The sequence below is a fragment of the Nerophis ophidion genome, linkage group LG12 (assembly GCF_033978795.1).
Source record: "Nerophis ophidion isolate RoL-2023_Sa linkage group LG12, RoL_Noph_v1.0, whole genome shotgun sequence".
In the NCBI taxonomy this organism is placed as follows: domain Eukaryota; kingdom Metazoa; phylum Chordata; class Actinopteri; order Syngnathiformes; family Syngnathidae; genus Nerophis; species Nerophis ophidion.
The window spans coordinates 30002784-30073291 of NC_084622.1; the positions used below are offsets into that span (position 1 = coordinate 30002784).

A 70508-nucleotide genomic window follows, 5' to 3' on the forward strand; every position below is an offset into this window, starting at 1 on the left:
AGCTAACTGTTAATGGCCATTATAGTATTATTACGGTGTGTGTCTCTATCTATCTATATATATATATATATATATATATACATAGTTATTTATTTATTTTTTAAATTAATTTTGGCCTATGTGGGTGCATTTCAATTTCTTACACACACTTGTTATTACATCTGTTGGCCAGGGGGGGAAGGGCACTTCATTTTTTTTACACACACTTGTTATTTTATATGTTGACCAGAGGGGGGGCATATTTAAAAGCGACACACAGTCCATTTGAAAAATCCATCCTTTTTGGAACCACCCTAATTTTGATAGATTTCCCCACCAAGGGTGCAAATGAAACATTCTCTATGACAGTGTTTTTCAACCGTTTTTGAGCCAAAGCACATTTTTTGCGTTGAAAAAATGCGGAGGCACACCACCAGCAGAAATTATTAATTTACAAATCTCAGTTGGCGGTAAAACGTCGTCGCAATTGTTGGATATGACTTTAAACCATAACCACACAATATAGGTCTTGTCTCAAAGTAGGTGTACTGTGACCCCCTGTCACATCACGCCCTGACTTATTTAGAGTTTTCCTTTGTGTAGTGTTTTAGTTCTTGTCTTGGCTCATATTTTGCTGGCTTTTTCTCCTTTTTTGGTGTTTTCCTGGAGCAGTTTCATGTCTTCCTTTGAGCGATATTTCCCGTATCTACTTAGTTTTAGCAATCAAGAATATTTCACTCGCATTTATCCTTCTTTGTGGAGACATTGTCGATTGTCATGTCATGTTCGGATGTACATTGTGGACGCCGCCTTTGCTCCAAAGTAAGTCTTTGCTGTCGTCCAGCATTAAATTTTTGTTTACTTCGTAGCCAGTTCAGTTTTAGTTTCGTTCTGCATAGCCTTCCCTAAGCTTCAATGCCTTTTCTTAAAGGGCACTCGTATTTTGTTTATTTTTGGTTTAAGCATTAAACACCTTTTTACCTGCACCCTGCCTCCCGCTGTTCCCGACATCTTCAAAGCAATTAGCTACCGGCTGCAACCTACTGATATGGAATAGTATTACACGGTCACTGCCGAGCTCTCTACAGCACGACACTCAACAACATGGGTGTCAAACTCTGGCCTGCGGGCCAAATTTGGCCCGCCGTGTAATTTCATTTGGCCCTTGAGGCAATAATAAATTAACATTAGAGCTGGCCCGCCGGTATTATACAGTGGCGGTGCCGCTGTTTCACCGCATTCAATGCTAATTCTCATACTTGCCAACCCTCCCAATCTTTCCAGGAGAATCACGAATTTCAGTGCCCCCCCCCAAAAAAATCTCCCGGGGCAACCATTCTCCCGAATTTCCACCCGGACAACAATATTGGGGGCGTGCCTTAAAGGTACTGCTTTTAGCATCCTCTACAACCTGTCGTCACGTCCACTTTTCCTCCATACAAACAGCGTGCCGGCCCAGTCACGTAATATATGCGGCTTCTACACACACACAAGTGAATGCAAGGCATACTTGGTCAACAGCCATACAAGTCACACTGAGGGTGGCCGTATAAACACTTTAACACCACACTGTGAACCCACACCAAACAAGAATGACAAACACATTTCGGGAGAACATCCGCACCATAACACAACAAATACCCACCATCCCTTGCAGCACTAACTCTTCCGGGACGCTACAATATACACCCCCGCTACCAAGAAAACTCGATTTTGCATGTCACTATAAAGGTATATAAGCCTTGCTTGGTCAATATTCAATGCAATACTTGTTTGGGTCCCTATTAAAAGGTTAAGTTGTTCAAATTTGGCCCGCGGCTTTGTTCAGTTTTAAATTTTGGCCCACTCTGTATTTGAGTTTGACACCCCTGCTCAACAACACATCATTACTGCTTTGCAAAAAATATTTGAACCCAAATAGGTGAAAATACATAATCTCCAACGGCACACCAGACTGTATCTCAGTGCCGCGGCACAGTGGTTGAAAAACACTGCTCTATGAGATGCAATGGTTTTCCGTATTGGGACAGTGTTACTGTTCAAACTGGGTGTCATTTTTACAGTGGCCAAAAAGAATGACTATACTTGGCAAAAGAAACCCCTGCCTTGTTTTGATGAATATTAAGGCCTACTGCGCTACTTTGTGCTGCAGTTGGCCATAATGGTGGAACTTGCAATGCCAAGTGATTTCATTTCATTTCATTTTTATTTATCTCATTCATTGATGTGCATTTAGAACGATAAATTATTATATCACAATTATACAATTTAAATTCACACAATTCCTGAGAAGGAGCAGGATGAAGAAAATCTTATAATTCCCTGCCCCCTTTGACATAATACATTATCTTACTTCATGAATATCATTTAAGCCGACACATATATCCAAATGTGATGAAACAATCAAAAACAAAAAACACAAGAAAAACACAACAAGTGCAAAACTTCATAAAGTATAAACCAAACCAAGAAAATAATAGTAATAATATAATATACACCTCACAGAATGATACAGAGCAAATACCAAACCAGACAAAAAATAAGTAAAATAATAAATAAAAAACAAAATGTAAACACTTATGGCTGTCCATATGATCTTATCGTTCTATCTTTATATATTTTTTTCAATTGGAATATATTTTTACAGTTTTTTATCTCGTTGTAAAGAGAATTCCACAATTTTACCCCCACCACTGATGTACACATTTGCTTTAAAGTTGTCCTTGAATATTGTTGTTTGAAATGACCTTTTCTTCTATGCTCTGTATTCTCAGAAGTGATGACAAACATTTTTTGTAAATTTGCTGGTAATGTTTTACTTCTAGCCTTAAACATGACACACAATGTCTGTAGCTTTACTAGCTCCTGTAGTTTCAATAGTCCAGAGTTAATAAATAAAATGTTAGTGTGTTCTAAGTAATCTACTTTATGAATAATCCTTATAGCTCTTTTCTGTAATTGATACAATGCCTTTATGTTACTCTTATATGTGTTCCCCTTATATGTGTTGACTTGGTAAAAAAAAAAAAAAAAAAAGAGTTTGCCGAGCTCAGGTGTGTCTCACCTGCAGAGGTGATGAGCACTTTGGCCCCGCAGCAGGAGAAGCAGTGCAGCAGGGACATGGATCGGATGTTAAAGTTGAGCAGAGCAACCGGACAGCCCAGTTTAGCGAGTCCCAGCCAGGTCCACACCAGGTTAGGCTCGTTGTTCAGAAAGAGCGCGGCGGCTTGGCCTTCCTTCAGCCGCGCCGCCTCCTGCAGCGCGCGGGCCACCTTGTTGCTGCGCCGCTCCACGTCACGGTACGTCCACGCGTGGCCCTCGAAGTGCAGGAAGGTCTTGGCGGGGTGTTTACGGACGGCGTCCAGGAATCCGTCCACGATGCTGTGCAGAGGTTTCCTCGTCTTGTACCGGAGCAGCGTGACGGCCAGGCGGAGGCAGCGCAGCATGTAGACGCAGTCCTCCAGCAGGTAGGGGCAGACGCAGGTGAGGATGGGGCCGCACAGCAGCAGCAGGCCGCCCGCAGCAGTCAGCCACACGAGCATCGTCACTCGCCAAGTGGCTCCAAACGTCTGCGGGATTTGTGACAAAGTTCACCGTGGCGCGATCCCTCCTACATTCCGCGTGTTTGCGAGTTGCCAGATCACTTTTCCACGCCCACGCGGGGATTGTCCTGCGCCCACTGTGTCACTTTCTCCATCCTCACTGCTCACATCCACTCCTTGCACTACTGAAAAAAATGTCAATTGTTTTCTGACATAACAAATCCAACAAGCAATTGTTTGATAACGAATATTAATATTAAGTGTGTCATTAGTTGAACTCCATTACAATGTTGTGTCACGAATACACCACATTCATGTGCATACATCGAGGAGGGCGTCACGTCCACACTGAGGCTTGTTTGTCTGCTGATTTATGGAGGAAGGCTGCACACACACACACACACACACACTGGTTAGCAGGCACGTGCACACATAGGGCCCTATGGGTGCTTGAGTTGATTGATTGATTGATACTTTTATAAGTAGATTGCACAGTACAGTACATATTCCGTACAATTGACCACTAAATGGTAACACCCCAATAAGTTTTTCAACTTGTTTAAGTCGGAGTCCACGTTAATCAATTCATGGTACAAATATATACTATCAGCATAATACAGTCATCACACAAGTTAATCATCATAGTATGTACATTGAATTATTTACATTATTTACAATCCGGGGGGTGGGATGAGGAGCTTTGGTTGATATCAGAACTTCAGTCATCAACAATTGCATCAACAGAGAAATGTGGACATTGAAACAGTGTAGGTCTTATTTAGTAGGATATGTACAGCCAGCAGAGAACATAGTGAGTTCACATAGCATAAGAACAAGTATATACATTAGAAGTACATTTGAGTTGTTTATAATCCGGGGAGATGGGATGTGAATGGAGGAGGGTATTAGTAAAGTGTTGAAGTTGCCTGGAGGTGTTGTTTTAGAGCGGTTTTGAAGGAATATAGAGATGCACTTACTTTTATACCTGTTGGGAGTGCATTCCACATTGATGTGGCATAGAAAGAGAATGAGTTAAGACCTTTGTTAGATCGAAATCTGGGTTTAACGTGGTTTGTGGAGCTCCCCCTGGTGTTGTGGTTATGGCGGTCATTTACGTTAAGGAAGTAGTTTGACATGTACTTCGGTATCAAGGAGGTGTAGCGGATTTTATAGACTAGGCTCAGTGCAAGTTGTTTTACTCTGTCCTCCACCCTGAGCCAGCCCACTTTGGAGAAGTGGGTTGGATTGAGGTGTGATCTGGGGTGGAGGTCTAAAAGTAACCGGATTATCTTATTCTGGGATGTTTGGAGTCTAGATTTGAGGGTTTTGGAGGTGCTGGGGTACCAGGAGGTGCAAGCGTAATCGAAGAAGGGTTGAATGAGAGTTCCCGCTAGAATCCTCAAGGTGCTTTTGTTGACCAGAGAGGAGATTCTGTAGAGGAATCTCGTTCTTTGGTTGACCTTTTTGATCACCTTGGTTGCCATTTTATCACAGGAAAGATTAGCCTCTAGAATGGAACCTAGGTAGGTGATCTCATCCTTCCTGGTGATAACAATGTCACCCACTTTTATAGTGAAGTCACTGACCTTCTTAAGTTTGATATGGGACCCAAATAGGATGGATTCCGTTTTACCTAAGTGTATGGATAGCTTGTTGTCAGCGAGCCAGGTGCAAATATTGAGGAGTTCAGCACTGAGGATTTGTTCCACCTGTGACTTGTCCTTGCCGGATACCAGCAGGGCCGAGTCATCCGCATACAGGAACAATTCACAGTGGCATGCTGATGGCATGTCATTCACGTATATTAGGAACAGTAAAGGTCCTAGTATACTGCCTTGGGGGACTCCACAGCTTACTGAGAGGGGAGGGGACATGGTGCCGTTCACCTCTACCACCTGTTTCCTCCCCTCCAAGTAAGATTGCATCCAGCTTGATGAGGTTTCGTCGAATCCGATTGCTCGGAGCTTATCCAACAGTATAGCGTGGTTAACGGTGTCAAAGGCCATCTGAATGTCCAGCATGAGCCCCTGCCCTTTTGTTGCCTTGACTTAAAAATTGCCCTCTGCCTGTGCGTGTTTTTTTTCTTCTTTTTTTTTTTTTTCTTTAAACAACATTCATAAATTCCTGTCAGAGATGTAAAAAAACAAACAAACAAAAAAAATAAATAAAACAGAGGAACAAAAAATCAATGTTTTCTTGTAATACCTGGTTGTTTGAGCCTGCCGCTTCCGCCAGAGAGAGAGAGAGAGAGAGAGAGAGAGGGCGAGTGAGTGAGTAAGTGAGAGGAGAGAGAGAGCCCCTGATTGAGGAGAAGTTACAGTGGAGCAACTTGAATCTGTGAGTTATGGTCTAGTCGCCGTCCACTTATACAGCATCTAATATGGGTAATATTTCAGAAAAACGCTGTGTTATTCTATTATTCAATGTGTCAGCTTCTGTTTTTGCCGGACGTCGGAGCATGGCGAATCTAGTGAGCGCGGCACATCAATTCCGCACAGAGCAGAGCGGATCGTGCGAGACAGGAATTAGTGTACAAAATACAAAATAAAACACAGGGTTAATTTTCTAAATAAAATGCACTGTGTTTACGACGGATCACATTTCTCTCACAGTAGAGGTTTAGATATAAAGTTTTTTGTGACTTTGCTATTACTGTGTGGGTTAGCAACATAATAATAATAATGATGATAATAAGAAAAATAATAATGATGATGATAATAATAATTATTATTAATAATAATAATAATAATTTCAGCATTCTGGGGATATAAGATGTAGGTTATCTGTTGGGAATATTACCATCTGTATTTAAACTTGATTCATGTTGATTATGCCTGCAGCACAATGCCAAAAAAAGAAAGGATACAGAAAAGGAAGGAGAAGGAGTGCCAGGAAGCAGCTAAGGGTAACAGACCTCTGAATGCATGGCTAAAACCAAGTACTAGAACCAGAATTCAAGAAAGACCACAGACCTCAGAAAGTGTCACACCTGAGAGAGAGGCAGAGACCTTAAAAGCAACACCTGAGAGAGAGGAGGAGGAGATTGTAGAAGCAACACCTGAGAGAGAAAAAAGGCAACTTTGCTACTGATTGTGCACTGATTTCACAGCATTTCATGGAAGCCCTGAATTTACATTGAGGAGCATATTTGGGTATGGGTGGCCTCCATTCTTCAGCCCTCGACTGGCCCCTGGTCCATATTTTTGGCCCTGTATTGCGTTTCAGTTGTTTAGTCTGAGCATTAAGTGAGAAAGACCATAAGTTGCAACTTGATGGTGTTTTCATCAAGTTAAGGGAAGAAGGACAGATTTTCACATTGAAGTTTTTTTCCATTTGGGTATTTATTTTTGTATTTTTTTCAACGTTCATGTTGCACTGTTCAATGTTCAATATTTAAGTGCTTATCTTTTACAATAAATAGCCTAATAATAAACCAGTGTTTTGTTGCTTTTCATGTCTTCCAAGCCTATGATAATGTGAATTAACTCCATCCATCCATCCATTGTCTACCGCTTATTCCCTTTTTTTGGGGATCGCGGGGGGCGCTGGCGCCTATCTCAGCTACAATCGGTTGGAAGGCGGGGTACACCCTGGACAAGTCGCTACTTCATCGCAGGGCCAACACAGATAAACAGACAACATTCACACTCACATTCACACACTAGGGCCAATTTAGTGTTACCAATCAACCTATCCCCAGGTGCATGTCTTTGGAAGTGGGAGGAAGCCGGAGTACCCGCATTCACGGGGAGAACATGCAAACTCCACACAGAAAGATCCCGAGCCTGGATTTGAACCCAGGACTGCAGGAGCTTCGTATTGTGAGGCAGACGCACTAACCCCTCTGCCACCGTGAATTAACTCATTATGACAATAATTTGTTGACACAAAAGAGATGGCAGTCACTTTTACCTACAAAGGACACACAGCTAGGTAGTTAGCTTCCTATCAGCAAATTTAATTTTATATTAATTTCCATATTGTGTAAAGGACCCAAAAAAAAATGGCCTGCCCTTTTCTGACTTTGAGCCCCTGCTCCTCTATAATCATGTGCACGTCCCTGCTGGTTAGGCTAACCATGTTCTGAAATGCCAAAAAGAGGACATATCTGTGTGCCAAAATTTGCCAATGATTCTTGAACTTCCATCCATGCATTTTCTACCGCTTATTCCCTTCGGGGTGACGGGGGCGCTGGTGCCTATCTCAGCTACAATCGGGTGGGGGAAGGCGGGGTCATACTTGCCAACACTCCCGGATTTTCCGGGAGACTCCCGAAATGCAGCGCCTCTCCCGAAAACCTCCCGGAAGAAATTTTCTCCCGAAATTCAGCCATAACTGGAGGCCACGCCCCTTCCAGCTCCTTGTGGACCTGAGTTGGGACAGCCTGTTTTCACGTCCGCTTTCTCACTATTTAAACAGCTTGCCTGCCCAATCACGTAACAACATCTACGGATTTGAATAAAAAACTGCACACACAAGGAGACAAGCAGAAGAACGAGGAAGTTACAGCAATGGCGACGCCGTCTGTAATAAAGTGATTCTATGTTGTCTGTTGCAATCTCCTGGTGAATGTTGGCTATAGCGTTATGGGGTGGCTTTTTGATTGGCCAACGATTTACGTGGTGTTGGGCACCTGACGGCAAGTGAGGGTGTCTGTTCTGAAGCCCACAGTAAAGAGACATAACTTCATCACCTCGCCTGGTTATTGACTCCAACCCAATATATTACACCGTCGACGAGCAAAATAAAGAAATAAATGGCAGAACAAAGGTTACTCAAATAGTGAAAGGTGAGTGTTGTTGTTGTTTTTTAGTAACCAGCAAGCACAGTACAGTTAGTAGAACAACTGTGTTTTTATTACTGTGTATTTGATAGGTGCCGTCTGAAATTCAACTATTTATTTTATTTATATATATAATAAAATAAATATATATAGCTAGAATTCACTGAAAGTCAAGTATTTCATATATATATATATATATATATATATATATATATATATATATATATATATATATATGAAATTCTCTAGTTGGTGAATTGTAGATGTAAATATACTCCACCCCTCTTAACGACGCCCTCCGCCCCAACCACGCCTCCGCCCCACCCCCGACCACGCACACCCCCAACCCACAACCCCCAAATTCAGAGGTCTCAAGGTTGGCAAGTATTGGCGGGTTACACCCTGGACAAGTCGCTACCTCATCGCAGGGCCAACACAGATAGACAGAAAACATTCACACTCACATTCACACACTAGGGCCCATTTAGTGTTGCCAATCAACTTATCCCCAGGTGCATGTCTTTGGAGATGGCAGGAAGCCGGAGTACCCGGAGGGAACCCATGCAGTCACAGGGAGAACATGCAAACTCCACACAGAAAGATCCCGAGCCTGGGATTGAACTCGGGACCTTCGTATTGTGAGGCAGACGCACTAACCCTTCTACTAATGTGCTGCCCGATACTTGAACTTGCTTTATAAATAATATAATTATTTAAATAAAGCATTTTTTTCTCCTCTGTTGACAGCAGTGTTGGCGCTAGGCAATTTCAAAATGGGGTCCCACAGACACCATCAAGTCATAAAAATGGGGTCCCGCAGTAAATTTTTCGGGTTACACTTTTTTGTAAGCGTTTTGAAAACAAATCAGAAACGTATGCAATGTCCTGATACATCTCACATTTTATGTTGTGTTTTGGAAAAAGGTTGTCATAAACGTTACTTAATTCATTAAAAGAAATAATAGAAAAAGAAGGCACATTTGTATACATATGTAAATGTATTCTGTTATAAACATTCATTCACTTTCTTCTGTCCTTCATGGATCTAAGCTTTACCCCTGCTGAGAGTTTTTGTTGTATGTTTTTTATTCAATAAGTTGTAAGTGTATTTATTTCAGTATAAAAGTGTAAAAAGTGTTTTGCTTGGGTCATGAAATGATGATAATGGTGTGCCAGGGCATACATACATTTTATATTTAATGCGTAAATCTCTAGAGTCTACACCAACTTCACATCTATCACTCATTTCAAAATGTTTTAGTTTTTTTATGTTATTTTTTTTGTTTTGTTTGTTTACCGCCCTTTTTTTTATGACAAACACAAAATATACAAAATTATCCACCAAAGATATTTGTCTGAGTGGAATATTGAATGTGACGTAATGGGGGTTGAGGTGGGTGGCTGGGGTGGGGGTGGGGGGGGGGTATAGTGTAGCGTCCCGGAAGAATCAGTGTTGCAAGAGGTTCTGTGTATTTGTTCTGTTGTGTTTATTTTGTGTTATGGTGCGGATGTTCTCCCGAAATGTGTTTGCCATTCTTGTTTGGTGTCGGTTCACAGTGTGGCGCGTATTTGTAAGAGTGTTACAGTTGTTTATATGGCCACTCTCAGTGTGACCTGTACGTCTGTTGAGCAAGTATGCCTTGATTGACAATCAACCCACCACCGAGCTCTCTCGCTCTTTCTGTCTCTGCCCCTCCCTCACTAATCATGCTGCAAGCGCACAACTTCACAATTTGTTTTGTTTCAAACACCTTCTTAACCCTGTACGTACATTGAAAATACACGCAATCTTGATTCAAAACGCCGGACCTTTGAGGTATTTAAGAAACCCCGCCCAGACAGTCCTGCAAAAGAGGACATGTCCGGGTAAAAGAGGACGTATGATCAGTCTAATGCTGGTCATCATTTGGAATGGGGACCAAGTTTTTGATCATCACTTGTGGGGACCACGCTTTTTACAGGTTGTGGAGGCATAAAAAAATAGGTAAAATGGCCACTGCCCAATTAGCTCGTACACATCTTTAAATCTCTGGATTGATGAAGTAATGTGCTGACCATTCTTACTGGGGAAAAAAGTGTTAATATGGTTCATGGGGACCAAATTTAAATAATTGTGCATAATTTACATAAATTTGTACGTGACTACTGAGGACCATTTAAAAAAAAAGTTCAAATTAAATATATGATCCTCAGAATACAGCACTACAGCTGTTCTCTTATAGGAAGTTTCACCACTTCGATGTTAAAGCAACTCCTGCATCTTCTGTGACATTACTGAAAACTCCTATTTAGCAGTAATGAAGTTGTCTACAACTCCAACTACCGTGGAAAATTCTGAATGTGAATAATACTTGAAGGTAATAATGTTTTATAATCATGCTGTGGACGACTTTCCCTGTCGCCGCTCGGGTTCCAATCACCACCCAGGGAGGACATCGCTTTTGCACAAGGTTTGACTCTTTATTTTCCAAAAAAGCTTTTTCTGCAGCTCAGATCGCTCTTTCAGTTCCTCTCCGCTGCTTGCTCCTTGGTCGCTCTATAAGCCGGCCGCGTCGTCGTCTCTCGTGCACTGTTCTCTCTCTCTTTCACTGCTGCCGCTCTTCGTCTGTTCTTGCAGGCTCTCTAACTCCTTCCGCCCGATCTCTCCTCCTTCTCCCCTTTTATGCAGCATCAGGAGAAATATTAATGGTTTCCCGGTGTGTGAGCCACGCACCTGAATTAGATTGTGGCGGCGTCGCTCTGCCGCATTCTCTGCCTCCTTGACGCCATCCCCACATACTGTACCTCCATCGCCAGACGCAAGCCGGAACTCCAACCGGCTAAGTCAACTCGCCCCTCCCTTTTTTGAAGGGGCGGGAAGTGAAGACTGCCACCTGTCTTCTCTTCATTTTCTTCAACTTCTTCTTCAGCATAAACTTCTTCTTCTTCTTCTTCTTCTTCTTCTTCTTCTTCAACATAAACTTCTTCTTCTTATTCTTTTTCTTCAACATAAACTTCTCTTCTTGTTCTTCCATCCATCCATTTTCTACCGCTTATTCCCTTTTGGGGTCGCGGGGGGCGCTGGCGCCTATCTCAGCTACAATCGGGCGGAAGGCGGGGTACACCCTGGACAAGTCGCCACCTCATCACAGGGCCAACACAGATAGACAGACACCATTCACACTGACATTCAAACACTAGGGCCAATTTAGTGTTGCCAATCAACCTATCCCCAGGTGCATGTCTTCTTGTTCTTATTCAACATAAATTTCTTCTTCTTCTTCTTCTTCTTCTTCTTCTTCTTCTTCTTTTTCTTCTTCTTCTTCTTCTTCTTCTTCTTCAACATAAACTTCTTCTTCTTGTTCTTCTTCAACATAAACTTCTTCTTCTTCTTCTTCTTCTTATTCAACATAAACTTATTCTTCTTCTTCAACATGAACTTCTTCATCTTCAACATAAAGTTCTTGTCGTCTCATCCTCTCCTCTTCCTTCTTTCTTTCCTTCTCTTCCTCCACCAGTCTCCTCTTCTCCATGGCTAACCGTTCTAGCTCTTTTCCCTCCTAACTCCCTCTTCCTCCTCCTCTTTCATCTTTTTTTCATTCCTTTTTCTCTCTTCTTCCACCAGCCTCCTCTTTTCTTCTGCGAGTCGTTCCAATTCTTCTTCCCTTCTCATCCTCTCCTCTTCCATCTTTCTCGCTTTCTCTTCATGTTTTCTCCTCTCTTCCTCTTCCCGTCTCCTCTTTTCCTCTGGTCTTCTACTTCCGCGACACTTTTCTCCTTAGCTCTTAGAAGCTCTTTTTTTTCTTGTCTTCTAATTCTCTCTTTGGCAGACAGCTCGCCCTGCTGGTCTGCAGACGCCATTGCAGCCTCCCCAGCCCCGCCTTCCAGATGGGACGCTTCAGCCAAGACTTCACTGGCGTCCTCTTTGACTTCTTCTTTGGGGGGGGGGGGAACTTTCCGCCTCCCCCCACCTTGTCCGCCAGCGCCTGCATGAGTTGGCAATTTTGCCGGCTGTTCGCTGCCAGCTGTGTGAGAGCGCTCACGATAGCCCACAGGGGATCGTCCTCCCCCGCCTCCAGTGGTCCAGCCGGGTTGGGCGCCATTAATGGATTACTTTCCCTGTCGCCGCTCGGGTTCCACTGACCACCCAAGGAGGACATCGCTTTTGCACAAGGTTTTACTCTTTATTTTTCAATAAAGATTTTCTGCAGCTCGCATCGCTCTTTCAGCTCCTCTCCGCTGCTCGCTCCTCGGTCGCTCTTTCAGCCGTCCGTGTCGTCGTCTCTCGTGCGCTGTTCTCTCTCTCTTTCGCTGCTGCCGCTCTTCGTCGTTCTTGCTGGCTCTCCAAGTCATTCCGCCCAATCTCTCCTCCTTCTCCCCTTTTATGCAGCATCAGGAGAAATATTAATGGTTTCCCGGTGTGTGAGCCACGCACCTGAATTAGATTGCGGCAGCGTCGCTCCTGGCAGGCCCCGCCTCTCCGCTCCGTCGCATTCTCCGCCTCCTTGCCGCCATATATATATATATATATATATATATATACACTATACATGTACATTATATATATACATACACAATATATATATATATATACAGTATATATACATATTTAAACACTATTAATATATATTATATATATATATATATATATATATATATATATATATATATATATATATATATATATATATATATATATATATATACTAGGGCTGTGGATCTTTGGGTGTCCAACGATTCGATTCAATATGGATTCTTGGTGTCACGATTCGATACTATCGCGATTTTTTTCGATTCGATTCGATTCTCGATTCAAAAACGATATTTTTCCGATTCAAAACGATTCTTTATTCATTCAATACATAGGATTTCAGCAGGATCTACCCCAGTCTGCTGACGTGCTAGCAGAGTAATAGATTTAAAAAAAAAAAAGCTTTTATAATTGTAAAGGACAATGTTTTGTCAACTCATTGCAATAATGTAAATTTGTTTTAACTATTAAACGAACCAAAATTGTGACTTATTTTATCTTTGTGAAAACATTGGACACAGTGTGTTGTCAAGCTTATGAGATGCGATGCAAGTGTAAGCCACTGTGACACTATTGTTCTTTTTTTTAATTTTTTATAAATGTCTAATGATAATGTCAATGAGGGATTTTTAACCACTGCTATGCTGAAATTATAACTAATATTGATACTGTTGTTGATAATATTCATTTTTGTTTCACTACTTTTGGTTTGTTCTGTGTCGAGTGTGTGTCTTCTCAATTGCTCTGTTTATTGCAGTTCTGAGTGTTGCTGGGTCAGGTTTGGTTTAGGACTTGGATTGCATTGTTATGGTATTGCTGTGTAGTAGTTTGTTGGATTGATAAAAAAATAAAAAAATAAAAAAAATTAAAAAAAAGATTTTTTTGTAATTGATTAAAAAAAAATCGATTTTTTAAAAATGAGAATCGATTCTGAATCGCACAACGTATTCGATTTGATTAGTATTCAAATCGATTTTTTCCCACACCCCTAATATACACACACTATATGGGTGTGTATACAGTTTATACTGTATATATAAATATATATATTATGTAGTTTTTGTTTTTTTGTTTGTTTGTTTTTTTATTAAGAGGATAAAAGTAAAAGATAGTAAATGAGCTCAAATATACCTACAAATGAGGCATAATGATGCAATATGTCATACTTGCCAACCCTCCCAATTTTCCCAGGAGAGTAACGAATTTCAGTGCCCCTCCCGAAAATCTCCTGGGGCCACCATTCTCACGAATTTTTCTCGATTTCCACCCAGTCAACAATATTGCTACACCATCCTTCACTCGGCGCCGTTTCCGGCCGGACAATAATAATGGTTACACCTCGAAGTCAAGCGCGGCAATAAGAACAGAGGAAGAGGAAGACAAAGCAGAATATTTGTAAAAGTAGAGAAAGTCAGTGTTACCCCTCCCCAACTTTATTTTCATGTAATGCATTTTTCAGTGAAGCTATTATCAAACAATATGGCCTCCACATCATCTAATAGTAATAGTAGCAGCAGCAGCAGCAGCATCAATTGGGACTTAAGTTGTCTCTACCAATTACAGTCTGATGATCCCTTACAAACACCCAAAAGCGAATGACTTTTGTCGCTAGAAAAGGATCTGAAAGATTACATTGAAATTGCAAATGCTATACCTTCATGTATAAATGTCGCAATTGATCCATTGAATGATGGATCAGGTATGGCATCAACACTTGTATTAAATGAGGCCAAATACCACAAACACTGCAGAAGCTACTGTAGTAAGTCTGGTTTTAAAAGGGCTACAAAGCATGAGGATTATGCAGTCCCCTCCTTATTAAATCCTAAGAAGCTTTGATCAAGTCATCCCCAAACCAGTGGTATTTATTGTGTGATATGTGAACATTTCATATAAACATTAGAAAGGAATCATGCATGTTGCACTAGGTATTACTCAACAATGCACACGTTACGTCCAATGTCTTCAGAATAGCAAAACGCCACTTGGAAATATGCAAATTAGGGGTCTAGACACACCCAAAAATAGAAATGAGCATTCCAAGAAATTTCTAATTGTCAAAACACGTGAAATAGACACCAAGTTTACATTTGTAGCTCATCTGTTTCGAATGTTAGAGACAAAAGCTATTACAAGTTGCGGCCATATTTGATTGGCCGCTGTGGCGACCCCAAAGGTCACGGGCGCGGGCGCCCTAGCCAAATCATTGAAGTATGCCCTGAGCTACACCTGTGCCAAATTTGGCGCTTTTAGACAAAAGTGAACGAAAATATCCCTAAGGGCCTCCACTATAGCCTTTGTTCATGTCCACACTGTAAGAATAATTGTTTATAAGTTCTCACACAACCAGTTTGCTATGAGTTCAGGTTGCCCTGCGTGAGGACAAAATATGTCTCTGATCTTATCAAGCAAAAGGCAGACACCTTGTAAACTCCACCGTGTACGATGGAATGTGCTGTAGGGGTTTCGGTTTCTCAGATCTTGTACAGCCACAGGAAGGACCTTATCAGGACCCGAAATCTACAAGCAGAGAGAGGGCAAACCTGACACCTCTCCACGCACCTTTTTGTTTGAACTCCTTATGACCCAGTGCAGCTGTTTATGACCCCCTCCCCTTAGAACAGGGGTGTCAAACTCAAATACGGAGTGGGCCAAAATTTTTAACTGAAAAAAGCCACGGGCCAAGGTTGAACAAATTGACCTTTTAATCGGGACCTGTGGGGTTTGGTGGTCGTCTGGAAGGGGGGGGGGGGGGGGGGTGTATATTGTAGCGTCCCGTAAGAGTTGTGCTGCAAGGGGTTCTTGGTATTTGTTCTGTTGCGTTACGGTGCGGGTGTTCTCCCGAAATGTGTTTGTCATTATTATTTGGTGTGGGTTCACAGTGTGGCGCATATTTGTAACAGTGTTGGCATTGTTAATACGGCCACCCTCAGTGTGCCCTGTATGGCTGTTGATCAAGTATGCATTGCATTCACTTGTGTGTGTGGTAAAGCCGCATATATTATGTGACTGGGCCGGAATGCTGTTTGTATGGAGGAAAAGCAGACGTGACCACAGGTTGCAGAGAACGCTAAAGGCAGTGCCTTTAAGGCACGCCCCCAATATTGTTGTCCGGGTGGAAACTGGGAGAAATTCGGGAGAATAGTTTCCCCGAGAGATTTTCGGGAGGGGCACTGAACTTCAGAGAGTCTCCTGGGAAAGTTGGGAGGATTGACATGTATGAGTATTAGCAGTGTATAACACCGGCGGGCCAGCTCTAATGTTAATTTGACATTGCCTCAAGGGCCAAATGAAATTACAGGGAGGGCCAAATTTGGCCCACGGGCCAGAGTTTGACACCCATGCCTTGGAAGCAGCTGCAGCTATGTTATCAGGGAATGCCCAAATAAATGAGGAGGCGTGGGAAAAACAGAGGCATTTTTACCACTGTGTTACATGGCCTTTCCTTTTAACAACACTCAGTAAATGTTTGGGAACTGGAAAGACTGATTTTTGAAGCTTTTCAGGTGGAATTATTTCCCATTCTTGCTTGATGTACATCTTAAGTTGTGCTATTTTACACTTCATAATGCGCCTCACATTTTCATTGGGAACCAGGGCTGGACTACAGGCAGGCCTGTCTAGTACCCGCACTCTTTTACTATAAAGCCACACTGCAGAATGTGGCTTGGCATTGTCTTGCTGAAATAAGCAGGGGCGTCCATGAAAAAGACATTGCTTGGATGGCAACATCCCGTATGTTGCTCCAAAACCTGTATTTCAGCATTAATGGTGCTTTCACAGATGTGGGCACTAATACACCCCCATACCATCACAGACGCTGGCTTTTGAGCTTTGCACCTATAACTATCCGGATGGTTCTTTTCCTCTTTGTTCCAGAGGACTCGACGTGCATAGTTTCGAAATACAATTTAAAATGTGGACTCGTCAGACCACAGAACACTTTTCAACCGTCGTAAACTTGGTATCAGTTGACTTTCGTTCAGAGGAACTAGTGAGAAACACACAAGGTCGTCTCAACACCATAAAAGAAAAAAATACATTTCGAACAACATGGCTCGATTTGTGTCATATGCGTGGATTATGATTTGATGGTGATGATGATGATGAAAATGATAAAAGAATAACGTCTTCATAATTACATTTACACTATGTAAGCCATTCCACTGATCTGTGCCCTCCCTTTTTGTAAATTATCTTATAGAGTACACTAAACTATTTTTTGTAACTCTACATCTGATAACACACATGTCCAACTTCTCAAATTGTTTATTGGCACATGTAAGGCAACATTATTTCATTCTTGAGTCGGTTCCTAATGAGAAAATGACTTGTTTGAGTAACAGGACTGAAAGTAACACTAGGTGAGTTTTTTTTTGAGCACATCAAGGATTCGGGAAAAAAACATACCAACAAAATAATTCAAAATTATAACACCCTGTGTAATATTTGAAATATTTAATACTGTATACAAAAATTTAAAAAAATAATTTGGCTGGCAGAGGATTTGAATAAGTTCAGTTCCTGTGGACCAAGTGACTTGAGTAATGTTCACATACTTCAGAAAGGGTTTACTAATGTGTTAGGATATTATGTGGACTGTCAGGCTTGGCCCCTGACAGTTTGGTTTTGTTTTAGTTTTTCCTTTGTGTATGTCTTTGTTTCATGTCAGCACTTTTATTTCGGTCATTTCCTGCTTTTCTCCCTGAGCGCTGTTTCCCCTCAGCTGCGGCTGATTGGCACCTGGCTACACCTGGTGTCAATCAGCCCAATTGATTTAAACCTGCTTTGTCCTCCAGTCAGTGCTGGGTTATTGTTACCACTACCTGTCAATGTCATTATTACTTATCGTTGTAGCTGTGTCTACTTCTGTTCACTCTGTTCATGCCATAGTTCCTTCGTGTCACAGTAAGTGTTTTTGTTCATAGCCAAGTTTGTTATCAGCCTCGTGCGCGCCTTTTCTTTGTACCCTTTTGTTTGTTCTTGTTTTACTGTTAAATTAAATCATGTTTTCTTACTCAATGCCTGCTGCCTCCTCTGCATCTTGGGGTTCGTCACCAACGCAATGTGACATGGACACCACTAAAGTGGTACTCTATTATTTTTTTCACCAAAGAAAACATAGTTGAATAGTTTGGTTGAGGAGTAACACAAATGTTTTAAAAATATGACATTTTAAAGGACTTACATAATATTTTAGTCTGTCGTTTGTTTGACATTTTAAAAACAAAATAAACAATAATAAAAAGAAAAATAATCATAGCAATACAGTAAACAATAATAACACAGACAAAAATGTAAACAAAAAAAAAAAGATATCCAAAAGGGAGTTGGAAGAAATTAATCTTATTTAGTCCCACCCCTTATTCATAAATCTACTATCTGGCTTTCTTTTCATTGTCATGTATACCAGTGGTTCTCAAATGGGGGTACGCGTACCCCTGGTGGTACTTGAAGGTATGCCAAAGGGGTACGTGAGATTTTTTAAAAATATTCTAAAAATAGCAACAATTCAAAAATCCTTTATAAATATATTTATTGAATAATACTTCAACAAAATATGAATGTAAGTTCATAAACTGTGAAAAGAAATGCAACAATGCAATATTCAGTGTTGACAGCTAAATTTTTTGTGGACATGTTCCATAAATATTGTTAAAGATTTCTTTTTTTGTAAAGAAATGTTTAGAATTAAGTTGATGAATCCAGATGGATCTCTATTACAATCCCTAAAGAGAGCACTTCAAGTTAAAGATTACTTCTATGTGTAGAAATCTTTCTTTATAATTGAATCACTTGTTTATTTTCAACAAGTTTTTAGTTATTTTTATATCTTTTTTACCAAATAGTTCAAGATAGACCACTACAAATGAGCAATATTTTGCACTGTTATACAATTTCATAAATCAGAAACTGATGAAACTGATGACATAGTGCTGTATTTTACTTCGTTATCTCTTTTTTTCAACCAAAAATGCTTTGCTCTAATTAGGGGGTACTTGAATAAAAAAAATGTTCACAGGGGGTACATCACTGAAAAAAGGTTGAGAACCACTGATCTATACAATAATGATACGCATTATTTCATGGTCTGCGATGAGGTGGCGTCTTGTCCAGGGTGTACACCGCCTTCCGCCCGATTGTAGCTGAGATAGGCGCCAACGCCCCCGCCACCCCAAAGGGAATAAGCGGTAGAAAATGGATGGATGGATGGAATAGTTCAGGGTAAAGTCTACTTTTAGGAACTGGGGGCAAGCTGTTAACATTTATTTTTTAAATAGGATTTATTAGATATACAGTCAGGTTAATGTGCATGGCGCTTTGCTTAATAATAAAAAAAGCTATTTTACAGATAATTGTATAATTTTATTTCCTGGTGATTTCACGGCACCGATTCTGTGAAATGGCCCAACTAGTGTATGTTTACATACACTAGTTGCCTTTCACAAGAAAACAACTACTACCCATATACTGTATCTATTAAATAATACGAACCTGACTTTTAGTTTTAGTTGAGTATCAGTGTAAATGTATAAATCATCTCCTGACTCCATGCAAAGACGCACCAGAGGCATCAAACTGTCCCAAAGGACGTGTCTGCTCCCTGCCAGCCTGTGCAATGTAGATGCTGCACAGGTGGGTTGTAGTAAACAAAGGTGGTAGGTAGTCCCATATAATTGTTGTAAGACCAGCACCCCCACTTTAGTTCATTTGGCTTGAGAACCTTAAGATCCCTTGGGAGGAGATGGCTTGTGTTGACTGTTGCCACGGTTACATAACTATTTCTGACGCTGAGGCCATACCAACAAGTACTGATATTTTCAACAATGCAAATCATTTTTATGTGTTTTTTTTTTAAGAAAAAAAACATATATGCATTTTAAAACACTGCAAAAAAGGTTCATTGGAGACTGTTTTTGGAAAACTGACTTAACCTCTTGAGGCTCAAGCTGTTTGTTTACATGCTTTTTTTATTTCTCTTTGCTATGTGGGCTTACTGGATCCTCATTAGAACAAAAACTAAAAATCATCTTTTGATAGGATGTACTTAGTCCATAAGTACACAAACGTGTACTTCATGTGTAGCGACATGCAAATTTTTATTTTTACCCTTTTTTTTTTACAAATTCATTGTATGTTATACTCTTCTGACACCACCAGATAGCAGTATAAATGTCCATATGTCGGCATAAGACCCCAATTCAGTAGTGTACACAACATTGGAAATAAGAGCTAAAAGGTGCTCTCCACGCATGTGGCCACTAAGGCCTTGGACCAAAATGTTGGTGAAGATCTGGATAACGGGGCTAACACAAAAATGTATCACTTCAGTTTGACTCCCTATGGTAGGGGGGGCGGTGCAAGTGAAATAAACAAATACATTTAGTATAGCAAACAACAATAGCAACAAAACTCATTTTTCAGGGTTCACTACCACACACACAGGACAGTTTAATAATAAACGGGACACTGCATGCAAGGTACACTTTTACACTCTATTCAGAGGTACACTATATTGCCGAAAGTATTTGGCCACCTGCCTTTACTCACATATGAACTTGAAGTGCCATCCCATGGAATTGTCCCAAATGTTTTCATATCCAGGAGCATTCAAAGTTCCGTTCACTGGAACTAAGGGGCCAAACCCAACTCCTGAAAAACAACTCCACACCATAATTCGTCCTTGACAAAATTTCCCACTCGGCACAATGCAGTCCAAAATGTAGCGTTCTCCTGGCAACCTCCAAACCCAGATGGAAAAGCGTGACTGATCAGTCCAGAGAAGGCTGCGAGAACTAATGTGAAGCCACTGCTCTAGAATCCAGTGGCAGCGTGCTTTACACCACTGCATCCCACGCTTTGCATTGGACTTGGTGATGTATGGCTTAGATGCAGCTGCTCGGCCATGGAAACCCATTTTATGAAACTCTCTGCGTACTGTACGTGGGCTAATTGGAAGGCCACATGAAGTTTGGAGCTCTGTAACAACTGACTGTGCAGAAAGTCTTTGCACTATGCACTTCAGCATCCGCTGACCTCTCTTTGTCAGTTTACGTGGCCTACCACTTGGTGGCTGAGTTGCTGTTCCCAAACTCTTCACTTTTCTTATAATAAAGTTGACTTAGAATATTTAGGAGCGAGGAAATTTCACGACTGGATTTGTTGCACAGGTGGCATCCTACGACAGTTCCACGCTGGAAATCACTGAGAACGACCCATTCTTTCATAAATGTTTGTGGAAACAGTCTCCATGCTTAAGTGCTTGATTTTACACACCGGGCCAAGTGATTAAGACACCTGATTGTTATCATTAGGATGATGATGACGACAAAATACTTTTGGCAATATAGATGATGTTAGAAAAACGACATAAGGAACGTGGATTAACATGTTAGCTGCCTCACATACCTTGGGCTATCGTGGCTCCGGTGTGATCCTCTGGGAAATAAGTAGTTTGCAGGCAGCGATAAATAAAGCCAGACCGACCAGCTACCCCCTCGTTCAGGTAAGAGTTTGTCCTGGGACTTGGTCTCTGCTGATTGTGGGGGTTAAATGGTAAATGGGTTTGTGGATGCCTTCCTGCCAGCCTCTCTTCAGAACCACACAACCCCCACCCTGGATTGACACGGTTTTCATTTTTTCCTTTTTCTTGTCGGCACACTCAAAGTTACAACATATATTTTGCATCAAAATGTTTCGCCAACTCTTTTTGGGTAAACGGCCGTGCCGTTTGGGTATCTGTCGTCACCCCGTGTCTCTCTCGGTCTTTCGTTCCAGCTGAGAAATCTCCTCACCTGTCATCGCTTCACAGCCGGCTCCTGTTCGTTTTGGCGCGCCTTTCGTTGGCCGGTGACTGCATCTTCCGCGGGGGCTCATCTCTCCTCTGGTCGCTCTCGTCGTCTTTGTCGTCGTCGTCTGTTGCAGTTTCTCCTCTGTCTTCTGCCACGGTCGCTCCTCCTTCTCCCCTTTTAAACTGCAGGAGCAGATGCAGGGATTGAGAGCAGTTGTGTGGTTTATGCACCTGACTCTGATGGCTGCAGCGTCGCTCCAAGCGTGCCCCGCCTCTCTGCTTCGCCGCACACTCCGCCCCCTGGCCGCCATCTTGAGTAGGACCGCCGTTTGTCCTACCCTGCTGTCGGCTCCGTCCCTCCACAGGGTTATACTTATATAGCGCTTTTCTACCTTCAAGGTCCTCAAAGCGCTTTGACACTACTTCCACATTTACCCATTCACACACACATTTACACACTGATGGCGGGAGCTGCCATGCAAGGCCCTAACCACGACCCATCAGGAGCAAGGGTGAAGTGTATTGCTCAAGGACACAACGGACGTGACGAAGTTGGTAGAAGGTGGGGATTGAACCAGGAACCCTCAGGTTGCTGGTACGGATACTCTCGCAACCGCGCCACGCCGCCCCGGTTCAATTTCTTTTTCCGCCAGCGCATCACCTACCCGTCCTGCCTCCATGTTTACTTACAACGATCCCCTCGTGTGTAACCTAGGTAAAACGTAACAGCGTTAGACGCGGGGACACAAAGAGGTCGCGTAAAGCGGCGTCATGTCTCAAAATGGAAAGAGAAATGCGAGACTACATCTGCTACCGACTACAGGGACGGCGTGGGGCAGTGGTAGAGTTGCCATGCGCAACCCAAGGGTCCTGGTTCAATCCCCACTTAGTACCAACCTCGTCACGTCCGTTGTGTCCTTGAGCAAGACACTTCACCCTTCCCCCTGATGGGTGCTGGTTAGTGCCTTGCATGGCAGCTCCCTCCATCAGTGTGTGAATGTGGAAGTAGTGTCAAAGCGCTTTGAGTACCTTGAAGGTAGAAAAGCGCTATACAAGTACAACCCATTTATTTATTTACATGTCAACGTATCCTTTTCTTTGTAAGAAAATATTGTCTTCTTTCCCGTTTGACCGCAAATACACTTACTGAATGTGCAATTGTTGTTTCTATCACTCATCTGATGGCACAAGCCCTATGGATAAAATACAGCCTATCGCTTGAAACAATAAAAATGGAAATGACACGTTAGACATTTTTCTATCGTGCCCACAAATATGTATCGTCATATGGCCCAGCACTAACTCCTGTTGTATCCAGGAAGTTTGGCCAGTGCAATCACTTTGGCAGATCATCGCACTGATGTTTGAACCCGGCTAGCAAACATTGAACCTTGGGGTCCAAACTGGGGATTTACGTAACAGACGTTCCTCAAGGACCCTGCATTAGGTCCTCTCATTTTTGGAGGTTACAATTATTTTTCTTAATGTGATTTATCTAGCTCAGGTGTTGCTGTAGCAATTGTTTACTTTAGATGCAGTCAGAAGTTATTAGTAGTTCCATTTTAGGTCCTCTTCTTTGTCATTTGGGTTATTCAACTGGTGGCCCACAAATTCACAGTGACATGTTGTTTACATGTGCTTATGGATGTGTTGTTAAAAGCACATGTCATATGGCCTCATAAACTATTTTTAAGAGTAAACAAGAAGGATCTGTTTAAAATCCAGTGGTGCCAAAGCTTACGCAAACTACAGAATAGGACATTTGTCGAGGCAGGAGACATCTTTTTACAGTAACTCCTTTTTATTTGGGATTATTTTTGGATTTAAACACGTGGATGGCAATAGTTTATGATTGTGGCAGACGTAACGTGATACAATTAGCAGCTTGTCATTATGCGGGATTGTGTTGAAGTGTCTGCGCGCTCATTAGTTGCCAGCTGGTTTGTTTACCCGCATCCGATTCAGGCCAAATTTCACTTGGCATTGACAGGAAGTGTGTCGCAGTTGAAGCGATATGCAATAAGAGTCAGTCAACCAGCTGCGCACCTTCTTTCCCTCGGCATTTTTTCCGAGAATAATGTGGAGGTGAAAGTTGAAAACAACACTTTGTCCCCAGCAGACAAACATCATGGAGCACTAGAGTGACCTTTTTACAGCTTACACAGAAGCAGCGTGTAGTTGCAGGACAAGTTTATTCACTCGAGTCTCATTTCTTTTTAGAAGCGTATCTTCCTGCTGCCGGCAAACACTTCAGCAGGTTAACAAACAAAATTAGGCACCCTCTGAAAATAAATAGCAGCTCTGGGATGAACAAAGAACAGGAAGAAACAGAGTAAGCTCTTCCCATAACCACAATATAACCTGCATTATACACACATATTCATGCCGCTGCAGTCCCACTCAGCATCAAGGATTGGAATTGGGGGTTAAATCACCAAAAATTATTCCCGGGCGTGGCCACCGCTACTGCACACTGCTCCCCTCACCTTCCAAGGGGTGATCAAGGGTGATGGGTCAAATGCAGAGAATAATTTCGCCACACCAAGTGTGTGTGTAGTTTAACTTTAGCTACCGAGAGGACTTTATTTCTTTTCCAGGACTGTTAAAAAATATGGAATTCACGGGAAACTTTTTCAATGAGGTGCACTGGGAAAGAATGGCAAAAGAGAGTTGCACGGCTTTCCTACTAAATATGGACGTACGATCAAATTTGTAAAATGGCGTACGTCAGTAAAAACTCTGATGTGTGAAAGTTTTTGCACGCACAAATCAATGCACTTTGATGCTTTTTCGCACACTCCTGGCATTCTCTTGATGAGCTTCACGAGGTAGTCACCTGAAATGGTTTTCATTTTACAGGTTGTCATTACGCGAAGTCGAACCCGCGCTTCCTCGGCGGCTGGAGCTGCGTGCACCTCTGCTGACAGTGCGCCAAGAGGCACCGCTGCTGACAGCGCACTCAGACACGCCCTCACTCGTGCTGAGTGCAGCACGCCCACACAGCAACGAGCCTGCAGCCTATCAAGAATCAACATACCTGGATTTGACGAGAAGGAGCTGCATAAAGACCAGCAGACCCGAGGGACCTTTGCCAGTCTTAGCCAATCTTTCACAGTAAGCATCACGTCTGGCACCCCTTCCTCGTTCCTTGATCGCCTTCTTTGTGCTCCTCCTGGTTCCCGTGTTTGATGCGTGGCGCAGTGGGAGAGTGACCGTGCGCAACCCGAGGGTCACTGGTTCAAATCCCACCTAGTACCAACCTCGTCACGTCCATTGTGTCCTGAGCAAGACACTTCACCCTTGCTCCTGATGGGTGCTGGTTGGCGCCTTGCATGGCAGCTCCCTCCATCAGTGTGTGAATGTGTGTGTGAATGGGTAAATGTGGAAGTAGTGTCAAAGCGCTTTGAGTACCTTGAAGGTAGAAAAGCGCTATACAAGTACAACCCATTTATCATTTATGTCCCTCATGTCTTCCGCAGTGTCTTCCCTGTTGCCTGTGACTGTGCCTTGCCTCACGAACTCCACCCAGATCTCCGCTTGCCTCCCGCGACCCTCGACCCAAGTTCGCACTCGGACATTGTTGCTTCTCTCCAACCCCTGACTGCTCGCTTCCTTGCTGACTACCTCTTCGTCTTGCTCCTTGGATTCGACGAAAGATTCACACAACACGCACCGCCAACAACCCCTGGTAAGACTTACATTGTTAATTCTACACATCGTCCGCACTCATTCACTTGTGGTAGCATACACACCCCACACACGCATCAAGGTTTTCAATGAACCTTGTAAACCGCAGTTCTGCCTTGGTGTCGCCTCCTTCCTTCTGCCCAGTACACAACACAGGTGTGCTTGAATCCCATCGAGAGAATGCCAAGAGTGTGCAAAGCAGTAATCAGAGCAAGGGGTGGCTATTTTGAATAAACTGCAATATAAAATGTGTTTTCAGTTATTTCACCTTTTTTTGTTAAGTACATAACTCCATGTGTGTTCATTCATAGTTTTGATGCCTTCAGTGACAATCTACAATGTAAATAGTCATGTAAATCAAGAAAACGCATTGAATGAGGTGTACCTGTAGTGTACATCGCGAAAAAAGACGAGCGTTATAGTACTCGATAAGTTTTTTTTTTTAGGGCCAAAAATAGATACTTAGTATTACAGTACTTTCTGTCAGAGTTATTTTGTGTCGAACCCCAAGATGCAGAGAAGGTGGGAGGCATTTTGCAGGACAACATAGTTTAATTTAAAATACTAGAACTAGAACAAACAAAGAGTACAAACAAAAAGCACGCACGTGGGCGGATATAACAAACTAAGGGCTATGAACAAACAAATCGGAAGCAGGGAACAAAAAACAGTAAGCTACAAACATCTACCAAATAAAGCTTACCGCTACGCTGCAATCACACGACCAGTAGGAATAACAAGTAGAAAAGGACATTGACACGACAATACAATGATCCAGCAACTGACACAAGAAAAAGCAGGTACAAATAGGAGCAGGCTGATTGGCAACAAGTGTGGCTAGGTGCCAATCAGCCGCAGCTGAGGAGGAACACAGCACTCAGGGAACAAGACAGGAAGTTGACAAAATAAGAGCACTAGACAGGAACTAAGGACAGGAAATACTAAACACACTGAGGAGAAACACAGCACTCAGGGAACAAGACAGGAAGCTGACAAATTAAGAGCACTTGACAGGAACAAAAATCAATCCAATTCCCTTTATTTATATAGCACATTTAAACAACAATAACGTTTCCAAAGTGCTGCACAGCCATGTCAAAAACAACTGTAAAAAAAAAAATAATAATAAAATAAAAATTTTAAAAAAGTATATATATATATATATTATGCTCCACCAATGACTGAATAAAAACAAAAAATAAATAAATATAAAACCAATAAAAACAATATAAAAACAAATATGATTAAAAACTATTTTAAAGGGTAAAATCAATTAAAACAGTAAAATAGAAATCAAAGTGTATAGAAAACACAGAGGACAACAGAGAACAGAGGACCACACAACTCATGTAGTGTTAAAAGCCAAAGAATAAAAGTGGGTCTTAAGACGAGACTTAAAACACTCCACTGTGGGAGCAGTTTGAACATGGAGCGGCAGAGTGTTCCAGAGCTTAGGGCCGACCACAGAGAAGGCCCTGTCTCCCCTGGTCTTAAGTCTGGTCTTGGGCACCACGAGCTAGAACTGGCTCTCGGACCTCAGAGCGCGCGCAGGAATGTAAATTTGGATAAGGTCCGAGATATATTGAGGTGCCAGTCCATGTAAAGATTTAAAAACAAACAGCAATGTTTTAAAATCAATTCTAAAATGAACAGGGAGCCAGTGCAAACTCTGAAGAATTGGGGTTATATGCTGGCGTTTCCTGGCCCCTGTTAAAAGTCGTGCTGCCGCGTTCTGGACTAACTGCAACCGGGAGAGAGCTTTTTGGCAAATGCCAGCATAAAGTGCATTACAGTAGTCCAGGCGACTTGAAATAAAAGACAGGAAATACTAAACGCAGGAAACAGACAAATGCAGAGGGAAAAACTAAAACAGACAAACTGTCAGGGGCAAGCCTGACACTTTCTTTAAAACATTTATTCAGCATTTGTTTTACTTTAGAAAATTATATGGTTTAAACCAATAGTAATGTCAAAAAACATAAAAATAGATGGGAAGACCCCAAATGCTTATCTTGAAAATGTCCATCCATCTTCTTCCGCTTATCCGAGGTCGGGTCGCGGGGGTAGCAGCCTAAGCAGAGAAGCCCAGACTTCCCTCTCCCCAGCCACTTCGTCTACCTCTTCCCGGGGGATCCCGAGGCGTTCCCAGGCCAGCCGGGAGACATAGTCTTCCCAACGTGTCCTGGGTCTTCCCCGTGGCCTCCTACCTGTTGGACGTGCCCCAAACACCTCCCTAGGGAGGCGTATGGGTGGCATCCTGACCAGATGCCCGAACCACCTCATCTGGCTCCTCACGATGTAGAGGAGCAGCGGCTTTAGTTTGAGTTCCTCCAGAATGACAGAGCTTCTCACCCTATCTCTAAGGGAGAGCCCCGCCACACGGCGGAGGAAACTCATTTCGGCCGCTTGTACCCGTGATCTTATCTTTTCGGTCATGACCCAAAGCTCATGACGATAGGTGAGGATGGGAACGTAGATTGACCGGTAAATTGAGAGCTTTGCCTTCCGGCTCAGCTCCTTCCTCACCACAACGGATTGGTACAACGTCCGCATTACTGAAGACGCCGCACCGATCCGCCTGTCGATCTCACGATCCACTCTTCCCCCACTCGTGATGGGAAGACCCCAAATGCTTATTTTGAAAATGTGATTTTGTTTATAGACCATATGAAATCTGTTGTTGTGTTCCCTAATAAGAGTGTACATAAATGAAGGTGTGCGTTGCTGAGCTCCACCTGGACATAATCTGGACTGGACCTGGTTTTAAGAACCCTTTATTCAATCCAATTTCATTGACAACCTGTTCTGGTGAAGATAATGCCCTTTATTTAAAAAAATAAACATTTTCTCAAACAAAAAAAGAAATGACACTAAAATAAAAAACAGTGACATAGAAACTAGTAATTGATGAAAATGAGTAAAATTAACTGTTAAAGGTTAGTACTATTAGTGGATCAGCAGCACACAAACGGACTGTATCCCATGCAGACTGTATTGATATATATTGTAGCAGCCAGAATATTAATAACAGAAGGACACAACCCTTTTTTGTGAATGAATGAGTGTAGTGCACAGTGCAACTTACAGTACACATGACTTGTGAAAAAGTGATGGTCTGATGATCAATAAAGACGTCTTCCCTTTAACTTCAGGACATGTTTTATTGTACTCCACTATTTCCATTTCTACTCTCCACAGACGGATCCACGTCTGTAGAAAAGTAGAGACAAGGGGGGAGGGATGGAGTTCACTCAGTTTCTAATTATTGTCAAATATTTATTATACATTGTAACCAGTGTGTTGCAAAAGTATTCACCCCCTTTTGGATGTTTCAACCTGAAGTGTTTATATAAATTACGTCATGGTAAATTACATTTTGAAGAATTTGGAAAGAAATCTAATTTGTCTCACACTGAAAACGGATTACTACAAGTTAGTGTAAATTAATTACAAATATTTATGGTAAATTAAATGACTGCATACATATTCCGCCCCCCCCATGTCACAATTTAGTACTAGAAGTCAACACCTGGGGCCTCATGTATTAAACTTGCGTTCACACACCGACAAGTGCGACATGTAGACTCGGCCATGTATGATTTTAACATTGCAGGACACAAAAATCTATTTTTTTCACCATTAAATATAAAGGTTCATATTCATATTAATATTTGTGAGAACATACACTATATCGCCAAAAGTATTTGGCCACCTGGCTTGACACACATATGAACTTGAAGTGCCATCCCATTTCTAACCCATAGGGTTCAATATGATGTCAGTCCACCTTTTGGAACTATTACGGTTTCAACTCTTCTGGGAAGGCTGTCCACAAGGTTGTGTTTGCAATCATTCTTCCAAAAGTGCATTAGTGAGGTCACACACTGATGTTGGTTGAGAAGGCCTGGCTCTCAGTCTCCGTTCTAATTCATCACAAAGGTGTTCAATTGGGTTCAGGTCAGGACTCTGTGCAGGCCAGTCAAGTTCATTCACACCAGACTCTGTCATCCATGTCTTTATGGACTTTGCTTTATGCACTGGTGCACAGTCATGTTGGAAGAGGAAGGGGCCCGCTCCAAACTGTTGCCACAAGTAAGGGAGAATGGAATTGTCCAAAATGTTTTGGTATCATGTAGCATTCAAAGTTCCTTTCACTGGAACTAAGGCGCCAAGCCCAACTCCTGAAAAACAATCCCAAACCATATTTCCTACTCCACCAAATTTCACACTTAGCACAATGCAGTCCAAAATGTAGCATTCTCCTGGCAACCTCCAAACCCAGACTGGTCCATCAGCTTGTCAGATGGAAAAGCATGATTCATCACTCCAGAGAAGGCGTCTCCACTGCTCTCGAGTCCATTGACTACGTGCTTTACACCACTGCATCCCACGCTTTGCATTGGACTTGGTGATGTACAAGATTTGTACATGAGGCCTGCAAGCCTTTCATTGCTCCAAACTTTGTCATGGAGCTGTGGAATTGGGAGTGAAAAGGTTTTCTGAAGTCCGGCCGCAAGTTCTCCATTGGATTAAGATCTGGGATTTGACTTGGTCCTTCTAAAATAGAAGATTTACTGTTGAACCAGTTCTGCATAACATTTGGGGTCAAGGTTTTATGGAAAATAAATCTCAAGGATTCCTCTCTTCCGTGCAGCTGTTGTGCCACACCGTGGTTCTAAAGGGGTTCTCCTCCACACATCTGTAGAAGCTCCTCAGGATGGAGCTCCATAGTCCCTACTGGGCCTTCTTCAGCAGACAGGAAGTTGAAATTCTTTTGCAGGTTGGACCAGATTGCTACCTTTACTCCTGAGGTTCATCCCCACAACATGACGTTGCCACCACTATGCTTCGCGACGGTGAGGACTTAAATGTCTCATTAGACCAAAGAACCATCTTCTTTATTTGGGCAATTTCCATGTGAGATTTTAACAGGAGCTTTCAATTTGTCACTTTCTCATCCAGCTGCGACTGGTGAAGAACCTCTGCAACTTGTGCATGTACTACAAACCCCGTTTCCATATGAGTTGGGAAATTGTGTTAGATGTAAATACAAACGGAATATTTAAGTGAATGCACTACAAAGACAAGATATTTGATGTTCAAACTCATAAACTTTATTTTTTTTTGCAAATAATAATTGACTTAGAATTTCATGGCTGCAACATGTGCAAAAGTAGTTGGGAAAGGGCATGTTCACCGCTGTGTTTTGTCACCTTTTCTTTTAACAACACTCAATAAACATTTGGGAACTGAGGAAACTAATTGTTGAAGCTTTGATAGTGGAATTCTTTCCCATTCTTGTTTTATGTAGAGCTTTAGTCGTTCAACAGTCCGGGGTCTCCGCTGTCGTATTTTACGCTTCATAATGCGCCACACATTTTCGATGGGAAACAGGTCTGGACTGCAGGCGGGCCAGGAAAGTACCCACACTCTTTTACTACGAAACCACGCTGTTGTAACACGTGGCTTGGCATTGGCTTGCTGAAATAAGCAGGGGCGTCCATGATAATGTTGCTTGGATGACAACATATGTTGCTCCAAAACCTGTATGTACCTTTCAGCATTAATGGTGCCTTCACAAATGTGTAAGTTACCCATGCCTTGGGCACTAATACACCCCCATACCATCACAGATGCTGGCTTTAGAACTTTGCGTCTATAACAATCCGGATGGTTATTTTCTTCTTTGTTCCGGAGGGCACCACATCCACAGTCCAAATATAATTTGAAATATTGACTCATCAGACCAGAGAACACTTTTCCAATTTGCATCAGTCCATCTTAGATGAGCTTGGGCCCAGCGAAGCCAGCAGCGTTCCTTGGTGTTGTTGATAAATGGGTTTTGCTTTGCATAGTAGAGTTTTAACTTGCACTTACAAATGTAGCAACCAACTGTAGTTACTGACAGTGGTTTTATGAATGTTCCTGAGCCCATGTGGTGATATCCTTTACACACGGATGTCGGTTTTTGATGCAGCACCACCTGAGGGATCAAAGGTCCATAATATCATCGCTTACGTGCAGTGATTTCTCCAGATTCTCTGAACCTTTTGATGATTTTACGGACCGTAGATGGTAAAATCCCTAAATTCCTTGCAATAGCTCGTTGAGAAATGTTGTTCTAAAACTGTTCGACAATTTGCTTACAAAGTGGTGACCCTCACCCCATCCTTGTTTGTGAATTACTTAGCATTTCATGGGAGCTGCTTTTATACCCAATAATGGCACCCACCTTTTCCCAATTAGGCTGCAACCTGGGGGATGTTCCAAATAAGTGTTTGATGAGCATTCCTCAACTTTATCAGTATTAATTTCCCCCTTTCCTAACTTCTTTGTCACGTGTTGCTGGCATCAAATTCTAAAGTCGATGATTATTTCCCAAAATAAAAATGTTTATCAGTTTGAACATCAAATATGTTGTCTTTGTAGCATATTCAACTGAGTATGGGTTGAAAATGATTTGCAAATCATTGAGTCCCGTTTATGTTTACATCTAACACAATTTCCCAACTCATATGGAAACGGGGTTTGTACATGTACAAGCACTTAACTTCTTCAAAGTGGTGATTCTGGTGGCCTCCCTTCTTTTTGCCCACTTACTCAGCTTGTGTCATTTTATTACCTATTCTGTGTTATATGTGTTTTATGTTGCACAATTGCACCAAGAAAAATTCCTAGTTTGTGAACCCGCTCTTAAACAATGGCAACAAAATCTATTCTGATTCTTGTGAAGGCGGCCAGCTCTAAGCACATTTGGAAAAGTGCCATTTCCTAATAAAAGATTGATTTGAACTCTGTTGGCTGGCTAGTGAGTTATTTGTAACCTCCCCCTTCCTAAGCTTGTTGCTTGGAATGTTCTTTTGTCTTCAAGCAGAGACCGCGCTGCTGTTGACACAGGTGTTTTTATTCTACTATCACCTGACACTCGGGTGATCTCCATTTCACCAATTGTGACGCTGCAAGCATCAATAACCCTAATTTCCTGTTTTGAAGCCGCACCTACCTAATTGTTGGACAAATTCCCCTTTGCAACTTTTTTTTTCTTTACACTGAATATATGGCTTTTTGCATTTGAATTTTGTCAACTGATTTTTTTTATTTTTTTAATCAAATTATTCTGGACAATTTCTTGTGTTTACAAATCCATCCATCCATCCATCCATTTTCTACCGCTTATTCCCTTTCGGAGTCGCGGGGGGCGCTGGCGCCTATCTCAGCTACAATCGGGCGGAAGCCAGGGTACACCCTGGACAAGTCGCCACCTCATCGCAGGGCCAACACAGATAGACAGACAACATTCACACTCACATTCACACACTAGGGCCAATTTAGTGTTGCCAATCAACCTAATCAGTGTATAAAAAGTTTTGTGTAAAAAAATCTGTGTATAAAATATAACAATGTATAAAAAAGGTGGGAAAAGAGGCAAATGGTGCTACTAGTGTTCCTAATATAATGACCTTGAACGCAGAGAGACATGCGTGGAAATAAAAGTCAAGTGTGATTGTGTGTGAATGTGCTGCCACTCTTCGGGGACGGACATGCTCTATCACAGTGGTCCCCAACCACCGGTCCGGGGACCGGTACCGGTCTGTAACGCATTTTCTACCGGGCCGTAGAGAAACATTAAATAGTTCATGTTAAAAAGTTAATTTTCTCCGACTTAACTTTTGCCTGTCCCACTAAACCAGTGGTTCTTAACCTCGTTGGAGGTACCGGACCCCACCAGTTTCATATGCACATTCACCGAACCCTTTTTTTAGTAAAAATAAAATGTTTTATTTTAAATTTTTTCAAATTCAAGACAAAGTTGTATGTTTGTTTTTTTACTAGTGCAAAACATAAACCTGTCATGTTCTGTGGTCTGGATTCTGTTTGGTCATGTTCTCTTTTTTTTTTTGACTCCATTAGTTCCTGTTTTTGCGCACCCTGGTTTGTTTTACTTTCCATGACAACCATTAGTTTCACCTGCCTCATTTGTTTGAACTCACTCACCTGTTATTAATCATGTCACTATTATTTAAGCCTGTAGTTGCCAGGCAGTCGACCTGGCGACATTACTCTAATGACATCATTCATCTCTTGCTCTGCCAATGTTGGATCTCTTGTGTTCGTTCGGTCCATGACATAGTTCTCGTCACCGTGAGTGTTTTTGTTTCATGTTCATAGTTCTGCCTTTGTGCTACTTTTTATTTTCTTAGCCAAGTTTGTTCACCGCCTTGTGTACGTGTTTTGTTTGTTCCCTTTTTATTTTAGTAAAATTAAATCATGTATTTACCTTCAAGTCATGTCCGGTCCAGTTCGTTTGCATTTCGGGAAAACAACCTACGCAGCAAGTTGCACCAAAGTCCACGTTCTTACAGAACCAACACAGTGCATGAACTCACAACACATTACACACTTGCCGATCAGATGGAAAATTAGAGGGAACATTGTTTGGGGGTATCCATAATACTTAGACATAGACTTCCTTTTTATTGTCATTCAAATTGTAACTTTACAGTACAGATACACCGTTAGGGAGGTTTTATTCACAAGATTGATTGGTTGATTGAAACTTTTATTAGTAGATTGCACAGGTCAGTACATATTCCGTACAATCGACCACTAAATGGTAACACCCGAATAAGTTTTTCAACTTGTTGGATTAAATCGGGGTCTACATCAATCTAATCATGAGTCTGGTGTGTCTTGATCGCTGCGGCTGAGGCTCTGCTGAACCCCTGAGGCCGACTCACCGAACCCCTAGTGTTCGATCGAACCCAGGTTAAGAACCACTGCACTAGACACACCAATGAGCTTGTTTATAGATGTACAATAAAACTCCTCATAGGAAGTTGCCATTTGTTATAACTTTGTGACATGATACAAAGCACATTAATGAACATATAAAATATAAATATGACAGATTGTAGCCAAAGGCTGATTTCCATCTTCATCTCTTTGCAAAGAAACAGGCCCAGGGCTCCCACTAATTCAGCGTTATCGTGAGTTGTATTTTTCATGCCCATTTTTTTGCTGTATTTTTATCCGGCACATGTGGAAAGCCGGTCCCTGAAAATAATGCTTACATTAAACCGGTCCGTGTTGCAAAAAAGTTTAGGGACCCCTGGTCTATCACACTGGAAAAATCCATAAATTAACCACAACACTATATTAAGCGTATGGTTCCAAAAAGTAGCTGAAAGTTACAACAGTGGTCGGGCTGCAGAATAATTATTTTGATTAGTTTTTATTGATTTATTTTTTATTAAATCAACATAAAAAACACTAGATACACTTACAATTAGTGCACCAACTCAAAAAACCTCCCCTTTTGATGACAAAAACCTCCCTTTTTCATGTCCCGGGCCGCGGGACAAATTATCAAGCGTTGACTGGTCCACAGCTACAAAACGGTTGGTGACCACTGAGTTACAGTACCTGGTTTCCTGCTACATTTGGTTGACACTAGTGTTGTCTTGATGTACCAGTAACAAAATTATTTCAATACTTTTCTACATAAACCTTTTCAGAGGCGGTATAGTACCAAATATGATTCATTAGTATCGCGGTGCTATACTAATACCGGTATACCGTACAACCCTAGTAGACACATAACAAGGAGGTGAAACTTACTTTTTAGCTCTAGTTTCCAAAAATTTGTTTTCACTTTGACGTGAAAGATTTTTCTTTTATTCCCATCAAAAAATCCAAATGAAATTGACCATGATTTTGAATGACAAAGGCAATAAAAAGGTGAGTAGTTTTGCAAGGCACCGTACATGACAACGTGTACTAGAACAACACTACTGATGTCGGTTTTACACTCACCCGTTCATTTGGCACTGCAGGTCATTGGCACAGGGGCAGTTGTCGCGAGGACCCTCCTGATCCCAGGCCAGCATGTCCATCAACAGGTTGGGTTGGTTCAGGCAGGACTCCCCTTTTCCTGGTTTGGGGTTGCACACCGGGAATAAAAGCTCTGCAGAGAAACAAGTGGGTGGATGAACAACAGAGGGCCAGACATTTGAAGACAGTTTCTGCAGTTTTTCCAAAACCAATCTGAAGTGTTTCAAAACCCCTAGGAGTGTGAGAACTTCCGGCTGAGCATGCTCAGTGCTATAAGGCGTGCTTAGCGGGGATGTCGTGGAAATGTGACCTGTTTTCATATTTTATTGGCACTTTTACTAACACCAGCCTTCAACTTTACCATACTTTTCACTGGCCTGTCGTTTATTAGCTCATTTACTACGCCAGATATCAACATCCCATTATATTCCGCAGACCCATGTCTCCTGGGCATGACGTTAAAGTGCATCTGGCAGTGGAGGCTCCTCTATGGGGTCTTGGGGCACTAGGAGGTTAACCCCTTTACTACTGTTACCCCAGGTGACCCTGGACAGAGGCCTAGTACATGACCGCCCCCTAGCCAGGGATACGGTGAAGACCTCAACGGCGGAGCAGGCGGAAGACGGTGGATGTAAGAACCACCATAACGGCTGCATTGGCGGAAGAAGGCACCCCCACAACCTGGTCCCTACACACCGGAGATCTTGTAAAAAGAGCTCAGCAGCGCATGCGCTTTTTGCGTCGGATGAAAAGAGCACAGCTCCCTCCCCCCATTCTCACCACATTCTACAGAGGCACAATAGAGAGCCTGCTGACCAACAGCATCTCTGTCTGGACTGAAGCCTGCAATGCCTCGGACTGGAAGTCTCTCCAGAGAGTGGTGAGGACGGCGGAAAAGATTATCAGGACTCCTCTTCCTCCTATCCAGGAGATCGCAAAAAGCTGCTGCCTGACCAGGGCTCAGAAAATCTGCAAAGACTCCTCCCACCCCCACAAAGGACTGTTTTCACTGCTAGACTCTAGAAAGATGTTCCGCAGCCTCCGCAGCAGAACCTCCAAGTTCTGTAACAGCTTCTTCCCTCAGGCCGTAAGACTCTTGAACGCATCATAATTAAATTATCCCCTCAACGCCCCCCAAAATGGATTAACTCGCTGGAACAAAAAAGACAATATAACATGCATCCATAAACCTGGATGCATATGCAAAAGTGCAATATATTTATCTGTACAGCAATCTATTTATTTATATCTGCACCTTAATGCTTTTTTTAACCTGCACTATCAAGAGCTAATGCAACGAAATTTTGTTCCCTTTTGTACTGTAAAGTTCAAATTTGAATGACAATAAAAAGGAAGTCTAAGTCTAAGGTCTGAGTTGTGGACCCAGTTATGGGGAAATAATAACCCAAAACCTCAACGGTGGAACAGGCGGAGAATGATTGCTAACCCTATGGAGCGTCACAACGGCTGCAATGGCGGTTGAAGGCTGCAGCAGAAAAGGGTCCCCAGTCGTCTTGGACTCCATGCACTGGACCCTGACCCGGATCTGTCAAGGATCGTGTGGTGACTGTCTGTGCACCAGTCTCCCCGCGTTAAACACAGTCACACACAGGCATCCTCCATAAAAGGGATACCCCCCTACCAGGAGGTTCGTCATACTCTCCAAGTGACCGTCGATGATAATATTCCGCAGATTCAGGCATAGTTACTGATGATATTGAGATCAATAATGTATTTAGGAAGTTGTGTGCGTAACTTTTCTCATCTTCTCATTGTTCTACTCCTGAGCTTGATATATATTTGTTTGCCAATCGCCTCAATTGATCAGTCTGCCGCGGCAGAGTAAGAGCAGTGTTGTTCTACCTTTTGAGCCAAGGCACATTTTTTTTCATTGAAAAAATCCTGAGGCATACCACCAGAAGAAAACAATGAAACTCAGCAGCCGATATTGACGGTAAAAAGTTGTCGCAATTGTTGGCTATGACTTCAAACCATAACCAAGCATGCATCACTATAGCTTTTGTCTCAAAGTAGGTGTGACGTACTTTGAGTTTTTCTGTGTTTTCCTGGGTGGAGTGTTTTAGTTCTTTTCCTTGCGCTCCTATTTTGTTGTTGAGAGTCATGTACGGATGTACTTTGTGGACGCCGTCTGCTCCACTCGCTGTAAGTCTTTGCTGTCGTCCAGCATTCTGTTGTTGTCTATTTTGCAGCCAGTTCAGTTTTAGTTTCGTTTTGTATAGCCTTCCTTAAGCTTCAATGCCTCTTCTTAGCGGCACTCGCCTTTTGTTTATTTTTGGTTTAAGCATTAGAAACCTTTTTACCTGCAAGCTGCTTCCCGCATATTGTGATCACGACAAACCTTGTTCCCGACATCTACAAAGCAATTAGCTACCTGCTGCCACCAACTGATATGCCGAGCTCGAGACAGCACAGACACTCAACAAAGGCACATTATAATTATTGGTTTGCAGAAAATATTTTTAACCCCATTAGGTGAAATTACATAATGTCTTACGGCACACCAAACAATATCTCATGGTAAACTAGTGTGCCGCGGCACAGTGGTTGAATAACACAGAGTCACAGACCAAATACCGCTACAGAATTAAATGTTACAGCTTTTTTTCCAAGATGGCGCTGCTGTAGTGGCTGCTGTAGGCAGGAGCTCTGTGCTCTTGTGTCATCCTTTTGTGTTTCCCTCTTGTTTTCATGTCTTATTATATTTTTTTGCATTTTGGTCCGGGACCCTTTGGGACTGTGTGACAAGGGGTGGCACTTTCGTGACCTCTGTGGTGCTTTTTTGTGGACTTCTGGATCTGCCTCCCGGGAGCCTTTTGGCCATGGAGACCAGCTGCAGGGTCTCTGCCACACCGGAGTAGGTTTGGAGGGACTGGAGGAGATGCAGATGAGGGGACAGGACTGCGGAGCTGGCACTGAGCGCTGGGACGGAGAGGCTTCGCGGTGTCTTGGCTGGGTGACCAGGTGTCGGACACCTCAGTCACCTTGGACATATCACCGCTCATCCATGCGGACTGGACACTGGCCGAGAGTGGAGTCAGCTGTCTTGGTTGCCTTGTTGGGTCTGCTTCTGTCTCTGGCCATGCTCCCTCCACCCCAGCGGACGATGGCGTGGAACACCGCAGAGGCCACCACAGTGGATATGTTTATTTTAATTTTTATTCATAGCTGTATGTAGAAGTGTCTGGTTGTATCTGCTGCTTTAATGTCTTTAATGTCCTCTGTGTTCTTTGATGTTTGATGTTTCCCTCTTACACACATGTAAGAGGGATGTGTACTATGGCTATGAGTTGTTGTTTTTTTCCCTTGGCCTCAGTCTGCACCCCCTCTCCAGGGCCCAGGCTAAGACTGATATTTTTTATTTTATTTCAATCTTCTATTTTTTTCTCCCATTCCCCCCCCCCCCCTTGTTTACCTGTATCTCATCTTTTTTGTAAGGGGCGCTGGAAGCCGGCAGACCCGTCAGCGATCCTGTTCTGTCTCCCTGTAATGTTTGTCTGATCTTGAATGGGATTGTGCTGAAAATTTAAATTTTCCTGAAGGAACTCTCCTGACGGAATAAATAAAGTAGTATCTAATCTAATCTAAATACTTCAAAACGGAAAATCCCCAAAACCAGATGACTATCCTCACAAACTTAAATGTTTTCCATAAGCTGACCCCTTATTATTGGATATGTACGATGAACCATTTGAATCTGGCTGCTTCCCGCAAACACAATTACCCAAGCTTCATCTTCTCTCGTCTTGAAAAAAGGCAAGGACCCTTTGTCATGCACTTCGTATCTGGTAAATTACTCAGTGGCCTAGTGGTTAGAGTGTCCGCCCTGAGATCGGTAGGACGTGAGTTCAAATCCCAGCCGAGTCATACCAAAGACTATAAAAATGGGACCATTACCTCCCTGCTTGGCACTCAGCATCAAGGGTTGGAATTGGGGGTTGAATCACCATAAATGATTCCCGGGCGTGGCCCCGCTGCTGCCCACTGCTCCCCTCACCTCCCAAGGGGTGATCAAGGGTGATGGGTCAAACGCAGAGAATAATTTCGCCAAATCTAGTATGTGTGTGACAATCATTGGTACTTTAACTTAACTTTGTAAATGTGCACTTTAAATTATTATCCAAATTGCTGCATTTACATCTGGATACTATACCCCTTCTAATATTAATGCGGATCAAACCGGTTTCATTCAGAATAAGCACTCCTTTTCTAATCTAAAACATCTTTTCAATATATTGTACTATGTGTCTGCTCTAAACACTGAAGAGGCAGTGATATCTATGGATGCAGGAAATGCATTTGACTGAGTGGAATTATCTATTTTATGTCCTGGAGAAGTTAGGCCTTGGCAACCGTTTCATTCCATTGTTTAAGCCCCTATATTTGTCTCCTGAGGCCTTGGTCAGGACTAGGGTTGTCCCGAATCCAATATTTTGGTGCCGGTAATATCAAGGTTTCGTACAATTATCATCACTGCAGGACGAGGAATAGCTAAACAAGCTTCACTACACGCCGCAAGAGGATTCAATAGCTCACCTGCGTCACCTCTAACAAAAGCTAGCGTTTCTCAATGTAAACAAATGCCATAAGTGGATCTACACCTGACATCCACTTTAATGATACCAAGTACAGTAGTGTATCTGGTCGATGCTACTATGATTACATCGATATTTTTTTATCGTCACAAAATCTTTTTTCCTTTTTTAAAAATGTACATCATGTTTATAAACTCAGGAAATACATCCCTGGGCACATGACGACTTTGAATATGACCATTGTATGATCCTGTAACGACTTGGTATCTGGTTGATACCTAAAATTTGTGGTATCAACCAAAACCAAAGTAAAGTATCATCCATCCATCCATCCATCCATTTTCTACCGCTTATTCCCTTTCGGGGTCGCGGGGGGCGCTGGCGCCTATCTCAGCTACAATCGGGCGGAAGGCGGGGTACACCCTGGACAAGTCGCCACCTCATCGCAGGCCAACACAGATAGACAGACAACATTCACACTCACATTCACACACTAGGGCAAATTTGGTGTTGCCAATCAACCTATCCCCAGGTGCATGTCTTTGGAAGTGGGAGGAAGCCGGAGTACCCGGAGGGAACCCACGCATTCACGGGGAGAACATGCAAACTCCACACAGAAAGATCCCGAGCCTGGATTTGAACCCAGGACTGCAGGACCTTCGTATTGTGAGGCAGATGCACTAACCCCTCTGCCACCGTGAAGCCCAGTAAAGTATCAAACAGAAGAATCAGGGATTACATTTTAACAGAAGTGTAGATAGACCATGTTTTACCAGAATATAAGCAGATATTAACAGTATATGAATGAGTAGATTAGTAATACATTTTTTAAAGCTTGTCCCTCATAATTTTGACACAATAAAAGAATATAAAATGACACATTGACATATGTTACCGCATATGTCAACAGACTAAATTAGGAGCCTTTGTTTGCTTACTACTAAAAGACAAGTCGTCTTGTATGTTCACTGTTTCATTTTAGGACAAACTTGTTCTTAGAATGCAATAATAAATTTATGTTTAATGTCCCGTAGGATTTTTTTCGTTAAAATAAAGCCTATAATGCCATTTTTTGTGATACCCTTTATTTCCAAAAGTATCAAAATACATTTTGGTAACGGTACCAAATTATTGGTATTGGGACAACCCTATTCTCAAGTTTTGAACTGAACTCAGGGTTCGGTATGGCGTTATTAGCCCTGTGCTACATGAAGTCCCCCTGCCCCTCATGGCCCCTCTGACACCTTACCAACTATTTGACATGTTCTAATTTAAAGTACTGTATTTCACGGACCATAGGGTGCACCGGATTATAAGGCACACTGCCGATGAGCCAGTCTAATCAGGTCTATTTTCATACAGGGCGCATTAAAGGGGTCATATTATTATAATTTTTTTCGAAATGTAAAATACTTCCTTGTGGTCTACATAACATGTAATGGTGGTTCCTTGGTGGTCAAAATGTTGTATAGATTATGTTTTACAGACCATCTTCAAGCCGCTTTCTGACAGTTGCTTCCGGATGCGTAATTACATGGCTCAACTTCCGCAGCTTCTTCTCCCAGTCATCTTTGTTGTAGCGGTGTAGCGTGCAAGGATGGGAGTGGAAAAAGTGTCAAGATGGAGCTAACTGTTTTAATGACATTCAGACTTTACTGCAATCAATAATGGAGCAGCATTTCCTCATCCATGGCTCATTCGTGCAACAATGTGTGAAAAACCGTCCGACCGGAACTCTAATAAAGTTCCTTGGGTGAATAATGTAAACTTACTACACCGGTATGTTTTAGCGCTTTCATGGCGGGTTTACTGACAGATAAAAGTCAGAACTTTACACTAATTTATATTACATATGGCAATAGCAGAGGATGAAAGTACATCAAGAAGATAGAGAAAAAGAATGATTTTATGGACTATGATGTCGACATGGACTACGAGGGCGAACGCGTGCAAATTTTCAGGACATATGCAGATCCCAAATACAGATCAGCAGGTACCAGAAGGTAAGAAAGTTGCTTTTGCATATTATTGCGAAACAAAACGCCAGATAAAATGTCTTACTTTATACCAGGGGTCACCAACATTTTTGAAACCAAGAGCTACTTCTTGGGTACTGATTAATGCGAAGGGCTACCAGTTTGATACACAATTAAATAAATTGCCAGAAATAGCCAATTTGCTCAATTTACCTTTAACTCTGTTATTATTAATAATATTTATCTTTGTGGAAACACTGATCATCTTAATGATTTCTCACAATAAGTATATATTTTTGATGACATGTTTTAAATAGGTTAAAATCCAATCTGCACTTTGTTAGAATATATAACAAATTGGACCAAGCTATATTTCTCTCAGACAAATCATTATTTCTTCTAGATTTTCCAGAACAAACATTTTAAAAGAAATTCAAAAGACTTTGAAATAAGATTAAAATTTGATTCTACATATTTTCTATATTTTCAAAAATTATTTTTTTGAATTTTAATCATAATAAGTTTGAAGAAATATTTCACAAATATTATTTGTCGAAAAAACAGAAGCTAAAATGAAGAATTGAATTAAAATGTATTTATTATTCTTTACAATAAAATAAAAAAAAAAACTTGATTTTGTTGTTGTTGTTGGTTTATACTTGTATAGCGCTTTTCTACCTTCAAGGTACTCAAAGCATTGATTTAAATTGTCAGGAAAGAAGAGGAAGGAATTTAAAAGGTAAAAAGGTATAAGTCTTTAAAAATCCTAAAATCATTTTTAAGGTTGTATTTTTTCCCTAAAATTGTCTTTCTGAAAGTTATAAGAAGCAAAGTAAAAAAAAGTATTAATTTATTTAAACAAGTGAAGACCAAGTCTTTAAAATATTTTCTTGGATTTTCAAATTCTATTTGAGTTTTGTCTCTCTTAAAATTAAAAATGTCAAGCAAAGCAAGACCAACTAGCTAGTAAATAAATAAAATTAAAAAAATTGAGGCAGCTCACAGGTAAGTGCTGCTATTTGAGCTATTTTTAGAACAGGCCAGCGGGCGACTCATCTGGTCTTACGGGCTACCTGGTGCCCGCGGGCACCGCGTTGGTGACCCCTGCCTTATACACACACCATAATAATACTTGTATGTTGAAGCACAGTACGATCCATCAAGTGGTGCAGCTTAATTGCTTGCCACAGTGGTACTAAAACATTTAGATAGATTTGAGCGCCGTGTGTAATGTACTATATTTTCAAATGGAACATTTAAAATGTCGGTGTTGTTTACTTGAGTCATATTGCAGTCTGCACATATCTCTTATGTGTGACTGCCATCATATTGCAGCCGACACGTATCTCTTATGTGTGACTGCCATCTACTGGTCACACTTATTTCACTATGTACCAAAAAAAACCAGCTTCGATGTCGGTAAGCACAAGCAAAATTATTCCATACATTAGGCGCACTTTCGAATTTTGAGGAAATTAAAGGTTCTGGCTGAATGGTCAGGGCAGTGATGTCATTTGCTTGTTGTGCTCATACAGTAAACCGTAGTCCTGATACACTCCCACATGTTTTGTTTTGTAGAATAACGCAGTAAAATGGGGAGAGGTTAAATCTGTAACTGTGAGCCAGTCTTCAATCACTGATGAGTTACCTCGTTGGAAAGCACAGCAGAGGTCTGGTCTGCAGTCACTCTGACCCTGACAGATTGTTCCTTCCGTTCCCTGAGTGGCGTTGACCGTACACTGGCCCCAAACACACGTCTGTTTGGAGCAGCACTCCTCGTCTTTAGTACAGGGCTGAGCAGGGAACACATTCACATATGCAAACTCTCATTTGAATATTCAATACCATCCATCCATCCATCCATCATCTTCCGCTTATCCAAGGTCAGGTCGCGGGGGCAACAGCCTAAGCAGGGAAACCCAGACTTCCCTCTCCCCGGCCACTTCGTCTAGCTCTTCCCGGGGGATCCCGAGGCGTTCCCAGGCCAGGCGGAAGACATAGTCTTCCCAACGTGTCCTGGGTCTTCCCCGTGGCCTCCTACCGGTTGGACGTGCCCTAAACACATCCCTAGGGAGGCGTTCGGGTGGCATCCTGACCAGATGCCCGAACCACCTCATCTGGCTCCTCTCGATGTGAAGGAGCAGCGGCTTTACTTTGAGTCCCTCCCGGATGGCAGAGCTTCTCACCCTATCTCTAAGGGAGAGCCCCGCCACACGGCGGAGGAAACTCATTTCGGCAGCTTGTACCCGTGATCTTATCCTTTCGGTCATGACCCAAAGCTCATGACCATAGGTGAGGATGGGAACGTAGATCGACCGGTAAATTGAGAGCTTTGCCTTCCGGCTCAGCTCCTTCTTCACCACAACGGATCGGTACAACGTCCGCATTACTGAAGACGCCGCACCGATCCGCCTGTCGATCTCACGATCCACTCTTCCCTCACTCGTGAACAAGACTCCTAGGTACTTGAACTCCTCCACTTGGGGCAGGGTCTCCTCCCCAATTCAATACCATCATTACAATTATCCTGCTAAAAATTTCCTTCCCAAAACTGTGTTGACCTCATCAGTATCTGTTTGCTAACTGACAGAAAAAGATGCTAAGGGTTGATAGATCAGGTATAGTGATTTTCCAGTAGTTGAGATTAACAAAATCTAGCTGCATACCAGAGATGTTCTAGATCATCTGAGGTCATGTCCTTACTGTAACGTCAATCTGTAAACAATCAGAAAAAACAAAGAACTCCCCACCATGTCAGTTGGTATGCAGGACAGGCACTTGGAGTTGTCCATCTCATACCAACAATACTTCAGTTCGCCACAGTCCTCGTCCACCAGGCATTCCTGTGGTGTGAGAGACAGGTAGAATCACCGATTAGGCACAGAAAAAAAAAAAGTTCAACTTTCAGACTGACAGTGGAGAGTTTTTCTTGCAAATGTGTAGACTTTGGAAGCATTTATTCATAAATCTAGCACATCTGTAATTCTCTCTTCTCTTTTGTTACCAAATGGGTTATACTTGTATAGCGCTTCTCTACCTTTAAGGAACTCAAAGCGCTTCGACACTATGTCCACATTCACCCATTCATTCACACTGATGGCGGAAGCTGCCACGCAAGGCGCTAACCAAGACCCATCAGGAGCAAGGGTGAAGTATCTTGCTCAAGGACAACGGACATGACTAGGATGGTAGAAGGTGGCGATTGAACCAGTAACCCTCAGATTGCTGGCACGGCCATTCTCCCAACTTCGCCATGCCGTCCCCAATGATCATACTTGCCAACCCTCCCGGATTTTCCAGGAGACTCCCAAAAACCTGCCGGGTCAAATTTTCTACCGAAAATCTCCCGAAATTCAGGCAAAGCTGGAGGCCACGCCTCCTCCAGCTTAATGCGTACCTGAGTGACATGTACAAAGAGCATGTCTGCCCAATGACGTTATAATTGTAGAATGATCGGGGGCGAGTTCTTGGTTTCTTATGTGGGTTTATTTTTAGGCAGTTTCATTATCGTCCTCCCAGCGCGGTAACACACAATAACACCAGTCCGAATTTGTCGACCTAAAGCAGTTTGTTTGCCAAACAGCAATGTGTTGTGACACTCTTATACAGGGCAATACTGCCATCTAGTGTACATGCATATGGTTAGAAAAACAAGAATGGAATATTCAACCCTCAACTCAACAATGAGTAAATGAATGTTATATGTGTATAAATGAACACTGAAATTCAAGTATTTATTTTATTTATGTATATATATATATATATATATATATATATATATATACCCAGAATTCACTGAAAATCAAGTATTTCTTTGTATATATATATATAATAAATACTTGATTTTCAGTGAATTCTAGCTATATATATATATATATATATATATATATATATATATATATATATATATCCATTTTCAACCGCTTATTCCCTTTGGGGTCGCGGGGGGCATATATATATAGCTAGAATTCAATGAAAATCAAGTATTTCTTATTTATATATATATATATATCCATCCATCCATCCATTTTCTACCGCTTATTCCCTTTCAGGGTCACGGGGGGCGCTGGCGCCTATCTCAGCTACAATCGGGCGGAAGGCGGGGTACACCCTGGACAAGTCGCCACCTCATCGCAGGGCCAACACAGATAGACAGACCACATTCACACTCACATTCACACACTATATATATATATATATATATATATATATATATATATATATATATATATATATATATATATATATATATATCGAAATACTTGACTTGGTGAATCTATGAGTCTAGCGGTAAATATACTCCTCACCTCTTAACCAAGCCCCCACCCCCAACCACGCCCCCACCTTCCGAAATCAGAGGTCTCAAGGTTGGCAAGTACGCCAACGATGTTTACCATTTTTTGTGTGTCTGCTGTTACTTCCTCATTAGTCTTTGGTACTTTACACCCGCGTTTCTAAATCTTTTGTCCTGTTTAGGATTATTTTGGTGTAAATACCAGTTGTTGACAAGGCCTATTCATTTGTCATTGGTGATCAGGATTGACTGGAGCTGGTAGCCAGTGCGTCTTTGGCAGCATAAATGTATTCATTTATTATTGCACTCATTAAACCAGGAGTGTCAAACGCATTTTATCTCGGGGGTCGCATTGAGGAATATCTGTGCACACGAGGGTCGGACTATTAAAATCATGGCATTAAAACAAAAAAATAAAGACAACCTCACATTGTTTTCTTTGGCCAATAATAGAACACATTCTGAAAATATTACAATGAAAATATAGAAAACAAATACCGGCAGCGGTAAAGTTTAGATCCATGAAGGAAAGAAGAAAGTGAATGACTGTTTAAAACTGAAAAAATGTACACATGCAAAAAAACATGTTTTTTTTTGTATTATTTTTTTTAATGAATTAGGTACAGTTTGACAACCTTTTTTTATAAAACACAATATAGAATGCAAGATATAACAGGATAATGCATACATTTAGCATTTGTTTTCAAAATTATTACAGAAAAGTGGGACCCCAAAAATGTACTGTGGAACCACTTTTCTATGACTTGATGGGGTCCCTGAGACCCCATTTGGAAAATTCCTAGTGCCAACACTGATGGAGTATTAGTGCGTGCAAAACAGCAGCAGGCGGTTGTGGCCTGCGGGCCGGTTCTAACACTAATCAAATATTATCCCGGGGACCATAGATCATTCATTAAACTTTGCTCCCCCAGAATTAGCCTGATTGATAGAAGGTCCGAGGAACTCAGTGAAGATCTGAGAAGGCAACAGCAAATTAGAAGATCATTAGTTCAAACTCTTTATCTGGGTATGTGGATGGGTCATCGCTTTGCAAATGTTAAGTGTTACTTTCAAATGAAAAGACCAGAAACAACCAAGGATCCACCAAGGTTCCAAGCTGCCATGAACTGTAAACTGCTGGAACACTATTGTCCACAGTGAAGACACTTTTATGTTGTAATGCAGTCAGAGGGTTTCTAAATGTTTGTTTTCCAGCTCAGAAATATCTGATACCAAAGTCAAAGTTGATCTTATTTTGACAAAAATGCTTTGACTTTTTGGGCCAGGTAGGGGTGTCCAAACTTTTCACCAACGGACGCATTCCAAAAAGTTAAAGAAAATAATTTTGATGTTTTTCTAATTAGTGAAAAAAAAAAAAAAAAGAAGGTAAAAACAGCCATTACAGTGGGTTTGAAGACAACACAAATGTGGGTGACAATATTAGCCTTGTCAGTCTTGGGGACTTGATAGAAGTACAACATGTGTTTTTGTCCATATCTCGACCTGAGTTGTTTCACTACATTCTAGAACTATTTGTATGTGTCCGTTGGTGAAAAAGATTTGGACACTCCTACCTGGCCCAGAAAGTGACACAATATAAAGTGATTTTGTTTTCTGGAGAAAACATGGCGTATTGTATGTGTCATTTCTTTTTTTTTTTTGTAGTTTTCTTATATTGCATTATTGGCTTTATTTAAAAAAAAAAAACCTTGGTGTACAATAAACATGTGTTTCTTATTGCAAGTTTGTCCTTAAATAAAATAGTGAACATACTAGACAACTTGTCTGAAAGTAAACAACAACAACAACAAAAAGACTCCTAATTTAGTCTGCTGACATATGCAGTAACATATTGTGTCATTTTCCAATTTTATCAACATTATTAAGGACAAGTGGTAGAAAATGAATTATAAATATACTTATTCATTTACAGTAAAATATCTGCTTACTTTCTCTTAACATGTTCTATCTACACTTCTGTTAAAATGTAATAATCATTTATTCTTCTGTTTGGATATTTTAAATTAGTTTTGGATGATACCACACATTTGGGTATCAATCCGATACCAAGTCGTTAGAAGATAATACATTGGTCATATTCAAAGTCCTCATGTGGGGACATATTTCCGGAGTTTATAAACATGATATACATTTTTCAAAAACAAAAGATGTTGTGATGCTAAAAGTAAAGACGTAATCATAGTAGTATCAACTAGATACGCTCCTGTACATGGTATCGTTACAGTGGATGTTAGGTGTAGATCCACCAATGGCGTTTCTTTACATTTTGACGCTGGTGAGCTATAATGTGTAGTGAATCCGGTATTTTTCAGAGGCGGTATAGTACCGAATATGATGCATTAGTATCGCGGCACTATACTAATCCCGTTATACCGTACAACCCTATCTGGGAGTTTTTTGAAGTTTTGTTTGTTTTTAAATTTCAGCTTTTTGTCATTTCAATATATCTTTTTGCACCTTTCACTTACATTTGTAATTTTATTTTTTGTATTTTTCGTTTGATTTTTGTTTTTTGACAATATGCTGCGGGCCACACTTAGGCCACCCCTATCCTCGACTAAGTTGTTTACACCTTTACTGTACTCTGACAGTACAGTCGATATGATGCAATGCAGTTATATACTGTGGCTGCAGTATACACAGTAGTACTGACCACAACATAAGCAAAATTATTTTCCAGAAAATGTTTTATTTTTCTTATTTTATGTTATGTACCTTCACCTTAAAGGCCTACTGAAATGAGATTTTCTTATTTAAACAGGGATAGCAGGTCCATTCTATGTGTCATACTTGATCATTTCGCGATATTGCCATATTTTTGCTGAAAGAATTTAGTAGAGAACATCCACGATAAAGTTCGCAACTTTTGGTCGCTAACAGTAAAGCCCTGCCTTTACCGGAAGTCGCAGACGATGACGTCACATGTTTGATGGCTCCTCACATCCTCACATTGTTTTTAATGGGAGCCTCCAACAAAAAGAGCTATTCGGACCGAGAAAACGACAATTTCCTCATCATTGCATTGCTACGGATTCAGATGTTTTTAGACACATTTACTACGATAATTCTGGGAAATCCCTTATCTTTCTATTGTGTTGCTAGTGTTTTAGTGAGTTTAATAGTACCTGATAGTCAGAAGGATGTATCCACGGGTGTCTTGACGCCAGAGTCTGATGGAAGTCGACGGCACAAGCTCAGCCGATCTCCGGTAAGTGGCGACTTTTTACCACAATTTTGTCACTGAAAACTGCTGGTTGACAAGTTGACATGTTCGCTTGACCGCTCTGATCCATAGTAAAGTTTCACCTCCGGGAATTTTAAACAAGGAATCACCGTGTGTTTGTGTGGCTAAAGGCAAAAGCTTCCCAACTCCATCTTTCTACTTTGACTTCTCCAATATTAATTTTACAAAAATTTGCTTAAGATTCAGCAACACAGATGTCCAAAATACTGTGTAATTATGCGGTTAAAGCAGACGACTTTTAGCTGTGTGTGTGTGCAGCGCTCATATTTCCTAACAGTCCGTGACGTCACGCGTACACGTCAGCATTCCGCGATGTTTTCAACAGGACACTTCGCGGGAAATTTAAAATTGCAATTTAGTAGACTAAAAAGGCCGTATTGGCATGTGTTGCAATGGTAATATTTCATCACTGATATATAAACTATCAGACTGCGTGGTGGGTAGTAGTGGGTTTCAGTAGGCCTTTAAGGGTTAATATTAATTAAAATAAGAAAATTGGTAAAACATTTGAAACACTTGGTCCCAAAACTATATATATTTTTTTGTCTAAAATAGCTCATCATTTAATTTCTGTTACATGTATACTTTTTTAGTGTCCACTTTTTAAAGTACTGGTGATGCAGAGCAGTAGCTTGTCACTGCAAACTACAACAGTACTGCCACCTGCTGGTCAAATGTAATTGACTTTTCAGTTCTAAATCCAATGTGTGGAGGAAAAAAGGCTCACTACAACCTCATGCCAGTTAAAGAAATGGATGTTGGAAACTGAGATTAACCTTTGCAAAAAAAACATAAATATTAGGTGACGTCAAAGGGGGGAAAATATGCAAAACCAAATTTTCTATGGGGATCTGGTTTTTGTGTATTTGGGATCTGCATAAATGGCAACTGCACTTTATTTAAATTTTGCCTATCATTAATCATTATGAGAGACAAGAACACACGTATATTTTTTTTCTACCGCTTGTCCCTTTTAGGGTTGCTAGCCTATTTCAGCTGCATTCGGGTGGAAGGCGGGGTAACACCCTGGACAAGTGGCCACCTCATCACAGGGCCAACACAGACAGACAACATTCACACGCTAGGGCCAATTTAATGTTGCCAATCAACCTGGGAGGAAGCCGGAGTACCCGGAGGGAACCCACACAGTCACGGGGAGAACATGCAAACTCTACACAGAAAGATCCCGAGCCTGGGATTGAACTCAGGACCTTCGTATTGAGGCACATGCCCTAACCCCTGTTCCACTGTGCTGCCCAAATAAAACACGTATATAAATATATATTTGGAATATTTTCCTGCACTGCTGTGTGTGATTTGCCATTAGGTCTTATGCAAGTAATGCAAAGAGACTGGAAACTATAAGTAGGAGCCACGCTATTCCCACTAAGCCACAATTATCTTAATATGTTCCAGACACACTGCTGCTTTCTTTCAGATGCACAGTAGCAGCTTACCAGAATATTTTCCAGAAAGGACTTCCAGATATCTCAACTTAAAAGAAAAGTAGGAAAAACTATTAAAGTTGACATTTTAATACAGTACAATTAGTCACACTACTGGCTATGTTCCTTCCCTGACCTTTCCCCCAGTAACTAACTCTAATAAAGTCACCACTTTTTTTTTATTTTTTTAGCTGCCAGGAAAATAAGAGATGGAAACGTCTGTTGTCAGACGAATGCTTAAAGGCCTACTGAAACCCACTACTACCCACCACGCAGTCTGATAGTTTAATATCAATGATGAAATATTAACATTGCAACACATGCCAATACGGCCTTTTTAGTTTACTAAATAGCAATTTTAAATTTCCCGCGAGTTTCTTGTTGAAAACGTCGCGTAATGATGACGCGTACACGTGACGTCACGTGTCGGAGGGGACATATTTGCGAGGCACCAAACACGGCTAAAAGTCGTCTCTGTTCATGGCGTAATTACACAGTATTTTTGACATCTGTGTTGCTGAATCTTTTGCAATTTGTTCATTTAATAATGGAGACTATAAAGAACAATGCTGTTGGTGGAAAGCGGTGGATTGCAGCTGTCTTTATCACCGAGACACAGCCGGTGTTTTTGTTGTTGTGAAGCTTTAACACAGTGGTCAAGTGAACATGTTTTCTCTACGTCAACCAGCATGTTTTTGGATGGGGAATTTGTGATATATATCTTACCGGAGACATCATTGCATTATTCATTGTCCTGCAGTTGCTGTTTAAAAGGCAGCTGTGAGCTTGGCTTCTCAGCTTCTCTCTGAGACACTGTGTGTTCACCGCAGCCATCCGACCTCGAGGTATATCTTTACAATCTTTAAAATCTCAATAAAACACTATTAAAACAATAAGCAGATAAGGGATCTTCCAGAATTATCCTAGTAAATGTGTCTAATTACATCTGAAACGCTCACACTGCCGACGCCCGGAGCCGTCGCTTTTTTATTTATTTATTTATGGGTTTTTTTCTATCCATCCATCCATCCATCCATCCGTTTTTGTATGTTCTGTTAGTTTTGGACTCCTTTAGTTCCTGTTTGTTTTGGTTGTCATGGTTACTCATTGTGTTTACCTGTCTCTGGTTAGTGCTCGCCCACTCACCTGCTTCCAGAGCACTAATCAGAGGCAGTACTTAAGCTTGTCTTTGCCAGTCAGTCGGCCTGGCGTCATTGTTCGTTTCATGCCCTTTTCTTGCCACAGTAAGTCTTGCTTATTTCATGCGATTCCATAGTTAATGCTATTTTATTTTCATGCCATAGTTTAGTGAGGTTTTCATGTCCATAGTTTTATGTTTCATGTCCTTAGTTTTTTCCCATAGCTTTTCGTGCGAAAGGCATGCCTTTCTTTTTGTTTTTGTTTTTTTCTAGTCCTTCACTATCAATATCCTAATTCACAAATCTTTCATCCTCGCTCAAATTAATGGGGAAATCGTCGCTTTCTCGGTCCGAATTGCTCTTACTGCTGGTGGCTCACATTATAGACAATGTGAATATGTGTGGAGCCCTGCAACTCGTGACGTCACGCGCACATACTTCCGGTACAGACAGGGCTTTTCTATTAGCGAGCAAAAGTTGCGAACTTTATCGTGGATGTTCTCTACTAAATCCTTTCAGCAAAAATATGGCAATATCGTGAAATGATCAAGTATGACACATAGAATGGGCCTGCTATCCCCGTTTAAATAAGAAAATCTCATTTCAGTAGGCCTTTTAAAGAAAGCAGAAAACCATTAACATAGGATCAAAGTATTGGTTGGAACACACTTGGTCCAAAAAAGGAAGGAAATGGAAGCTAAAGACTCACATGAGCGACACTGTTCCACTGGCCAGAGATCTCCAGATGGAGTTGAGAGAATTCTGTCTTCTTTGTCATTTCCTTCCAAGAAAAAGAGCATTTTTTTTTTCATTTTTGACGTAATTACTACGGATCCAAAACATTTGACAACCTACCTCGTCACTTTTATTGAGGACTTGCATGGCCGTGGTTGCGGCTTTTTGTGTGTCATTGTGCTGGAACAAAGACTTGGAACTCTCACTTCTTATCTGAATGTTAGGATGCACACAGAAACAATTAGGTGAGCAGGTGTTAACCGGTTCGAGACTGTTCTTAGTGGAAACACATCATGCATGCAACAGTGTAGCAATCTTTCGCGACAAGTCAATATCTGACTTTAACATGTTTAGAATTGTGGTTTGCACAAAAATTGTATTTAGAATGCACAAAGATGATTAAGTTTAGTCCCAACAATTGTCAGAGCGGGGGGTCACGGCTAACTGCGAAGTTTGTTTTCCCGGGATGCAAACCAACTTCTCCGGACAAGGGTAGCAGGTAGGAACATATTTAATAATCAATCCTACCCAGCAGAAATGACAGGAACCAAAACAAAAAGAAAGGCATGCCGTTCGCACGAAAAGCTATGGGATAAAATAAGGACATGAAACATAAAAATATGGACATGAAAACCTCACTAAACTATGGCATGAAAATAAAATAGCATTAACTACGGAATCACATGAAATAAGCAAGACTTACTGTGGCAAGAAAAGGGCATGAAACGAACAATGACGCCAGGCCGACTGACTGGCAAAGACAAGCTTAAGTACTGCCTCTGATTAGTGCTCTGGAAGCAGGTGAGTGGGCGAGCACTAACCAGAGACAGGTAAACACAATGAGTAACCATGACAACCAAAACAAACAGGAACTAAAGGAGTCCAAAACTAACAGAACATACAAAAATGTGATCCGGACAACGGATCATGACAACGATAGTCACACACACACACTAAGTGTAGTGAAATTATCCTCTGCATTTGACCCATTCCCATTTTCACCCCCTGGGAGGTGAGGGGAGCAGTGAGCAGCAGCGATGGCCATCATTTTGGAATAATTTTGGTGATATAACCCCCAATTCAAACCCTTGATGCTGAATGCCAAGCAGGGAGGTAATGGGTCCCATTTTTATAGTCTTTGGTATGACTCGGCCGGGGTTTGAACTCACAACCTACCAATCTCAGGGCGGACACTCTGATCACAAGGTGATAAAATCAATACAGTGGGTGAGGGAAGTACGGATTTTTTCCACTGAGAGTAATTTACTGAAAGATGTCAAGATACAGGTCTGATATTTGAATAATTAAGTCAGCGGTCGGTAACGCGCGGCTTTCGAGCCACTAGCGGCTCTATAGAGTGTCCGCCCTGAGATTGGTGAGTTCAAACCCCGGCCGAGTCACACCAAAGACTATAAAAATAAATGATAAATAAATAAATGACAAATGGGTTGTACTTGTATAGCGCTTTTCTACCTTCAAGGTACTCAAAGCGCTTTGACACTACTTCCACATTTACCCATTCACACACACATTCACACACTGATGGAGGGAGCTGCCATGCAAGGCGCCAACCAGCACCCATCAGGAGCAAGGGTGAAGTGTCTTGCTCAAGGACACAACGGACGTGACGAGGTTGGTACTAGGTGGGAATTGAACCAGGGACCCTCGGGTTGCGCACGGCCACTCTCCCACTTCCTTTCCTGCTTGGCACTCAGCATCAAGGGTTGGAATTGGGGGTTAAATCACCAAAAATTATTCCCGGGCGCGGCACCGCTGCTGCCCACTGCTCCCCTCACCTCTCAGGGGGTGATCAAGGGTGATGGGTCAAATGCAGAGAAAAAATTCGCCACACCAAGAGTGTGTGTGACAATCATTGGTACTTTAACTTTATAGCACTCCCTGGAGCTTTTTCAAAAATGTATTAAAAAGGAAAAAGATGAGGTCATTTTTTGGGGGGAGGTAACACTTTAGTATGGGGAACATATTCTAAGTAACGACGAGTTGAGTTTATACCAAAATGGATACATGGATGATACAGCAGAGGATTGGGAGAATGTCATGTGGTCAGATGAAACCAAAATAGAACTTTTTGGTATAAACTCAACTCGTTGTGTTTGGAGGAAGAAGAATACTGAGTTGCATCCCAAGAACACCATAGCTACTGTGAAGCATGGGGGTGGAAACATCATGCTTTGGGGCTGTTTTTCTGCTAAGGGGACAGGACGATTGATCCGTGTTAAGGAAAGAATGAATGGGGCGACTTGTCCAGGGTGTACCCCGCCTTCCGCCCGATTGTAGCTGAGATAGGCGCCAGCGCCCCCCGCGACCCCAAAAGGGAATAAGCGGTAGAAAATGGATGGATGGATGAATGGGGCCATGTATCGTGAGATTTTGAGCCAAAATCTCCTTCCATCAGTGAGAGCTTTGAATGGTTGACCAAATACTTTTTTTCCCACCATAATTTACAAATAAATTATTTAAAATTCCTACAATGTGAATTCCTGGAATTTTTTTTCACATTCTTTTTCTTACAGTTGAAGTGTACCTATGATGAAAATTACAGACCTCTGTCATCATTTTAAGTGGGAGAACTTGCACAATCGGTGTCTGACTAAATACTTTTTTGCCCCACTGTATATATATATATATATATATTTATATATATATATATATATATATATATATACATATATAGTTATTCTGCCGCTTCTCTCTCTGCTCTGTCCTCCTTTTCCACATAGATCAGCTTCCACGGAGGATGCACTAGCTGTTCCAAGTCCGGTCCTTGGATAAACCACTCCTCTTTGCATCAGTTGGTGACGTCTCTGCGCTGCTGACTTGTCTCCATTCAAAATGATCCCCTGCTGGCCCCACTGTGGACTGGACTCCCACATTATGAACCGTCCCCACTCGGCATTCCTACTTTCCACGATGTAGTGCATTAAAAGGAGAGTTTTAAAGTACATAGACCAGAGTAGGAGACTGACCTGATCGACTGCCTCATCCAGGAAGTGTTGAGTATCCTCCATCAGCTCCTCTACTTCAGCAAACATGTCGTTTAGAGTGTGAAGGCTCTGCTTGCCTCCAACATTCATCATACTCCCAGTCGTCCACAGCAAAGCTAAACAGACAGAAAGGCAGAACAACATCTTTGCGTCGCTTCCCCCTTGTTGTGAGTCGATGGAGCAAGACCAGACGCGCATGACGCACCACAGCTGGATTCGTTTTATGTGGAAAAAATAGGTTTGAGGAGGAGTATAAACCTGCTTTAGTGACGTGGAGTTAACACAGTCCCCTTTTTTCAGGAAATGTACTGCATCAGAAGAAGGGGTTATGTATTATTCCTATTTGAGATAATGCAGTAATTCTTCTTTACACATTACTGGACAAAGCAGTCACGTGCACACAATAATGGGAGGACTGATGCTCAAGCCAAAAAAAATGGAACTCTTGGAAAAAATTATTTGTAAAATTATTATTACCCATGACACAGAACTGAAGAGCAGTCTTTAAGTTTCACTTCAGCATTTTCTAGGACTATGGTCCACAAACTTTTTTTTTTAACCACCTCAGAAAAATATTGACTCTGCGTACCATCATAAGTCATACCAAAGACTATAAAAATGGTACCCATTGCCTCCCTGCTCGGCACTCAGCATCAAGCGTTGGAATTGGGGGTTAAATCACCAAAATGATTCCGGGGCGCGGCCGCCGCTGCTGCTCACTGCTCCCCTCACCTCACAGAGGGTGGAACAAGGAGATGGGTCAAATGCAGAGGGCAATTTCACCACACCTATGTGTGTGTGACTATCATTTGTATTTTAATTTTAACTTTAATAATGACCAACATTAAAATACAGTAGGGTAGTAGGCCTAATTATTCATTAAAAACAAGGTATAAGTTTTATTTAGCAAATATATTCAATATTTTTGACGATTGTAAAAATACAATATGAACAGGAACACTGTGGTGGAATACAGGAAAATAAAACACTATACTTTAATCAAGTGATTGTTTGGCGTACCACTGACTAGACCAGGGGTCACCAACCTTTTTGGAACCAAGATCTACTTCTTGGGTACTGATTAATGCGAAGGGCTACCAGTTTGATACACACTTAAATAAATTGCCAGAAATTGCTCAATTTACCTTCAATAAACAAATCTATATACTGTGTATATATATATATATATATATATATATATATATATATATATATATATATATATATATGTATATATATAAAAAATGGGTGTTTCTGTCTGTCATTCCATCGTACATTTTTTTTTCCTTTTACGGAAGGTTTTTGGTAAAGAATAAATGACGAAAAAAACACTTAATTGAACGGTTAAAAAGAGGAGATAACACGGAAAAAATTAAAATTACATTTTGAAACATAGTTTATCTTCAATTTCGACTCTTTACAATTCATATTTCAACCGAAAAAAAATGAAGGGAAAAACTAGCTAATTCAAATCTTTTTGAAAAAAATAATAAAAAAATAATTTATGGAACATCATTAGTAATTTTTCTTGATTAAGATTAATTTTAGAATTTTGATGACATGTTGTCAAATAAGTTAAAGTCCACTTTTGAAATAAGATTTAAATTTGATTCTACAGATTTTCTAGATTTGCCAGAATCCTTTTTTTGAATTTTAATCATAATAAGTTTGAAGAAGTATTTCACAAATATTCTTCGTCAAAAAAACAGAAGCTAAAATGAAGAATTAAATTTAAATGTATTTATTATTCTTTACAATGATGTGACTTTAAGGTTTTACTACTTACGTATAAAATACTACACGGTCTAGCTCCATCCTATCTTGCCGATTGTATTGTACCATATGTCCCGGCAAGAAATCTGCGTTCAAAGGACTCCGGCTTATTAGTGATTCCCAAAGCCCAAAAAAAGTCTGCGGGCTATAGAGCGTTTTCCGTTCGGGCTCCAGTACTCTGGAATGCCCTCCCGGTAACAGTTCGAGATGCCACCTCAGTAGAAACATTTAAGTCTCACCTTAAAACTCATTTGTATACTCTAGCCTTTAAATAGACTCCCTTTTTAGACCAGTTGATCTGTCGTTTCTTTTCTTTTTCTTCTATGTCCCACTCTCCCTTGTGGAGGGGGTCCGGTCCGATCCGGTGGCCATGTACTGCTTGCCTGTGTATCGGCTGGGACATCTCTGCGCTGCTGATCCGCCTCCACTTGGGATGGTTTCCTGCTGGCTCCGCTGTGAACGGGACTCTCGCTGCTGTGTTGGATCCGCTTTGGACTGGACTCTCGCGACTCTGTTGGATCCATTGTGGATTGAACTTTCACAGTATCATGTTAGACCCGCTCGACATCCATTGCTTTCCTCCTCTCCAAGGTTCTCATAGTCATCATTGTCACCGACGTCCCACTGGGTCATTATTGTCACCGATGTCCCACTGGGTGTGAGTTTTCCTTGCCCTTATGTGGGCCTACCGAGGATGTCATGGTGGTTTGTGCAGCCCTTTGAGACACTAGTGATTTAGGGCTATATAAGTAAACATTGATTGATTGATTGATTGATAATGACAAATGATTATTATTATTATCAAATAATAATACTGTAAAGTTCAAATGTGAATGACAATAAAAAGGAAGTCTAAGTCTAATAATCCTACACGAAACATAATATTTCCTTACACTATGAGCTAAAAGGGAAACTTGACACAAGTCTTAATCATACTTAAGTGAATAACAATAAATACAATTTTGAAAACACACATTTAGTTCTACTTTGTATTAAATGTGTTGGCACTATTTTGTAGAAATAAAAACCATTTAGGGAGCCTACAGGCCCACTAAATAGGTCTAATGATGCCACTGGTTCAAACACATGATGATAAAAATTATTGATGAAACAAATACGTAAACATGGATATAGTGTGGAGTTTCTGATCATTGAGTGCGCCATCTACTGTGCTTCCAGGTTTACGCATTGGGAAGACTGGCACATAGGTAGAATGTAGGCAAGTGTATGCAAGCATGAGGGAACTGCTTTACAATCACATCATCCACACTGTAAAAAAAAGGCCGTAAGAACTACAGCAAGCAATTATTAAATAACAACAGTAAAACATTTTAAAATCAAAAATACTTCATCACAGTAGTAAATGCAGTGGATTCCCACAAACCAAGAAACAGTAGATAACCTACAGTTTTGATCAAAATTATTCAACCCCCACACAATTTTGGTGTTTTAGGAAGTTGGACATTTATTCTGTATTTTGTTTATGGTCATATCAAATAAAGATGTGTCAAATAGACAAATGCAACTTAAATTGTAACACTGTATTTTACAAAATACCCAAAAATGACATTTTTCTTAATATCCATCCATCCATCTTCTTCCGCTTATCAGAGGTCGGGTCGCGGGGGCAACAGCCTAAGCAGGGAAGCCCAGACTTCCCTCTCCCCAGCCACTTCGTCTAGCTCTTCCCGGGGGATCCCGAGGCGTTCCCAGGCCAGCCGGGAGACATAGTCTTCCCAACGAGTCCTGGGTCTTGCCCGTGGCCTCCTACCGGTTGGACGTGCCCTAAACACCTCCCTCGGGAGGCGTTCGGGTGGCATCCTGACCAGATGCCCGAACCACCTCATCTGGCTCCTCTCGATGTGGAGGAGCAGCGGCTTTACTTTGAGTTCCTCCCGGATGGCAGAGCTTCTCACCCTATCTCTAAGGGAGAGCCCCGCCACACGGCGGAGGAAACTCATTTCGGCCGCTTGTACCCGTGATCTTATCCTTTCGATCATGACCCAAAGCTCATGACCATAGGTGAGGATGGGAACGTAGATCGACCGGTAAATTGAGAGCTTTGCCTTCCGGCTCAGCTCCTTCTTCACCACAACAGATCGGTACAACGTCCGCATTACTGAAGACGCCGCACCGATCCGCCTGTCGATCTCACGATCCACTCTTCCCCCACTCGTGAACAAGACTCCTAGGTACTTGAACTCCTCCACTTGGGGCAGGGTCTCCTCCCCAACCAGGAGATGGCACTCCACCCTTTTCCGGGAGAGAACCATGGACTCGGATTTGGAGGTGCTGATTCTCATTCCGGCCGCTTCACACTCGGCTGCGAACCGATCCAGTGAGAGCTGAAGATCCCGGCCAGATGAAGCCATCAGGACCACATCGTCTGCAAAAAGCAGAGACCTAATCCCGCGGCCACCAAACCGGAACCCCTCAATGCCTTGACTGCGCCTAGAAATTCTGTCCATAAAAGTTATGAACAGAATCGGTGACAAAGGGCAACCTTGGCGGAGTCCAACCCTCACTGGAAATGTGTCCGACTTACTGCCAGCAATGCGGACCAAGCTCTGACACTGATCGTACAGGATCGGAATTTTTTTTTTTTTCTTAATATCTCATTGACAAAATGATTCAACCCCCTAGTTACATGCATCTTTAGTACTTAGTAGAACACCCTTTGGCAGTAATGACATCCTTCAAAGGTGATACATAACCGGACACAAGCTTCTTGCAACCATCTACAGGTATTTTAGCCCATTCCTCTTGGGCAAAGGCCTCCAGTTCATTCATATTCTTGGGCTTGCGTGCTGCAACTGCCTTCTTCAAGTCCCACCACAGCTTTTCTATAGGATTTAGGTCTGGCAACTGGGAAGGCCACTCCAGAGTCTTCCAGCCCTTCTTCTGCAACCACTCTGATGTTGATTTGGAGGTATGCTTGGGATCTTTGTCCTGTTGGAAGGTCCAACGTCTCCCAAGCCTCAGCTTCGTCACTGACTTCATGACATTTGCAGCTAATATATCCTGGTAGGAAATAGAATTCATAATGCCTTGAACGCGCTGGAAATTCCCGGTACCTGAGGCAGAGAAACAGCCCTAGAACATGATTGACCCCCCACCATGCTTAACAGTAGGCTAGGTGTTCTTCTCTTTGTAAGCTTCAATTTTTTCTCCTCCAGATATAACGTTGATTCATAGGCCCAAAGAGTTCCATTTTTGTCTCATCACTCCATAGATTAGTTTCCCAAAACCTTTGGGGTTTGTCCAGATGATTTTTGGCATACTGGAGTCTATTTTACTTGTGCCTGGTAGTCAGAAGTGTGGGGCGCCTGGGAGTTCTGGCATGGAGGCCTTCATCTCGTAGTGCGCGCCTTATTGTCTGGGACGAAACCTGCGTTCCCCACTCTGCAATGTCCTGTTGTAGTTCCTCAGCTGTTACTCGGGGGTTTTTCACCACTGTACGCTTCAAATACCGGACAGCATCCTCTTTTTACCACGCCCAGGTCGTGTTTCCACTGTGCCTTAAGCTTTAAATTATGCTCCCAACTGTGTCTCTTGGAATGTGTAATGTCTTTGCTATTTTCTTATATCCATATCCTTTCTTATGAAGAGAAATTACCTCCTCTCTTGACTTCTTTGACCACTCCCTGGACTTCACCATGTTGCAAATACACCATTGACCATCTACAAGAAGCTGAGCGTCACAGTCTTTTTCAATCAGTTTAATTGTTGCTCGTTATGGTTCTAATCACACCTACAGGTGTTTTCAACACCTGATTGAAAAGACCTTATTCAAATTCTGTTCTTAGAGTTATGATCTTCAAGGGGTTGAATAATTTTGTCAATGAGATATTAAGAGAAATGACACTGTTTGGTATGTTACAAAATATAATGTTGTATTTCGAGTTGCATTTGTCTATTTGACGCATCTTTATGTGATTTGACTATGAACAAAATACGGACTTGCTAAAACACCAAAATTGTATGGCGGTTGAATAATTTTGATCACAACTGTAAATTATCAAGGTTTTAATAGATAGAAAACACGTGACTTGACTGTAAAAGTAATGAAAAATTGTACAATGCATTTGCAAATACTGTAAATTGATGGTATTATTCGGTCAAAATTAAAGATTTTGCAGATTGTCTATTAAAATTTACAGCATATCTTTGTTGTTTTAGTTTGTGTTAAAGCATTAGCCTCGTTAACTTTTGTCTAACCACATGTTTTCTTGTATTTTTGTGGGAAGACGTTCCAGACATTGAGGGTTTATGTCTATGTGCTTCATTGCAAACTGCATTGAAATGAACCACGCAGTGTGTTTAAGTGTGCTGGAAGTGGTTACAAGCAGCTATTTAACAAATACAGAGCATTAAAGGCTCATTTTTATTAGCTCACTAAAACATGTTGTGGAAGGCCATGTTGTGAGTTGTCCAGTGAAAGGTTGTACAAAAATACTTTTAAGTTAAAATCCCAATGTGCTGCTCACGTCTCAGAAACAAAGGCGTTTTGCAGGTACGAGTGTTATTGAAAGGGCAACACGCCCCTGTGCTGCCCTTTCAGTGGTTGATGTTCGCGCCTCACAGTGAGGAGATCCTGTGTTTGATTCCAAGGCTTGGGGTATTTTTGTGTCAAGTTTGCATGTTCTCCCCCATGACTGCCTGGGTTCTCTCTGGTACTTCCTCCCATCTCCAAAGTCATGCACCTGGGGAAAGGCTGACTGGCAACACTAAAACCATGAACCAAAACTTACCATAAATTGATTAACGTGGACCCCGACTTAAACAAGTTGAAAAACTTATTCAGGTGTTACCATTTAGTGGTCAATTGTACAGAATATGTACTGTACTGTGCAACATAATAAAAGTTTACAAACCCTGTTTCCATGTGAGTTGGGAAATTGTGTTAGATGTAAATATAAACGGAATACAATGATTTGCAAATCATTTTCAACCCATATTCAGTTGAATATGCTACAAAGACAGCATATTTGATGTTCAAACTGATAAACATTTTTTTTGCAAATAATCATTAACTTTAGAATTTGATGCCAGCAACACGTGACAAAGAAGTTGGGAAAGGTGGCAATAAATACTGATAAAGTTGAGGAACGCTCATCAAACACTTATATGGAACATCCCACAGGTGTGCAGGCTAATTGGGAACAGGTGGGTGCCATGATTGGGTATAAAAGCAGCTACCATGAAATGCTAAGTATTTCACAAACAAGGATGGGGTGAGGGTCACCACTTTGTAAGAAAATTGTCGAACAGTTTAAGAACAACATTTCTTAACAAGCCATTGCAAGGAATTTAGGGATTTTACCATCTACGGTCTGTAAAATCACCAAAAAGTTCAGAGAATCTGGAGAAATCACTCCACATAAGCGATGATATTACGGACTTTTGATCCCTCAGGCGGTACTGCATCAAAAACTGACATCAGTGTGTAAAGGATATCACCATATGGGCTCAGGAACCCTTCATAAAACCACTGTCAGTAACTACAGTTGGTTGCTACATCTGTAAGTGCAAGTTAAAACTCTGCTATGCAAAGCCAAACCCATTTATCAACAATATCCTGAAATGCCGCCGGCTTGGCTGGGCCCGAGATAATCTAAGATGGACTGATGCAAAGTGAAAAGGTGTTCTGTGGTCTGACGAGTCCATGTTTCAAATTATATTTGGAAACAGAGGACGTGGTGTCCTCCAGAACAAAGAGGAAAATAACCATTCGGATTGTTATTGGCGCAAAGTTCAAAAGCCAGCATCTATGATGGTATGGGGGTGTATTAGTGCCCAAGGCATGGGTAACTTACACATCTGTGAAGGCACCATTAATGCTGAAAGGTCCATACAGGTTTTGGAACAACATATGTTTTCATCCAAGCAACATTATCATGGACGCCCCTGCTTATTTCAGCAAGACAAGTGTTACAACAGCGTGGTTTTGTAAAAAAAAAAGAGTGCGGGTACTTTCCCGGCCCGCCTGCAGTCCAGACCTGTTTCCCATCGAAAATGTGTGGCGCATTATGAAACGTAAACTATGACAGCGGAGGAGACCCCGGACTGTTGAACGACTGAAGCTCTACATAAAACAAAAATGGTAAATAATTCCACTTTCAAAGCTTCAACAATTAGTTTCCTCAGTTCCCAAACGTTTATTGAGTGTTGTTGAAAAGGTGATGTAACACAGTGGTGAACATGCCCTTTCCCAACTACTTTGGCACATGTTGCAGCCATGAAATTTTACGTTAATTATTTGCAAAAAAAAAAAAAAAGTTTATGAGTTTGAACATCAAATATCTTGTCTCTGTAGTGTATTCAACTGAATATGGGTTGAAAATAGTTTGCAAATCATTGTATTCCGTTTATATTTGCATCTAACACAATTTCCAAACTCATATGGAAACGGGGTTTGTACAATGAATTCCTGGCAACCACAGCTGACAGCAATTTAACTGTAAATTCAATAGTTTTTTTTGTAAACAAGTTAACAATAAATCAGTTTTTTTTAATAGTAATTTAAAGTAAGCAAAAAAAAAGCCTTAAACTAGTGATTCAACATCTATTTACCGTAATATCCTATAGACCGTGACTGTACCAAGATTTTTGCCCTTGCTCCTTTATTAAAGTACCCATGATTGTCACACAAACACTAGGTGTGGCGAAATTATTCTCTGCATTTGACCCATCCCCTTGTTCCACCCCCTGGGAGGAGAGGGGAGCAGTGAGCATCAGCGGTGGCCGCGCCTGGGAATCATTTTGGTGATTTAACCCCCGATTCCAACCCTTGATGTTGAGTGTCACAAAACTCATCTGCGTTAACAGCTAGGCAAGGCTTTAAAGGAGCCATATGTAATAATTTCATGTGAAGTCATCATTAAATTGATAAATCATCCATCCATCCATTTCCTACCGCTTGTTCTTTCCAAATAACTTAACAGTAGTTAGGCCGGGATATGGTCATTTCGAAATTAGATTTACAGCCCCGAAATATTGTTATTGTTTTCATTTTGATTCTGGATCATCATTTGTCCTCAGGTAGTTGTCGTTGGCTCTCACAAAGTCTGTCAGGATTAGCAGCAGCACAGTAGAACCTCGATTTACGAACAACACATTTAGCACACTTTTTGGTCGACAAACTGTTCGATCGAGTTGCAAACCATGTCTATGTGTTCGAACACTTGATTCATTCGTGATGGTTCCTGCTGGCAGCCATTTTGTGCTTGCTCATATTAAAGATTATGAAAGCTGGCTTCTTCGCACAGCATGTTTTTAATTGTGATGAGAACAGACTCTTCTGCAAAAAGATGCCAAAGCAGACTTTTTTCACAGCCGAGCCTGTCTGCTCGTGACGAGAGGCTCAAGAGAGGACTTTGCCTATGTTAATCAGAATCAGCTTTATGTACTGTAAATGGATTTTTTTATTTTTATTATTGTAACAATATGGTTGTTAAAGTTAAGTAGTTTTGTGATTTCTGATTGTCTGTGAGAACACCAGAGCAGCACATACAGGACAGCAGCTTGTCGTCATCGATGTTTTGGCTTGTCAGTAGTTAATTCATCACCTTCCTGTTATGTTTGTTTGATATACAGTACTGTATATTATATTCTAAAATACAAACCTTCACCAAAATATGGACTTTTTTCGAGGCTTGAAACCTTTCGGTATTTTTGCATTGTTTCTTATGGAGAAATTTGTAATGTAACAGATTTTAAAAAAACAAAAAAAAACAAGACAACTGGAACATATTCACAGACAATTTATTTCTGCTTAAAATTATTTCACATCACCTTGAAGATCATTTTTGTTTTATTACAGCCACAGAACATTAGCAGCAGCAATAATAATAACAATAATAATAACAACCCAGCAGTAGAAGCAGACCGATGCTGAGAAAGACCAAAAATGAAGGACAAACAAGATGCGCACCCTTTACAGCTGCCAAAAAAATAAATAAATATAGTAAGGGATAATAAGATTTTTTTTTTCTGTTTCAGTCTGTCAGATGTGTCAAATCTGACTTTACTCCTTAAATTGTATGTTTTTTTTTCTATTTAAATGATTGTTTGTGGTGAGTTCAACAACACAAACATGTGATGATTGAGAAAGCAAGAGAGGGGAAAACACAACAGCGAAAGGAGGAAAGCCCCACATACAGAAATAGGAAAAAAACATAGGCACCTGTAGTCCAACCATAATATGAACAAGTGGCTCAATTAGCATTGAGAAAAGTCGTCAATTCTTGGTGAAACATAGATAAATTGCTGTTTCTTTATTACGTCTAACACAGGGGTGTCCAGACTTTGTCCACTGAAGGATGCAGGAGTCATTTTTGCCACATTTTGTACAGAGAAGCTACAGTTCTGATCAAAATTATTCAACCCCCACACAATTTTGGTGTTTTAGCAAGTTGGACATTTATTCCGTATTTTGTTTATAGTCATATCAAATAAAGATGCGTCAAATAGACAAATGCAACTTGAAATACAACATTATATTTTGTAACATACCAAACAGTGTCATTTCTGTTAATATATCATTGACAAAATTATTCAACCTCTTAAAGATCATAACTCTTAAGAACAGAATTTGAATGAGATCTTTTCAATCAGGTGTTGAAAACACCTGTAGGTGTGATTAGAACCATAACGAGCAACAATTAAACTGATTGAAAAAGACTGACGCTCAGCTTCTTGTAGATGGTCAATGGTGTATTTGCAACATGGTGAAGTCCAGGGAGTGGTCAAAGAAGTCAAGAGAGGAGGTAATTTCTCTTCATAAGAAAGGATATGGATATAAGAAAATAGCAAAGACATTACACATTCCAAGAGACACAGTAGGGAGCATGATTCGCAAGTTTAAAGCTAAAGGCACAGTGGAAACACTACCTGGGCGTGGTAGAAAGAGGATGCTGTCCGGTATTTGAAGCGTACAGTGGTGAAAAACCCCCGGGTAACAGCTGAGGTACTACAACAGGACATTGCAGAGGGGGGAACGCAGGTTTCGTCCCAGACAATAAGGCGCGCACTACGAGAAGAAGGCCTCCATGCCAGAACTCCCAGGCGCATCCCACTTCTGACTACCAGGCACAAGAAAAATAGACTCCAGCATGCCAAAAATAATCTGGACAAACTCCAAAGGTTTTGGGAAACTGTTCTATGGAGTGATCAGACAAAACTGGAACTCTTTGGGCCTATGAACCGACATTATGTCTGGAGGAGAAAAAATAAAGCTTACAAAGAGAAGAACACCTTGCCTACTGTTAAGCATGGTGGGGGGTCAATCATGCTCAAGGGCTGTTTCTCTGCCTCAGGTACCGGGAATCTCCAGCGCGTTCAAGGCATTATGAATTCTATTTCCTACCAGGATATAATCGCTGCAAATTTCATGAAGTCAGTGACGAAGCTGAGGCTTGGGAGACGTTGGACCTTCCAACAGGACAACGATCCCAAGCATACCTCCAAATCAACATCAGAGTGGTTGCAGAAGAAAGGCTGGAAGACTCTGGAGTGGCCTTCACAGTCGCCAGACCTAAATCCTATAGAAAACCTGTTGTGGGACTTGAAGAAGGCAGTTGCAGCACGCAAGCCCAAGAATATGAATGAACTGGAGGCCTTTGCCCAAGAGGAATGGGCTAAAATACCTGTAGATGGTTGCAAGAAGCTTGTGTCCGGTTATGTATCACGTCTGAAGGATGTAAATACCGCCAAAGGGTGTTCTACTAAGTACTAAAGATGCATGTAACTAGGGGGTTGAATCATTTTGTCAATGAGATATTAAGAAAAATTTACTTTTTTGGTATTTTGTAAAATACAGTGTTACAATTTAAGTTGCATTTGTCTATTTGACACATCTTTATTTGATATGACTATAAACAAAATACGGAATAAATGTCCAACTTGCTAAAACACCAAAATTGTGTGGCGGTTGAATAATTTTGATCACAACCTTAAATCTGAAGCAGTGTCCACGTTTTGCTATCTGAACAATTCAGAACATAGATGACATAGCAAATGAGTGTCGTATTTAACAATATATAATTAAAGTGGTATATTGTTAAATACCACTTTAATTGTATTGTTTAGAATATGTTTAGGGCCAATTAAACCATTAAATCTTGCTGAACAGAAAATGGCTCCCAGGCAGAACTTTGCCTAAAAGAAAGCTGCATTCTGCTGGAATGTCTTTGCAAAAAAACCCAGGCAGCTTGACATTTTCCAAACACATAAAGATCTGTCAACCAGCGTCGGTGAAATTGTTGGTTGCTACAAAACATATGTGCAAAAACAAATCAAACTGACATAAACTCTGTGGGGACCGCTGTGGATTTTGGCTGTACAGTAGTACCTCAACTTAAAAGTGTCCTAACTTAGGGCCTGATTTACTAAAGGTTTGCGTGTACTAAAACATGTGCAAACTTGATTGCACGCGCGAAGCTGATCTACTAAACGTGTGCAAAGTGGATTACGTGAGCAGAAAATTAGGTCCAATACATTTTGCGTCTTTATCCTCATTATTATGCAAAATATATCCTGATCATGACATCCTGTCCGGCACATTAAATATGCGCGGTGGTCAAGTCAGCGTCTCTTCTCATTTGGTACTCGGCGCCATTTAGCCTTTCTTCCAAGAAAAATGCCCAAGACTTGCGTCGTTTTCGGCTGTACGAAGCATTCAAATCACGGAAAGGATAAACCATAAATTGCCCGACTTAAACAAGTTGAAAAACTTATTCGGGTGTTACCATTTAGTGGTCAATTGTACAGAATATGTACTGTACTTTGCAATCTACTAATAAAAGTCTCAGTCAATTAATAAAAAAAAACACTTTTCTTCGAGTTCCCTCAAAAGTAAATCAAGATGGGCCAAAAGGTGCAGGATTTTTTGAAATGACAAGGACGAAGTGGCACACACTCAGTCGAAGAAGTTTGCGGTGACCACTTTGTTAAAGGTTAGTTTGATACATTTTTAATATAGTTTACCCCTTTAGTGTTTCCCATTGAAGTATATCTTGATATTGTTTTATCTTCATTTAAAAAAAAAACGTAAACCACAAAGTCAGGCTCAATGTTACTTTTTCAGGAAATGTACTTTTACGTCTCCCATCTTGTTTGTTTTGTACACAAATGTCTCAGAGTACATATGATAACAGGACAAAAATTAAATACGGTGATGCATCAGTAATTGTTAATTTGTTAACTAGAAATGCAGTTACAGGTGTCAGTTGTCGAGTGCTCGTAGTCGCTGTTTGTTTACAAGGACGCAAAGTTGAACGCACTTTTACAATCCCAACGATGCATACCTTGACCCAGTCACACACAAAGGAGTTGTGTACCTCTTTGCGTTTTCAAGGTTTCTATTTTAGAATTACGTCTAGAGCACCAGACAGTTAGACATGTCTAAGAACTCCACCAACGGATAATCCTTGATATCCCGCGACGGATCTTCTTTAGATTTTTCGATTGTATCTGCTTTTTTTTGCAGGAAGATCTAGGCCCCCAGTGTACTCGGATAGTTCGCACTCTGTTTGCTACACAACAGCAATCTTGGCCTGGTTGACCACGACTGTTTTTCACTTCCCCGTGATGGAATACAAGCAATACTGGGAGAAGAAAATGCTATCATATTTTTTTTAGCACACGCAAAGTGATTTATCAACACTCATCACTGTTTTGCAAGCATTATTTTGCGTTTTATTTAGCAGGTGTCGGAAGGAAGTGAAAATACAGTTCCATACACTGCTGCAGGATCTGTGCTGGTCAGACGGTTAATGTATGCCTTATTGTTTTTTTTATTATTATTATCTTTATTTTGTTATTTAATTTTTTTTTTCATTTTGGATTTTTTCTAGTTCATGTAAGCTTTTCTCAATGGATGAGTGAATGTGTGTGTTTGAGTGGGGAGGGTAATTGTTTTGTTTTGTTTGGTTTTATTTGCTTTGTCTTGTTTTTCCTGTTGGTTATATGTTTTGACTGGTGTTATTTTTTGGAAAATAATTATTACAAATATAAATAAAAATTATTAAAACAAATATTAAGCATATTACTTATTTAAGAAATTAATATATTTGTATTTTTTAGAGCTGCTATGAGGACTTCAGAGGCTGAATACATCTAATTCAATTCCTTTTGCCGTTTTTCCCCACAGAATATATATTTTATATTTCTTATATGAAAAAAAGGATTTAAGTATAATTTTTTTTGCATTTTGAGCAGAGTAATGTGCAGCCTCTCCCTAATGACCAAACTTTCAGCTGGAAAACAAAAAAGCGGTGCCAATGTACAGTAAATGCACCACAAGACTGCTTCTAAAGTGTACATATCTCCTGCTTGTTTAAAAACACAGCAAAACGCTGCAGGTGCTGTAGCAGCCTGTTAACATGAACATGTGCAATAAATGAGAGTATCTGTGGTGATGCCCTTTATAGTACATGCTAGAGGAGGGCAATCTTTGGCCACCTCACGATTCCGATTCAGGAATCTTGAAGTGCTGAGCAAAATAAGTAGTGGATGGTATTAATGAATTAAAAAAAATAAATAAAAATCATCAAAAATTTGACGGAAACAGCTGCTGATGGTGTGTTTGACAGAAAGGTGGCTGGAAGGTGATACCGTAGAAGTCCACTTTCCAAGGTAAATGTTGTACATTATTATTACATTACTTCATTAAACTATTGTAATTGTTAGTTGTACATTATATTTAACTTTTTATACAGTATTTACTATCCAAAATTCATGTTAGATCTTAAAAGTGTGATGTTCAAGAGGGGCAAGCACCAATTACATTGATATCAATACGAAATACAAGTGTTTTGAGTCAAGAGGTCGGTCACGGAACCCATTAAGCTCCTAAGTTGAGGTACCACTGTACTTTTATTTCCTCCATGCATTTACTGAGATTTTGTCATAGATTTGCACCAATCAGCTCTCTATTTTCTAGTTGTTCAAAAGGAATAATAGGTCCACATGTAGCGTACAAATGTGACAGTGGTTATCAATCAAGACAAAACATGGAATTGTAAACACAAGTACAGCAATTGAAGGACATTTGGCCATTGAAGGTGGAGCTCCTGAAAGAGTCGGGTAGCAGTTTAACAGCACTTTTGTTGAAGGAAATGCTTTTCATAAATAGAGTGGTCATCCTGTTTGGTCAAGTCTCAGTTAATAGTACAAATGAGTAAGTACAGCCTCAGCTTG

At 41.2% G+C, this 70508-nt stretch overlaps 3 protein-coding genes across 6 annotated transcripts in view; all 3 read right to left on the bottom strand.

The window, feature by feature from the left end:
- LOC133563282 (long-chain fatty acid transport protein 2-like) overlaps positions 1-3564 on the bottom strand; it is a 40628-nt gene extending 37064 nt beyond the window's left edge. For 3 of the 4 annotated variants that reach the window (XM_061917334.1, XM_061917336.1, XM_061917335.1), the window contains exon 1: positions 3044-3564. In XM_061917334.1, coding sequence (XP_061773318.1) covers positions 3044-3521 — 478 coding nt within the window. In that variant the 5' untranslated portion in view covers positions 3522-3564. The remainder of the gene's footprint in view (positions 1-3043) is intronic. The other variant, XM_061917333.1, reaches the window with a different exon arrangement.
- A 24869-nt stretch (positions 3565-28433) lies between these two features.
- Positions 28434-55775, bottom strand: LOC133563284 (dickkopf-related protein 3-like). Its single transcript, XM_061917337.1, has 7 exons — positions 55518-55775; positions 52651-52743; positions 52505-52576; positions 44403-44495; positions 43301-43445; positions 35106-35256; positions 28434-28502 (listed from the first exon to the last, which is right to left on the bottom strand). Exons 1-7 carry the CDS (start codon positions 55731-55733, stop codon positions 28478-28480), a joined length of 795 nt encoding a protein of 264 aa, XP_061773321.1. The 5' UTR covers positions 55734-55775; the 3' UTR covers positions 28434-28477.
- A 9280-nt stretch (positions 55776-65055) lies between these two features.
- cmip (c-Maf inducing protein) overlaps positions 65056-70508 on the bottom strand; it is a 107414-nt gene continuing 101961 nt past the window's right edge. Inside the window, exon 21 of the mRNA XM_061917338.1 lies at positions 65056-70508. This exon is cut by the window's right edge and continues 1878 nt beyond it. The gene's annotated coding sequence lies outside the window, so the exon portion shown is untranslated.

Coding starts and splice junctions, on each gene's coding strand:
- LOC133563284 (XM_061917337.1), bottom strand. CDS start 55,733: ATGCGCGTCTGGTCTTGCTCCATCGACTCACAACAAGGGGGAAGCGAC. Junction 52,744..55,517: donor TGGATGAGGCAGTCGATCAG/GTCAGTCTCCTA, acceptor CCTAACATTCAG/ATAAGAAGTGAGAGTTCCAA. Junction 43,446..44,402: donor CCTGCATACCAACTGACATG/GTGGGGAGTTCT, acceptor TTCCCTGCTCAG/CCCTGTACTAAAGACGAGGA.